Genomic DNA, 72,089 nt, shown 5'->3' on the forward strand with positions numbered 1-72,089 from the left:
ATTTTTTATGTAACATTTATACTCAAATCCATGATATAAAGAAATTGAGTTTTTTTAACTTCCAGTTTTCCATTTAGTTATTCTTCTCTTTTCTAACATTAAGAAGCAGCAGTTCTCCTAGAGCAGCTCTTGGATTTTTCAACAGATGGAAGTTTATCTTAGATCAAAACAAAGCTTCTGTTTCAGTGTAGTTCTGCCTAAAGGCAGGAGAATACACTAGAAGACTTCTTAAAGTCCCCTCCATATCCTCCATATATTTTGTTGGCAAGTTTCACTAAATAGATGGGACTTACAATACCCATGAAAGAAGATAGAAATTACATACTTTTCTCCTCAACTGTCTTGCTTATTAAAGTCATTTTCACCTTTATTATTGAAAAGTTGGGTCTCAGAAATATAGTGAACAAATGTAACACTTTAAATAAAATTATTTCTTCTCAAGCCATTGGAAAAAAGTTCTTATTTCTCCACTTTACAGTTATAGTGTCCCTACATTATTTTTATTGTAATTGTATTGCCAAATCAGGTGTGAGATTAGATGTTGGATGTTACATGTAATCTGCACAGAAATCAAATTATTTAACCTCTAAGCCCACAGTACCCCCTCCTGCTGGTTTGCTGTTAAATATTCAGTATTTTCTTGTCATGAATACAAATGGAGGACAAATTAGAATCTACAGACAGCTGACCTGAGCTTCAGATTAGAGACTGGGGGGCCTGTGCTGTTTTAAAATGTTTTAATTATCATAGTCCCAGTAGCCAGTTGAAGGACACACATAAAATCATTTTTTTAACAAAAGAAAAAGAAAAAGCTTCATCTTCCTTTTTCTTCTTAATGTGAATGTTTGAGTGTGATTACATTTGCACTTCCATTGGAGCTATGCTAATTTGCCGCATGAAATTAGGTCTATTAGTAGTAATAATTTTTTAAGCCACTAAACATTTACAGTAGTATTTTCTGTTGGTGTGTGTTTTCCTCATAGGAAAGATGATGTATGTTCCTCATTTTATATCATAGACCATAGATCTGCGTTTCCATGTAAAGCCTAATTTAGACGACGGGTCTGGTTGTCCACATTCAGTGGGAAAGTATATGGGAATAATGGACTAATTTAGATGTGATAGCATGTATTTGTATCAGCAAAACATAGAGAACCCAAGTCAAATGAGCTAGAAAGATCATTCTGGGAATTTAAAATGTTTAATGCTTCACAGTTTGAGATTTATTTTTAAATGTTGCTACTCAATTGAAAACTTAAAATGTAGAGTTAAAAAGGTACAAGTAATGAACAATTAGAATGTTGTATTGGCTAATGAAATAAAAATTTTTATGAGCATTTACAAAGCAAGGAAATAAACCTTTAATCTTTAAAAAGACAAATTTAAGTTTTATTTTAAAAGGAACTTTCATTAGTATTCGTTTTCAAGAATATATTATTCTAATGCCTACAGTCTAGAATTTGCATTTTTTGTTTCTTGTATATGTTTGTGTAATGTTGATTTGATTAGTTATGCCTGACTAGTAAGCAGTGAAACATTTTTATATACCCTTGGGAAATAAATTTGGCAGAAAATCAGCATGAGTAGATTTAATTATCACTCTGAGACCTTTTCCTTTTCTAGCTTAGTGATCCTGAAACTCCATGTGTCTCACTGAAATCTGTGTGGACGCTAAGCTTCGCTTCCCAATTTGTTCCTCCACGCAATGATAAGCCAAGCAATTACTGGTTTATTGATTTTTCATCATGGCAAATTTAAAGGTGATTTTTTCCTGAAAAGGCAGGGGTGATTAAGTGTTTCCCCTCGGTTTAGTACAAGAGAGCTATGTGGCAGAATCTAATATCCTGAGGTCAACCTCTGCAGGCAGATAATACGGTGTCTTGGCCACGTGTTAAAGAGAGAAATCAGGGCTACAAATGTGATAGGATATATGTGGAGACAGTTTAATTTGCTCCATTTATATGAACAAGTCATGTGGCACATGCTTGGAAAACATCATTTTGAATGGGCTTAGAAGTGAGGCCCACGTGGGCGGAAAGAATGAGTGAGTACAAACAAGAAAGATGTTATTGGTTATTAAGGGAATTTCACTATCATTTTTAAATGAAAATAAGTAAACCATTGGTGTCTAAGATCTTCAAAACATAGAGGGAAATCCACACATGCCATTATGAAGATTTGCTGCTCTGTAAAATGTAAAAATAAATAACCTGTCATGTAACAAAATTACGATTAAGCTGTGCATACTAGTACACAAAATATATACATTCTAATCTCTGTAGGCAGTTCTCTAGCAGCAGTTTATTTCTGCGCTTTTCAAAGGTAGAAGTTTTTTAAACAAATACTCAATGCTTGATTCTAAAATAATTTATAAAATGCTTTGATCAGTATTTGGAAATAATATTATCGCATAGAAGTTACTAATTACTAGTTGTAAGTAGATAAATAGACATTATTGTGAAAAGCTTTAAATCCAAGAGTAAGAAGGCTCATCAAGAGTTTGATTGAATATTTACCATGATTCTCATATAAAATGGAAGTGTCCTGGTTTTAGCTTTTCCAGTTACAGCAAGCAGATATATTTGCTAGGATAGAAAACAGAAGATGCAGTTCTCTATGGGATAGTTTTTCTTAATTTATTATTTGAAAGCTAAATATTTTACTTAGGTGTTGAACAAATTTAACTCAGGCCTAAATCTGCAGAGCCCAATTTTCAACTGGTTTTATTATTTTTCAGTATTTCTCAATATTTCCTCATTAGCAATCCTCATTATTACAACTTTATCAATACGATTCAGAAAGATTCTGTTTTCCCCTGGTAACCTAAGAATGAAGATTGTAGGCTGCTTCATGGATCTCGTTTACTAAAAAGTCCACTTGGTTGCATCATCATTCATTACCTGATGTTAATGGTAGATTGTACTTTTGGCGGATAACTGAAATAATTCCATGTTTTAAATATTCACATTTTTATTTCTTAAAAAAGATAAACATTTAGGTCCCTTTGAAATGGTGGTGCTAAAAGCAAATGTTTTATTATGTGCATTAAGCCAAGCTGAGTTCTGATTCTAATACATATCTGTTTAAACCTTCCACATAGGATACAATGTAAATATATGAAGATCACTAATAGCATCTGTTCTCTCACTAAGCACCAAAGCAATGTACAGCACCAGAATTCTGCCTCTGATCAAGTATTTCCCTATGAATTAAAACCCATGTGGCTAGAATTAGATTTCAGTTTCCATTCATGAACCCCTTTTCTACTTCATCACTGGATGAACTCTGAAGTTTTGTGGTTTTTATTTTTTCTCACATCTAACAGTAAGTATCTGGCTATTTTTTGGAATTGGTGAATCTGCCACCTCAAAGTTGTATTGTGAAAGATTTGTGAATTATATTTAGTCATGTGGCAGGTTTACATGAGCTTACTTTTCAATACAGGTTGACTTATAAATGAGTATGATTTTCACTGACCTGAAGCAGTTCTTTAACGACATTTTCCTCTTGGGGCGCCTGGGTGGCTCAATCGGTTAAGCGTCTGACTTGATTTTGGCTCAGGCTATGATCTCACGTGGTTCATGAGTTCCAGCCCTGAATCAAGCTTTGTACTAACAGAACAGAGCCTACCTAGGATTCTCTCTCTCTCTCTCTCTCTCTCTCTCTCCCTCCCTCCCTCCCTCCCCCCTCTCTCCCTCCCTCCATCCCTCCCTCTTCCCCACTCACGCTCTCTCTACCTCTCTCAAAATAAACTTTAAATAAATACATACATACATATATAAATTTTCCCCTAAAACAATAAAAATAGCAAAAAAATTCTATCTTTTTTAAAAAAATTTTTTAATATTTATTTATTTTTGAGAGAGACAAAGAGTGCAAGCGGGGAGAGGCAGAGAGAGAGAGAGAGGGAGACACAGAATCTGAAACAGGCTCCAGGCTCTGAGCTGTCAGCAAGAGCCTGATGCGGAGCTCAAACTCACAAACCAAGAGATCACGACCTGAGCTGAAGTCAGACGCTTAACTGACTGAGCCACCCAGGTGCCCCTCTATCTTTAATTTTAAAAAGTTCTCTACCTGGGTTGATGTGACATTTCACTTGTATGTGAAATACTTATACAGTACTTAAAAGAATTTAGGACATGATTTTAAAGGCTGTTTTCAGTTAATTTCCATTTCATTGAGTATGCTTATTTGTTCAGCAGTTACACTAATTATCATTTCTTCAGGTATGAAACAGTACTGTATCACATCCTCATCCCTTGCCCAGAACCATTCCAGATATTTTCAGACTAAGAAAATGGAAATATATTACTCTTTCTTTAAATATTCTTCCTTCTACTGGCCTTCAGGTAAATGTTAGTTTATATAATGACTAATTGATAATTAGCCCTTTACCTGATTTCTGGTGTTGACTGAACAGCAGTGACCTCTTATAGTTAGTTAGTGGTTGTTTAAAAGGAGAGGTCAGTATGGAAACTGGATCATTGCCTTGCTATTTCATTCATATCCTTCTGTTAGCAAAACCCCAAATCTGTTCCAAACACCATGTTAAATTCAAGGGCTCTGAAGATAAATAAGGCAAGATTCTTGCTCTAAAAAAGTTTGCAGCCTATTGGGGAAATATGTCATGATAAGTATAAAACAAAATAAATAAGTATAAAACAAAGTAGAAATAAGCTCCTGTAAAGAAATACAGGTAGACTGCCTATGAGAAGGGGGAGATTACTTGCAGCAGAGAGAATTGGGGAATGCCATGAGGAAATTGCTTACATTTTTCAAATCTGTCAGTATGAACAAGCCTGAAATAAACATGTAGGTGGTGGGGGAGGTGAGAGAATGGCTTCTGGGTGCTTTTACCAGTTCTAGTACCTAAACACAGCTCACCTAATTTCAGCCCCATAGCAGCCCTGTGAATTATGTGTTCTCATTGTGTAAGGAAGGAAACAGCAATTTAAGTGATTTGCTCAAGGTCATACAACTAGTAAGTAGTAGAGCTGGAACTTGAAAATTCATGTTCTAACTTTATACTTGATCCTTGGAACTATGTTACAGTCAAGTAGCCTACACAGCAATTAAACCTTGATCTTGACTTTCACAGAAAGATACTCTGAACTATTCCAGTGCTTCCAAATCTGGCATACATCAGAATCACATGAGGGTGGTTTTTAAAGTAGACTCCAAACACCTTCTACTTTTTAGAATTTGGAGGCAGCCAACCCAAGAACCTGTATATATTCTTAAAGTCTCTTAGGTTATTCTAATTTTTTAGCCAGCACTGCTACATTGACAATATCTATATACAGTTGAACTAACCAGTTACAATCATGATTTTACCACATACCACAAGAATGAATAGTCATGTATTCATATTTAATCATATTTATTTTGTTAACCAGTCACTGATTATTTAAATATTTAATGGTTTAATTTTGAAAGTGTCAAAACTTCCCATCAAAACTTGCAGGATGGGTGCCAATAACTTGGAAGAAAACCCCAGAGACAATAGTGGAGTACCCTTTTAAGAAAGGCTGCTGTGATTCACAGATACTCTTAATGGCAAAGAGAACATTATTGTAAGCAAAAACATAGACACCAACAACCCTAAGTTGAAAGGTTCAGGAAAGTTGTATTTTGAATGTGAATAAGTTTTAGGAATACCACAGCCAATTTGTTTGTCTTTCTCAGTCTTTTATATGTGTGCAAGAGTGATACATAATTTTTAAAAATCCGTTTTCAATCTAAAAGAGCTCTTTGAATAGTTATAAAAAGTTCTAAGTGATAAGAAAGCTGTGCCATGGTTTGACAGCTTTTTCTTACTGATGTGGGAAAGAATTGTATATTACAATCAATGGCACCTTAGATTTGATAAAATATTATATTAGGACCTGTGTTCTATTATTTTTGTTGTACTATTTTATCATTTAATTTCTGTGTCATGTTCAGCTCAGATAAGCAATTCTTTGTGATGATGACTGATAAGACTCTGTTTCTCCCCCAATACTGAGAATATTAGAAATTTTAGACATTAAAGAGGAGATACTTAGATATTAGATATTACAGTATATCAAGATGTTATTAGAAACTTTAGAAATGCTAGCAAAATGTCCATTGTAAAAATAAAATTCCCTGATAGTTTTTAAAATAAAATTTTCATTTGACAGATGAAAGAGGCCATTCCCACATTAACTTCTACTGTTAAATGAGTAGCTTGTTTCTAACTAAGTTAAGCCAGGAGATGAGTCTCTTTGTTTAACACTTCTTAAAGTAAAAGTTAACATTCTGCCTTTATCTAATTGCTATCAAAGACATTAGCCTATTTGGCTCTAGCATGATTCAATTGCATGAGGTCATGCAGCCTAGCTGTAATAACTTAAAGTGCTTCACTTGGTGATAAGAAAATATATTAAAATGCTCTCAGGTTCATTAGTTGTTGCCTAAGGTCATGTTTTATGGTCAGTCCATTTACTAAAGTTTGTTTTAATAGCACTGACCTGAACTCACATTTTTAAGTCTTTCGATATAAGAAACTTAATATGTTTTAAGAAATTATGTTTGTATTTTAATCCATTTAAAGTTGTTTATTTTCATTTTTCCCACTTGGTAGAGGAGTTGGAAATACATGTAATGATATCCTGTCACTAAAGCATACAAAAAAGATTTTTTTCTTCAGCCTTAATTTTGAAGACAAATTTTAAAACCTTTAACAAAAAAAATCTGCTATATAAATGGGAAGGCTTTGATTTAATCTCATTTTTTACTTTGATTTCAAATCCTCCTCTATACTTTCATAAATAACCAAATGAGAGCAGGTCCCTCCAAGTCCACCCTTTGTATCCCTTATGAGCATGTGTTGCTTCATTAGGCTGCCTCAACCACCTGGTGTGGAATCTTTGGTCTCAAGAGGCTCTATCAACATCTGGCATTAGCTATGATCTTTATATGTATGCTTAGTCTTTCTATTGACATTTTATAAAGAAAAAGAATGTGGGACAAATTAAGAAAGTATATGGAACAATATAAAATAAAGATAGATATAAATATAGATGTAGATATATAAACTGATATGCCATAGTAGTTTGCAGTAGATAGAAGAAACAAACCAGTAAATGGAAGATCAAGAAGTATATCAAATTAATTTATTTTAGAGCTTAGTGTGATAATATATGATATAAAAAATACATTTATTTCATATGGAATACTGTTGGTTGAGTTATTAATCTAGGGTCAAACTCCAGTCATCTTTATAGAGAGATGATATATTTCAATCTGAATTTAACTGTTGTAGCTTTTTAGTATCATTTTTAATAGATTAAAAAATATAGGATGATTTGATAGACAGGAAAAGGGAGTGCTGTCTTATTAACTTTCTGAAAGATAATGTAGTTGAGTTTCTGAACTAGGGAATCTTGAGATAATGTATGTAAGTGAGTGTTTTCTTATCACAGAACAACCAAATAACATTGTCCATTATGTCCTGAAAAAAGGGAAAAAAGGGTAGTGAGTAACTACAACTGAAGTAGTTACAATGGAAACAAAAATACTATGGCTTGTTTTCAATTGAAAATCTATTTCTTTTCTACCTTAAAAATTTTTAGTAAATATGACCAAAACGAACTGATTATTTTTAGTGTAATTCTTTAAATTATCCTGTGTATTTAAAATGAAGCAAATGAGGGGGGCCTGGGTGGTGCAGTCGGTTAAGCGTCCGACTTCAGCCAGGTCACGATCTCGCGGTCCGTGAGTTCGAGCCCCGCGTCAGGCTCTGGGCTGATGGCTCAGAGCCTGGAGCCTGTTTCCCATTCTGTGTCTCCCTCTCTCTCTGCCCCTCCCCCGTTCATGCTCTGTCTCTCTCTGTCCCAAAAATAAACGTTGAAAAAAAAAATTAAAAAAATAAATAAATTAATTAAATAAAATGAAGCAAATGAGGCACCTCATGTGGAAAATTATAGCAATGTTTTATATGTAGATTTATAGATATAGTCATTCCATGTAGTTGTATGTAATACTTTTATTAGAAGCAAATTATGAATGAATTAACAAATAAAGTATAGCTGTCATTTGTATCTGTTTAATTTAGATAAGGTAAACATTAGACTCCATAATATGTAGGTTTACTTACGGTATGGGACAAGGTTAAGATCACATGGAATAGATCTGTAAGTGAACAGAGAGAAATTTCTGCCGGAAGCCCAGGAGCTGGAGACTTACTCCGATCTTAATCTGCTGACCTGCTGAGTGATCTTGATTAGTGTTCATATTATACATGTACAGCTAAGATGGAGAAGATTGTGTAGCTATTAAATGCATTACTTTTATAACTTAATGGGACAAAGATTAACAGCAGCATTGAGCACTAATTTAATAAAACAGATTCACTAACTGTAATTTTAGCAGTTGAAGACAAACCTCTCTAATAACTTGGGAGGGGGAGTGGAGACATCATTTATTATTATGATACTTAAGTGAGGTCAGTACATTAAATTATATAAAACTTTTGCTTTTCAAATATTATCTTTTCTTCCCTGTTTTAAGGTCAACTGAAACTGGTCATTTTATCATGGTTTTCCTGGTTAATGTGATTTATATAATAGATATCTCATTTCCTGTTGTCTACTAGGAAATAGGCCAGAAGCAAGAACTCTAGAGGAAGTAAAATAATAGCTATAGCAGCACTTTTCACTGAAAACATCTTTGCCCATGGAAGACTTTTTTAAAAATTTGACAGATACAGAAAATGGGAAGCATTCTTAATGTAGGTCCCTATAGTAAGTAGATATATAGTGTATAGATGCATAGTACCCTATTTGTGGAAAGATGCAAATTTAAACCGGCTTTCAGAGTCAGATAATCCAGTCAACTTCAAAATTATTCAGGATTTTGGGGAGTACTCAGCTTTTTGTTTTTTTGATTTGTTTTTAGTGTGATTGTTTATTTCCTGAGTGGGTATAAGCTCTTTAGATCCCAAATGAAGAACATTAAGAGTATCTATGTAATTGACCTTGTTAAAATTGTATTGTTTTTAACTGATTATCAATTCCTAAAAGTGGGCTTTAACTTAAAATTTTAGATAGAGTTGATCAACCATCTGAAGTGTATAGCAACATAATATTGTTGAAGAAATACTGTCATCTTGAATTATCAAATTATGTGCAGAAATAATGAAAATGATGGTAATTCAGTGTAATATTCATGTAGGATCACAGAACATATCAACAGTGAAAACCTTTAGTACTTTTACTACTTTTGACACCTGGCAGTAGGGGTTTGCCTTCTGTATAGAATATGAAAATAAGGGTACTGTTTTGATATATTGAAGGGAATTTTTCTTATCTCAGTAGCATTTGTTTATAAAGTTTTTTTTACTACTAACTTGTATTATTTAATACAAGCCTTTCCTAACAATGTTAAGTAATAAGACAATTTTAAAGTCATAATGTATTTTCAATCAAATAGTACTCCCATTCCAGTTGGATAGCTTTGAACAAATCTGCCAAAGCTACTGATAGGCTATTTTCATTACAGAATGCTCTCCAGATAGCTGCAGATGGTATAGAAAATTGATCCAAATGTGTTCTGCTCCAGGACAACTCCAGAAGTAGGCTGGGCGTGGGGAGGTTCTCTTGTTATTTTCCCTTTCTTTTTTTCTTTTTTTTCCTATAAATAAATTACCAATAAGTTCTGGGTAAATGACTTCTGTTCTCAGATACCCTTCAAGTTAACATTTCCTTTCTCTTCTAAGTGCCATTTTGTTTTCTGTCTTTTCCATTAGAAATAAGTAAAGTCATAAAATGATAGAGCTGTGACGAATCTTAAAGATCCTATCTAGTTCAGCTGTCTCATTGTGTCTTACTTTATAACTAAGAATTCATTTTCCCCCATCTCCTCCACTCCCCACCTCAAACAGCACCCCTACTACCCACAGCTCACCAGAAAAGTGCAGTGGTGAAGAGGAAAAAGCCAAACCAAGAAGAGGAAAGTGTTTCTAAGACTTTGAGTCAGAGAAAGAAGTTCTAAATGTCACCCAGCTTGAAAAAGTGGCCATTTCTATCAGGAAAACTTGCTCTGGAAAGACAATCTTTACTACAGCAATAGGCAGAAAGAGGCAGTCTAGTATTTTGTGTTCATTAACCCTCCTCATTGGTTCCTGACCTGACTCTGGGGTTTTACAAAAGCATATACCTTCATTTATCTTCTTCGTCAAAGTCATGGAATTCTGGGAAGCAGATTGCAGTAGAGTAAGACTTGTTAAATCCCGAATAACAAATGCTACAAGAAGCCCTAATCGTCACCTACTGAGTGGAAGCAGTAGGTCACTGTTCACAACTAAGCAGTTGCTGAGTGAGAACCTTGCCTTGGAGGTGGCAATAAACTTTTATTCTCTCAACTCAGGAGTAGAGGCTTTTGAAGCAATTTTAGTCGGGTCCCATATTCATGTTTTGAGGTTTGGACTTCTTTGTTTTCTGTTGAGGGGGGAAAGTGGAAAGAGGAATTTGAGCAGAGAATAAGAAATGTTTTTTGGCCTATACTTTCCTTTTGGAGTTGCTTCAAAAACAACTTGTTCTTTTTTAAAAAGATGCTCCATCGATGAGCCAAACTAGAGAAAATAGATTTTTTGATCTATCCAAATAAGTTATATTAGGAATGATTTAAGAGTAGAATGAGAATTGGGGACGCCTGGGTGGCTGTCGGTTAAGCATCTGACTTCAGCTCAGGTCACGATCTCGCAGTCCACAGTCCGTGAGTTCGAGCCCCACATCAGGTTCTGTGCTGACAGCTCAGAGCCTGGAGCCTGCTTCAGATTCTGTGATTCCCTCTCTCTGCCCCTCCCCTACTCACACTCTGTCTCTCAAAAATGAATAAACGTTAAAAAAAAATTTTTTTTAAAGAGTAGAATGAGAATTACACCTGAGGTTGTAAAAAAGGGGGGGGGGCGGGAAGGTTAAAAGGTTTAGCAATGGAATTCTCAAAATTTTTGTATCACTTCAATATTATGATATTCTCACTTTTATCTTGAATACAGTTAGGGAAAAATTGAAATATTATGTATTCTCAGGGCTTACTTAGCAAACAGAGGAGCAGGATGGCCCAATCAGGGCAAAGACACCTGTAATGTCCTGAGCATCTTGCCCTGTTGGTGCTGTCTCATTTAGTTTAATGCTCACAAGAATCTGCTGAGGTAGGTTAACATTTTGCAAGTAAGGAAACTGAGTCTTGGAAAGGATGAGCAATTTTTTGTAGTCACATTATTAATATGAACAGAACCAGGATTCAGACTCAGTTTGTACATCCCAAACCCTTGATTTTTTTTGTATGTTGCCTCAGTACCCATAAAAAAGAATAAACTTGTCTCTAAACAACAGTTCACAAAGTAGATATGTCTGTTGTCACAAAGACTACAAGTCATTAAATCCACAGATACTGGTGAAAGATTATTAAATACATAGTACCTTATTAGGTACGAACAAGTGCTTCTAAGATGTTTTCCCCTCAAAAAGCTTCTGTTTTTGAAATTTAATTCATTGGATGCCTTTAAAGGTATATACGTAATCTTAACTTATCGCATTATGTACACTTTCTTCTTACAAAGAAGTATCTCCACTGTGAATTATTCATGCAACGTTTGGTCCCTGATTATGCACACACTGCCCTCAGTCGCTTAGGAAGCTCAGGTAATGGAAATGTGTTTTAATGACAGCTTAAATCGGGGGGTCACTACACTACAGCCAACCTGCCAAATCCAGCCCACCACCTGGTTTTGTAAATAAAGTACTATTGGAACAAAAACCACACTCACTGTTTGCATATTGTCTGTGGCTGCTTTTGTGCTATAACAGCAGAATCTATTAGTTAGGACAGAGACAGTATGGTCTGCAGTGTCTAACATAATTACTGTCTGGCCCTTTGTGGGAAAAGTTTGCTGATCCCTGGCTTAAATCAATATCATAAGAAAGTAATTCTAATATCAAAATATAATTTCAAATATAATACAAAATATAATTATACACCTATATGTTATATATAGTATATATATATATATATATATGTATCTCCATACACATATGTATGTTATAGAGACACAGTATACAAAAAAGAAAAATTATCTAGAAATTATCTGTTCTTTTGTGGTATCTGTGCTCTATAGTCCTTCACCTACTGCTTGGCCCTGGTTATTAAATATTAGTATTACGTTACTAGTAATATATATCTAGGAGGTACAATTGAGACTTTAAATTTGTTTTATGAATACTTATTCTTCCTATGAATAAGAACATAAGTTTGATTTTATGTATTTGCCACATTTTTGCATACTTGAGAATTCAGGTCTCTATTTGAATTGGATAGTCCTGTAGTCCTCAAACTCTAGTATGCCTCAAAATCACCTGGAAATTGATAGCACCATTCCCAGAGTGTCTGATTCAGTAGGTCTAAGATGGGGATTCTTAAATGAATTTCTAACAGATTTCCAGCTGATGGTGATGCTTTGGTCTGGGAACCGCACTTTGAGAACCACTGGAATAGACCTTGAAGATGGTAAAAGGGTAGCAAGAACCCCTGAAAGTATTCACTGAGATAGCCTGAGTCTTCTGAAAAATACCATACTTTCCCAAGAGAGGGTCTGTGGCATTAAAAGGATTTGTTAAGAAGGGATGAAAAAGCAAAGTACAAAATAGAATATGTACTATAGAAATTAGTTTTGGTATAGTCAACAAATGTAAGGTAACATGCAGTAAAAAAAAAAAGTTGTGTTAAGAATGGAAGGACTGTGGGGCGCCTGGGTGGCGCAGTTGGTTAAGCGTCCGACTTCAGCCAGGTCACGATCTCGCGGTCCGTGAGTTCGAGCCCCGCATCAGGCTCTGGGCTGATGGCTCAGAGCCTGGAGCCTGTTTCCGATTCTGTGTCTCCCTCTCTCTCTGCCCCTCCCCCGTTCATGCTCTGTCTCTCTCTGTCCCAAAAATAAATAAACGTTGAAAAAAAAAATTAAAAAAAAAAAAAAGAATGGAAGGACTGCTTTATATTATTTTTCGATTGAAAGACCTACATGCACATACTGGCCTTTCTGCTTACTGTTTGAGTGACCTTGGCCATATCACTTAATCACACTGAACTTCAGTTCTTTGTGTGCACATGAAGAAAACAATGCCTATCTCACTGGAATTTTGTAAGGACTGACTATGTGAGAGCACTTCATAAAGTTTATGCAAGTGTGAGCTGGAGGGTACATAACTTCAAAATCTTGATCATGGAAGAAAATAAAGAGCATATCTATTAGGAAATGATCCCATCATTAGAATAAAAAAAACCTTTAAAGTTTGTTAGAGGAAGACAGTGATCAACACTGACTTCACTGAGTTATTACGTTTATTAGATTCATTTGTTATGTATTTCATTTAAATTCTGAGGTTTGGCCTTCAAATTTCCATTAATTTGGGCTGTTTAGACTTTTGAGGTTTTCATTTGTCAAAATTGTTAGCTCATGGGTATTACTAACACAAATATTGATGTGTAGCTTTGGCCTGTTAGCTATCAATGGAAATCAGAAAATCAATAAACTTAATAGCTGTTCATTACATAGTTGATGCATTTGCAGGACTATGTTGAGTACTGTCAGTGAGTAATCAGTTCAGTCAAAATCTATTACCAGATCACTGCCAGAAATTTTGTATAATATACTGTTTTATTTATGACTTTATATAGCTACAGCAGCACTTTTTTATGAAGCAGTCTTTTGTCTTACAAGATTCACATTGCTTATAATCCGTGGTCTTTTCAACCAGTTGGAAGCACCTACCATCTAGGAGTTATCATTCCTAGATTAGCCCTCTGTTGGTAGAAGTAGTGCTGTAGCTCTCAGGTCAGCTTCTATCCTAGGATTAATTCCATCTAGTCCATTAACTCAGTGAGCTTGTACTTAATGAATTCCTCCTGTGTGCTAATTACTATGGGAGTACGTATCTCTGGGCTTTTTTGTAGTATATCAGCTAGCAGGGGAGGAATGTTTAAACGTATACTATAAGGAGGATAAAATAAATGCCATGCTGGGGTTCAAGAAACAATTAACTCTAATCAATAGGGATTTGGGAAGTCTTCATAGGGTGTGGCATTTGAGCGGAATTTTGCAGAAGTATAATTCACTTTGTGAAGACTAGATGATAGACATTCCAGCATGAGGAAAGAACTTGAAAAGTATTGTGTGCTATAGAAGTTCATAGAAGGGTCAGCATCAGACTTACAGGTCAAGGGAAGATTTCTGGAGAAGATAAATTCTAAGAGGTTAAGGGTTACATGTTAAGGAACAAAAAAGAGTTCTCTAGATGAAAGTGGGAAAGGATAGGATTGTTCTAGGTAGAGAGCACAACATTTGTGAAACCTTGAGAAAAGAACTGGGCTCCTCAAGTAATTGAGAACTCAGTGAAGTTTAGTATGGCTGAAATCAAGTGACTGATGTAAGAAAGAGGCTTTATCATGCAGATTTACAAACCCTTCCTTAACAAAGAAAAGCCCTCCAGAAATTTGTTAGGGCTAGAGATTTACGTACAGAGCAGATTTTTACAGGTAATACTAAGAATGTCTGTTCTAAATAAAGCATCTTGCTGTAGTAGCAGACCTTGAAAGTCCACAAAAGAGTAATGTTGCTTGATAAGACTAATGGCTTTTCTTGCATATGAAATAAAATGTGACAGTTCTTGCTTTGTAGCAGGATTAGGATTGTTCTCTATTCAGAAAGAAGAGGGAGCAGGGTAAGGATTTCAAGAATGCTAGTTTCCAAATTTTAAGCAAAACCTTTTTATAAGAATTCTTTTAATCAATTTTTAATCTGAGTCATTAGGATTTTTGTGTTGGTTTGTTTCTTGTTTTTTATTTTGTTTTCTTTGGTTTCTTCTTTTTTAAATATTCTTTGCTTCAAATAAAGTTTGCTGTTTGTTTCTGAGAGCTGTAGCCAACCTCAAGGCTATCACTAGGCTATCCCCATCTTCAACAAAGGAGTGTGCCAAAATAGGGATGAGAAGAGAGAAAGCAGGAGGGGGGTGGGGAGTGTTGGGTCCCCTGACACTACTGTCCCATGGGGACTCTCTGATACCCTGTCACAGAGCGTAAGATCTTCCCTATCTCTCCCCATCTGATTTGTTTTTCTTGTCTTTCTCATCCTTTTCTTTTTGTTTCTCCTTCCTGTTTTTTCATGCCTTTTGTGTGAGTCTCTTTATGTCACATTTGTTCCCACTCTGTCTTTGTATCTATTTCTCCCCTAACTCCCATTTTTCTTCCTCAACTGGCCACAATATATGTATCTGAGGTCTGTTATGTTTGTTATAGTTAAATGTCATGTTGTTTCCCTCTTCTTTTAAAATACATATAAGTGGAATATTTTACATTTCTCTCCAGATATATTCACTTTTCCATATCTGTAAACATATGGTTTGCTCACTTATAATGTTTATCTTTTTTTTCCCCCCACTATGGGTCAGTGACATTTAACTGAAAAAAGATCAATCTTTTCTCATTGACTGTACACCACAGGCTAGGAAGAAGCTGGTAGGGGTCATCTTTAATTGCTATCAGTGCCTGCGGATGCTTTTAGCAAAGGTTGGGTTAGACTCTTTTCCTAGAGTCCGTGTAGCATAGAAGATATTATTACTAAAAGGATCTAGGAAGGCTTCTTGGAGTAAGTAACTATGGTGACACCATTCTACCTGATTTTTAACTCTAACTTTTTCTAGGCACAAACATCATGTGTGAGGTAACATTCACCTCATGTTCATTTGGTCACCCTGTTCTCACCTGTACACCACACTGACTTAATTTTCATAATAGGTTAAGAAGACTATATTTCGGGGGCGCCTGGGTGGCTCAGTCAGTTGAGTGTCAGACTTTGGCTTAGGTCATGAACTCATGGTCTGTGAGTTCGAGCCCCACATCAGGCAGTGTTCTGACAGCTCAGACCCTGGAACCTGCTTCGGATTCTGTGTCTCCCTCTCTCTCTCTATTCCTCCCCTGCTCACACTCTTTATCTCACTGTCTGTCGCTGTCTCTCAAAAATAAATAAAGATTTTAAATAAAAAAGAAAGGTATAAAAATAGCAGTAATACAGACACCTGCACACATCTCCCAACTTGCGATATGGAACAGTGAAACCCTTTCTTGCAGTGTTCTCCAATCTTATCTAAGATATCCTGAATTTTGTTCCTGTTATTCTCATGCCGCTCTGTGTGTTTCACTGTATTTGTGTATACCCCCAATAATATAACACTTATGTTTCGATACTTTTTAACCTTTTATAAATGAAAAAATAGTGTGTGATTTTTTTTTTTTATCACTTGCTTTCTTTTTCTGTTCAACATTATGGTATACTTCTATCATAATCCTTATAGATGTAGTTAATTCATTTTAACTGTTAGGAACTATTCTGTTTTCTGAATATACCCAAATTTATTCATTCTCCTATTGACAGACATTTGGATTGTTTCAGATTTTTTGCAGTCAGAAACATTGCTGAAATATACATAGTTTCTCTCTTCGGGTGCACATATACAAGAGTTTTTCTAGGGCCTATATGTCTAGTAGAATTGCTGAGATATAAGGGAGACACATCTTCAATTCTACCAAATGGTGCCCAATTGTTTCCAAAGTGGTCGGTGCCAGTCTTTACTCACAAAAGTATTGTATGGCATTTCTGGTTGCTTTACATCCTTGCTATACTTGGCATTTCCACAATTCTTCACTTTTGCCAGTGTGTGGTGTTATTGCCACAATGTGCTGACTGTAAAATGGTATCTGATCTTGGTTTGAATGGGCATTTCCAAGATTATTAATGAAGTTGAGTTTCTTCTAACGTATGTATTGGTCATTGGTATTTCTTCATCTGTGACATGCCTATTCAAGTTTTTAATGTATTTTTCTACTGGTTTTAGCATTTTCAATTTTTTTTGTCATCTAATGTGTTATTATAGATACCTTCTCAGTAGGTCTTAACGTTTTATGTATATGAATTTATCAATCCTTTTATGTCTTATACTTTTTTTGGTCCTGTTTTATAAATTCTTCCCTAATTCAAGGTCATAAGCATATTCTCCTACATTGTCTTCTAAAAATTTTGCCTTTCACAGAGCTTTAATCCACCAGGAATTGATTTTTGTATATGGTGCACTGTAGGGGTCTAATTTTTTTTCGTTTGGAGAACTGTTTATTCCAACATCATTTATTGAAAACTGTCTCTTTTTATTGAACTGCAATGCCAGCGCCTTCATCAACCAGGCTTCTCAATATGTGTAGAATATTTCTGGCCTCTCTATCCTGCTGTATGTCCTGCTTAGTCAACTTAATTATCCCTACACTAATAGTGTATGTATTACTAGCCTTATAATAAGTCTTGATATCTGGTAAGATAAGTCACCCACCTCATTTTTCTCTATATGAACATTTTGGTTATGTTTAAGTTTTGCTTTTCCATATACATTTAAGAATGAGTTTTTTGAGATTTACTAAATTGATAAGTGAATAGACTGATCAATTGTTATGCTGGGATTTTTACTGAAATTACGTTGAATCTATAGATTTGGTAAGAAATGGTATCTTTATGATATTGTATCTTCTTATCTTTTTTTTTCAAGATCTAGACAAAACATCTTTTATTCTGAATTAAACAAAATCAAAACTCCAAACAAGTGGTGCTTATAAGATCCACTGACATTATATTTTAAATTGTGTAAAAGTTTTCCTTAAACCTGAATTAGCTCGAATGTGTCAGTATAATATCTTTTTTTATCTTTACTAAGACCAAGCAATTACAACCAAATAACACTTGATAGAGCTTTGATGTCTGAGAATCCCTGCACATTGGACACCATCCAATTAAAATATCAGTGTAACTTTCATTTATCAAAGAAAATATTAAAAAAAAAAAAAGAAAAGAAAATATTTTATCAAGCTCCCAAAACAAATTTTAGGAGTGAAGTTGGGTTTGAATTGAAGAAAGAGGCCAAATTAATTCTGGAAACAAAGTTTTCATTTGGTGGAAGTTGAAACCCATGTATACATTCTAATCAAAGACCTGTCCCATGTACGATTTTTCCAGTTTTTAAGAGTCTAACAGGCCAAACCCTTCATTGCCTTTGCTGCCTTTGTTTTGCATTTCCCCTTCCATTTTTCTCACTTTGCCTTCAGCCTTGTCCTTTTCCTTCGTCTCCGGTTCATCCGTATGGGGCACTACTGTCCATGCTGGTCTAGAAGACTCTTTTGGTTTCTGTTAATATCAGTCTCCCTTTTCATGTTATCTTTTTTATCTGGCACCATGCATTGAGTTTTGACAATATTTGGGTACCACCACAGTTGATATCTCTGGAACATCTGTCATTAAAATACCACTATCTATTTTAAGAATACTTTTAAGTCTGATGAGTTCCTTTGGGGCATTCTTTTTTTTCCATTTACTTCCTTTCAGCACGCATCTTCCTTTTCCATTTACTCCGTAGGCTTTTAGCCATATTTTACCTGGAAAACGGGAAACTCAAAAACTCAGAGACCGCACACAGACCACGCTGTCTGGAAGCCTCCACACTTTGGCCTTCCAGGCAGTGCCTTCCACACACTCCCAGGAGCCCAGGGCAGGCGTGCACTGTATCTTCTTATCTTACGCAGTTATGCAGTGTATAACTCTGCATGCTTACTTAGGTCTTCTAAACTTTCACGATATTCTCCCTAATGGACTAGCATATCACTTGTTGGATTTATGCTGAGGTACTTTATATTTTTATGCCACTAAAATGGTATCTTGTTTTAAATTATATTTTCTGCTCATGGCTGATATACACAAATGCAGCTGACTCTTAAATATTGGTTTTGTATATAACAAATAAATTATCTATAGATACTTTTGGGTTTTCTCTACTTTTTATCTATTAATAGTCACCTTTATGTTTCTTCCTAATTGTTATGTCATTTGTTTCCTTTCTTTAATGTTATGGCACTGATTAGGACCACCAGGACCTAATAGAAATGATGATAGCTAGCTAGCATAATTACCCTGTTTGTGGGCATAAAGATTATTTTTTAACATTGTACCATTCAGTATGATATTTGCCTTACCATTTTCAATTTGGTTTAGTTTTGGGGAAGGAGGAGTACATCCCTTTTTCAGGTTAGAGATGTTTCCTTCCTTCCCTAAGTTTGTTTCTAATCTCAAATAAATGTTGAATTTTGTTGAAGACTTTAGTTTTTTAGTTTAGTTTTTCTCCTTTAATCAGACAATTTTATGAATTACACTAACATATCTTCTAATGCTGAACCAAACCTGCGGTCCTAGAATTACTCCAACTTAATTATGATGTATTATCTTTTTTTACACTCCTGGATTTCATTTGTTTGTATATGAGTTATATGTGGGTATGTATGTGTTTGTGTACTGTGTGTGTGTGTGTTTACTTTTTTACCCTTTTTGCATCTGCATTCATGATTTATTTCTATAATGTTTCCCTTTTAGTACTGTTCTTGACTAGTTTTGAAAGTAGATTTGTGCTAGCCTAATAAAATGAGTTAGGAAGTCAGTTTGAGTTGGGAAGTTAGGAAGAGAATGAATGAGTTAGAAAGTAAGGAAATGAGTTAGGAACACAATTATCTTGTTCTTGAAAGTTTGGTAGAATTTTGCTGTACAACTCTATGAACCTAGTGTTTATAGAAAAGTTTTTTGCAAATGATTCAATTTCCTTATGAGTTAGAGGACTGCTAGAACTGTTCACTTCATGTTTGGTCTTTGTGGATTCCTTACCTCATATGATCTCAACAATATATGTAATTTGATTTTTTTTAATATTCTGTCCTGTATAATTTGTTGTGCTCAGCAGAAGTTTCATTTAAATAATCTGATCCTCCATTGTCTAGGAAATAGGAGTTTTTATTTAACCATCATCTTTTCCAATTGTGATTTACCACATTACTTTCTTATAACTCCTTTTTTTTTTCAAAATCACCAATACTTTCTAATTTGCCAAATCTAGTGGAATTTTTCTCATCATATTTAACCTTGCAGCAGCATTCAGCACAACTCACCATACTAGTCTTCTTGAAATTCCTTTTCACTTTATATGACATAATACTGATTTTCCTGCCAGTCCTGGCTAGCCCTTTCTCTTCTTCCTACCCAATCTGCAAGTATTGGCATTCACTGGAATTCACTTCTTTTCTCTCTATAACTTCTTAGGTGAATTTGTCACTTTCAACTGGAGTAAATGCTTTGTGTATGCTTATTACTTCCAAATTTATATCCCAGACTTTCTCTTCTGAACTCCAGACTTGGAGATGACTTTTTTTTTTTTAACATACAAGCATGTCAAAGTCATTGTGTTTAAAACTTGACTCTCAGTTCCCACCTGATCAGGATAGTCATCATCTTGTGCCTAAATTCCCATAATAACCTCACAATTAACTCATTTCTCTAGTCGCTCTTGATGTGCTAGAGAGTGACTAGTGACTGCTTTTGACTGAGTGCTCTGGAAAGGCCTCCCTGAGCAGCTGGCATCTAAATTAAATCTGAACAAAAAGGGACTTGGTACAAAAAGAGCATTCTAGGGGGAAGGAACAGCTTCCATAAATATCCTAAGGGGGAAGCAAGTTTAGAATGCTTAAGAACCACAAAGAAGGCCATGTGCAGCTAGGGCAAGGGTTAGAATTTGATTGAAAAACTTAGTAGGAGCCAGATTATGTAGGGTTTTTAAGTAAACGTATGGAGTTTGAATTTTATTTTAAATGTGATAGGAAGCCAATGAAAAGTGATAGTTTCAATTTAGGGGATAAGAGAGAAAAATCAAGGTCTGGAGTTTGGTAAAGATGTCAAGACTAGACCTAAAGATTTGAAGGTCGTTAGCATGTAGATGGGTCATCTAGAGAAAAAATCAAGATAGAAAAAAGGAAGGGGTCCAATCTGAACATTGGGGCACCCTAACAGTTAGAGGGGCCAGTGTAGGAAAATGAAGAATTGTGCCCAACGAGGAGTATATGGTGTCATTAAAGCCAAATGAAGAAAGTTTCAGGATTGAGGAAGTGATCACTTTATTGAATGATGGGCAGGAGTAGAAATGGAAGTGTAATCCTGCTCCTACGAAGGAGCTTCAAGGACACGTCCTTTCAGTTAGTATTTTCAAGGACAATGGAAAGTATCTTTTAAGTACTACCTAGAAATTCTTGAGGGCAATAAACAAGTCTCTGACATTTTCCCAAATTAAAAAAAAGAGAAGAAAAAATCTTTTAAGGAGCTTCCTTCCCTAATACAGGAATACCACATTCTATAGCAACAGTGGCCTGAGCTCAGCAGACCATTCAACAGGTACCTACTAGATTCCTTGTGAATGCTTAGTGTGCTCCAAATACCGTATTTGTAGACCAAACATAACATTTGGTTCCTTGCTCATGCATGTTTGTCCCATTGCTGTTTTGTAGAAAAACTTAAGGATGATTGATAATCTTTTGGACCAGATGAGATTTTCTTAGAGCTTACACCTTTGCAGTATGTCTGACTGGATAGACATAAAGAATGTAGGAACATGTAAACTTGGCTTGTGTAGAGGGTCCTTTCTTCAGTCATCATTTTTGAACAAAGACTTTTAGCAGTGAGTAATTGTTGTTTGAAGTAGTAACTGGCTTTATAGTATGTTTACTAAAGAAGAGTTTTAGAAAGGGGATAGCAGGGAGACACTGAAACTTTGCAATCCATATTCTGATTATTTTGGTCAAATGGCTTTCTGACGTGTTGAGCAGTAATTGCTTCCAGGGATTTGTTTTACTGACTAATCACTGTCTCATTGTTTCTGGATTATTGACCTCCTACATCCATCTGGCTGCCAGGATCAAGCCCTGAGTCAGCCCGTAAAAACTCTTCTTGAAATGTTTTAAATTAATTGTGGATTTGTAATGGTTTCATTTTCAAGGTTCATTTTTAGCTCTAATATTGTTATTTAGTCTTAACACCGTATCAGTTTTGTGATTATTAAATGAGTTTCAGTAGGCCTGGAAGTGTTTATGCATATAAAGTTTATATTTTTACTCAATCTTAGTGTTCATGAGTTCGAATTTTATTCTTAAGCATTTTACTTAAAGTTTACTTATATCCAACATAAGAAATATGCCCTGGCTATTCCAGTTACAGATGCTACAGACTGGCAAATATACCTTAAGAGGTTTATAAATTTCCTTACTTGTATGGACCCATTAGAGATTTTTCTTCCCATATCTTGAGATACTACACAATGATTGTCACTAACACTGCCATCTCCCCTCTCCCAAAGATCAGAGATCTTTGGAACACTCATCACACATTGGTAGTTGGTATGGATCCATAAGAATTAAAATGTATAAGGAATAAATAACTCAAAAATCATATTCCTGTGGTTAGAGATCTGTCCTAGAGCCCCTGTCCTTCCATGCTGGGCTGTAATTGGAAGATTTGTATGTGAAGCTCAGAACTATTATAAATGTTCTCTCACCATCTCACTTTCTTGTCCTGCAACCTTTGCACCCATCTTCAGGACCTCCTGTCTTACCTTATTCCCAAGGTTTAGCTCCCAAACAATCATGATCTTCCCATCAATTCCTCATCTCCTAGATTTTTCCTTTCTCCAAATTTATCAACCCTGCAGGGCACTGTTCTCTTCTATAGAACAATAAACTTGTCTCTCCTAAAGTGTTTCTTCCATCCAGAGATCATATTTGTATTTTAATAGGTACCATATCTTAATTTGGAAGAGAAGATAGAAATGTAATGGGAAGGCTTGACTAAGATAATATAGTTGTGAAGCTAGAACTTGGAGTGCTAATTTTAATAGTCACTTCACCTATAAGTAGAGCTGGACTTGCCTATTATTTTGCAACTTTATAACTTAAAACATTGTGCTTGTCATGAAAAAACACTATTAAAAGCAAGTGAATGGTTAATATTTTTTAAGTTTATTTATTTTGAGAGAGAGAGGCTATGAGCAGAGGAGGGCTAGAAAGAGAGAGGAAGAGAGAGAATCCCAAGCATGCTCCACACCATCAGCACAGATCTGGACGCAGGGCTCAATCCCACAAACTGTGAGATCATAACCTGAGCCGAGATCAAGAGTCAGATGACTGACTAACCAACTGAGCCACCCAGGCAGCCCTGAATGTTTAGCATTAATATTACTTTGTTCCTGTAGCGGATTTCTGTCAAAGTCACAGAGGAATGGGCTAAAATATATGTCGCATTTCCCATTTGTTGATTCCTTTATTGCTTTGTCTATCCTCTGCTTTTCATCTTATCTTAATGGCTGCATTTATGCTCAATGTGGCGAATGTGGGAATTAGGTATGATATGCTTTATTGAAATCATAATGTACTGGAAACCAGTTAAAATGTGGAAACTTTTCTCCATTTTTATAAAGGTTATGATTGTTACTCATGTGAGATTTTCAACTTAAATATTTTTCTTAAAATACAATTTAGAACACCAAATCATTAGGCTATCTCACCAGAATATTTTAATTGAAAAAAAAATACACAGCTGTGCATATAATTCATAGTTCTGACTTACTATCATGTAATTATCATAACATTGTGAAGATTTTAAACCTGTCCAAATTTAGCAATAATTTAAACCAAATAAGAATCATATGTGGGGCGCCTGGGTGGCGCAGTCGGTTAAGCGTCCGACTTCAGCCAGGTCACGATCTCGCGGTCTGTGAGTTCGAGCCCCGCGTCGGGCTCTGGGCTGATGGCTCAGAGCCTGGAGCCTGTTTCCGATTCTGTGTCTCCCTCTCTCTCTGCCCCTCCCCCGTTCATGCTCTGTCTCTCTCTGTCCCAAAAATAAATAAACGTTGAAGAATCATATGTATTTCATTATGTGCAGCTTGACCAACTGTATTGGAACATACAGAAACAGAGAGAGTTTAGTAATAAAGATTTATTATTACCTATACTTTAATAATATAATAATGTGCCATTTAGGGCTTTTCTTGATTAAAAGACAAGAATCTTATTTGCATTTATTTGAAGAGAAAGACTGTAATGAGAAGCAAGTGTTGACAAAATGGTGGAACAAACAGAAAGGAGATTATAATTACAGACATCAGAATTCAGTTTAGGATGTGTATATATATATATTGCTTCTTAAATGATAGTTTGAGGAGTAAGAGATTATTCATTCATTTGATTTGGATGTAGATGCTCCAGTTCTTTTCCCTGAACAGGTAGAATTTCTCCAAATAGTTCAGATTCTTAAACATATGTACTCACCCTTGGTTCTTGTTTCTTTATAAGTCCCTGGAAATTTGCCCTTTCTATTAATCTGTCATCCCTTATTCTCCTTTCTGATTTTCTTTCATCAGTTATGCCTGAATACATTTTCCAGGCTACATTCTTAAACTAAAGAAAAAAAAACCTGCCATCAATATTTAGTCATTTAAACCATTATCTTCTTATGTGGCAACTCCTTTATAAAGTAATATGAATGTGGCTCAATTTTTTACTCTAAAATCAGAAGAAATAAAAATTTAACATAACAGTATCTCTTGGTGATAAATAACATGTTTACAACTTGACCAGTTCCCCCGAACTCTTTTATTTATTTATTTTTTTATTTTTTAACTTTTTTTTTTTTTATTTTTTTAGAGGGAAAGAGTGTATGCAAGTAGGGTCAGGGGGAGAGGGAGAGGGAGAGGAAGAACAGAGGGAGAGGGAGAGAGGGAATCCCAAGCAGGCTCCATGCTCAGCACAGAGCCCAACAGGGACTCCGTCTCTCGAACTGTGAGATCATAACCTGAGCCGGTATCAACAGTCATCAAGAGTCGGATGCTTAACCAATTGAGCCACCCAGGTGCCTCCACAAAAACTATTTTTAAAGTTGATTTAAGTAATTGATCGTTGTTGTTGTTTTTGTTTTTGTTTTTTTAAGTGCTGTACCTAACAAGTTAATATTTGGAGAGGGTCTAATTTTATTAATCATTTGTATTTCAACTTATTCCTGAAAGTGAATTTCATTATATATTATACTTTGCATCCTAATGCTAAAATTCAACTTAAGTGTTAGGAACAAAGTTTCCACTAAGAATCAGTTTTAGGGGCGGGCACCTGGGTGGCTCAGCCAGTTAAGTGTCTGACTCTTGATTTCAGCTCAGGTCATGATCTCACAGTTTGTGGGTTTGAGCCCTACATCGGGCTCTGCTCTGACATAGTGGAGCCTGCTTGGGATTCTCTCTCTCTCCCTCTTTCTCTGCCCCTCCAGTGCTCTCTCTCTGTCTCTCTCTTTCAAAATAAATAAATAAACTTTTAAAATATTAAAAGAACAAAGATGATTTACACTCCCTAATTTTGAGATTCACTATAAAATTACAGTAATTAAGACTGTGTACTATAAAGATAAACATATAGATAAATGGAACAGACTAGAGAGACTAGAAATTAACTTTCACATATATGGCCAATTAATTTTCAACAAAACTACCAAACAATACAGTGGGAAAAGGAAAGTCTTTTTAATAAATAATGCTGAAAAAACTGAATATCCTTATGGGGAAAATAAGTAATGACACTTATTTCACACAATACATAAAAATTAGCTTGAAATGTATTATAGAGCTAGAAGAAAATATTTGCAGCCTTGAGGTAGGCAAACATTTTTTTGATAGACACAAAAAAGCACAAAATTTTAAAAATAATAAATTGGACTTTTTTTTAATTAAAAAGTTTTGCTCTTTGAAAGACACCATAAAGAACAGAAAGGCAGAGTGGGGCACCTGGGTGACTCGGTGGGTTGATCGTCTGCCTCAGCTCAGGTCATGGTCTCACAGTTCATGAGTTCAAGCCCCAAACTGGGCTCCCTGCTATCAGCACTGAGCCCGCTTTGGATCTTCAGGCCCCCTCTATCATCCCCTCCCCCACTGGCTCGTTCTTTCTCTCTCTCTCTCTCAAAAGTAAATAAACATCAAAAAAATGTGTTAAAGAAAAGGCAAGTCACAGAATGGGAGAAAATACTGGCAATACATATTGACAAAGGATATATCCAGAACAGATATAAAGTTTTTGAAACTCAGTGAGAAGAATACAGACAACCTAATTAAATAATGACCAAAAGATTTGAGACACAATTTAAAAAAGAAGTGAATGGTTAATAGAGCACTAAACATGCTCAATATCATTAGTCATCAGAGAAATACAAACTTACTGTATAATCCAGCCATTCCAATATTACATATGTACCCAAGAGAAGGGAAATACACAAAGACGTTACATAAATGTTATAGTAACTTTATTCTCAAAAGCCAGAAACTGGAGGGGTGCCTGGGTGGCTGTCAGTTAAGTGTACGACTTCAGCTCAGGTCATGATCTTGTGGTTCGTGAGTTCCAGGCCTGCTTCCGGCTCTGTGCTGAGAGCTCAGAGCCTGGAGCCTCCTTCAGATTCTGTGTCTCCCTCTCTCTCTCTCTGCCTCCTCCCCTGCTCGCAATCTGTCTCTCTGTCTCTCAAAAATAAGTAAACATTTTAAAAACTTTTTTTTAAGTCAGAAATTAGAAACAACCCAAATGTCTATCAGCAGGTGAATGGATAAACAAATTGTGGATATTCATGTAACAGAATTCTACCAATAATAAAAGGAAAAATAGATCTACCCAACAACAAGGAGCTATTACAAAAACATGTTGAGTGAAAGACATCAGACATGAAAGAGTATACCATTTGTATGAAATTCTAGAAAATGCAGACTAACCCATACTGGGTTTCTTTAAATGTTATAGTTTTATATGCTGCACTTCATTAATATAGCAAAATACTCTGCTTTTAAGAAAAAGAAATTAATGTCTTCTAACATCCTCCCTACCCCATCTCTGTTTAAAAGATCAAAATTTTATATAAATTTGATAAGCATATGAAATAAGCTTAAACAGCCATGTAGTTATCAGATGCAAAAGCTTAGGAGACATCTATTACAGTGAGAAATATACAGAATTTGACGTGCAACGACCTGTTTCATATTCCAACTCTGACTCTTTTGGGTCCTCTTAAACTTTGAGAGTATCAAATACTGTATTTGAAAAATGGGGATATTATTTATTACCAAAAATTATGTCTCTTTGAGAATCAAATAAAATAACAATTGCACTTTGTAAACAAAATAAATCCCTGTGCCTACCCACAGTCAGCTCATAATTCCTTATAAATAAGAATTCTTGGGGCACCTGGGTGGCTCCGTCGGTTAAGCGTCCGACCGGCTCAGGTCATGATCTCACAGTCCTTGGGTTCGAGCCCCGCGTCGAGCTCTGTGCTGACAGCTCAGAGCCTGGAGCCTGTTTCAGATTCTGTGTCTCCCTCTTTCTCTGACCCTCCCCTGTTCATGCCCTCTCTCTCTCTGTCTCAAAATAAATAAATGTTAAAAAAAATTTTTTTAAGATGAAATCTAATAGAGAATGAACCGTGAGAGGAAACAGAAGATATGTTAATGATTCAAAGCTTTTTTGTTGTTGTTGTTAGAAGATTCCTGAATATACCCTGTACTCCCTTCCCCAGTATCATGGTGTTAAGGGTAGGCAGCAGCTGTGCAACTGCCAGAGGTGACGGGGCTGGCCCCAACACCAGTGTTACTGACATTTTCCCAATAAGTTTCCTTTTCCCCAGTTTTATTTCATATCTTAATGCCACATAGGTACCCTTTGTCTAGCTAGTGGGTGGCCAGAGCATAACAACTTACAAACAAAGGCAAAGGCATTACTGGGTTGATAGAGGAAGAGAGTTGCAGGGTTGTTTGTTTGTTTGTTTGTTTGTTTGTTTTTTATCTCCTCTGCACCTAGGAGTGAACATAACCAATGCTTATTGGGGGACTATAAAGAGAGTACATCTTTTGACTTTCTCTGGGTTGGAGGAAGGAGTGGATTGCTGCCTTTGGATTCAGTATTTATTTCTGGAAAATCTGTCTTTTTACTACAGTCATCTTCATATAAACTGCTGCTTCCGCACAGTATAAGACTGTGGAGTCCTTATATGTACTTGTAAACACACTTTTGGATAAACGGTTCTTTTGATCTTCATTTTCAGTACTCTTCATTTTCATTTTCATTTCATTTTCATCTCATTACTTTTCAGGTTTTGACACAATTTTTTTAAATAAGGATTTGAATATAAAACATTAACCCTAGGTAAAGAACTAAGGGATTTTTATATGCCATAGTTATTCATTCTATTTCTAGTAGTTGTTAGACTCTTACATATGTGTATACTAGCCAACCGTTATTAATATTCCTACTTTCTTTCTCTAATTTGTTACCAAATTATAACTTTAGTACAATGATGCATTACATTTTAATCATGAGAAACCATAATAATATCATTATATTTGAACCTGAACTATAATATGATTTGTGACATCTTATTTTTATATTAACATCTGTATTTTATAATGTATGTGGTGTGTGTGTATACATACCTATGTTTATTGTAGATACATTTGACTACATTTATATGTTCACAAAGGTTTATATAGAGACATTAAAAAAACAAACAGGCATAGGCAGCCATGGGTATTCGTTATATATAAAGGTTACTGGGGATGCAAAGATATAAAAGAAGAACCTAGTAATTGCCTTTAAGATCAGAGCACAAAGCATTAGTTTGGATTTTACAAGGCCAGCCAGCAACAAAAGAGCAGTAATTTATGAGCTCAGCGTAAAAGAATAGCATAATTGCATTAAAAATTAATGCTAATGAACACTAAAATGGGGAAGGTGGTTATGATGAAAGTTTGTATTCATCTTCTCTGGTTTGAATGATGGCTAGTGGCTTGATTAATGGCTTAATTTCTATCAATTAGCGGGGAAAAATCTCCTGCGAGACAAGGGTAAATTGAGCATTGAATTACATATCTTGCTTTTGTGTGCTAAGAAAAAAGAGCTGCGTATCTCTGATATTAGCCACAGTGACAAATGTGGTGTGCCCTGCGATGTCTGCATTAGCTCTCCTGACAGGCAAGTTGTGTGTGGTTATGGGGTGTTTGGAGATGGCTGGCAGACAGCATTCGCTGCAAGTTCCTTAGAAACATGCAACTCTTCCATCTACAGAATTTTAATTAGAGTCAATAAGAATTCTAGAATTAAAATGGACAGCAAACAGTGACTTCAGAGTCTGTATTCCGCCCTATTAATCTGGTATACTTCGAATTATAGTCCTTTCTCAGTCCTGTTAAAATAAGAAAGCTTCCAGTAGCTTTAGCTTTGTTGGAGTTATTATTTCTTGCCACTCGTTTAAAGTAGGTTTGACTACCCATGTTTGTTACACTTGAAGCGAGCATAAGGCAATAGTCTATGTAGTAGATTACATAGTAGTTAGGGTTTAGCCAAATTTGCAGAAACCATTTTAGTTCTTTGCAACAACAATTGCTACACAATTAATAAAGAACAGTTCTAAAATGGTAATTTACTACTCAGGTTGTTCTCAGGCTTAAATGAAAGAATAGCCAGGTTTTCTAAAAACTTTATATTTTTTAATTCATTGATAAAAGTTTTCAGGATATGACATTTATAATTCTTTAAAAACTTTTTCAAATGTGTAAGCTTCTGAAAATATCATTTGTAATCTAGCTCAAGATAATGCCAGAAGACCGAGATAATATTTATGGCATCTTCTCTACCAAAAAAAAAAAAAAAGCCACATTGTATTGAATGAATAAGCATTAAAATGCAGAATAAGAACAATACCAAGAACATTTATTATTTCTAGTAAATGGATGGGAAGGAGGAAAAAAATAATCTGTTATTTGGCAGGTGTGGGTAAAGAATTCATTTGACTAGGAGATAATGACTAGATCACAGTTCGTGAACTGCATCCCATTTCTACCACCAACTAGTTATGTGACCTTGATCAAGTTATTTAGCCTTAGTTTCTCAACTGTACAATGAGAATAATAGTACTGTTTCTTATAGTTATGATAGTTCAATGAGGTAACCCATGTGAAGTGCTTAGCACAGGGTGCCATAAATGTAAGCTTCTGTTACTGCTGAGATTACTACTTCTTCCACCAGAACAGCTCCTCTGGCCTTTTCAACAACCATTTAAATAAAAAATTAGCCTTTGTGACCTTCCTCACAAGGTCATTCCAGATACTGATGATCAAAACAAAGTGTCTGTAGGTTTACAGACACTAAGCTAAAATGCGTTTGCTTTATAACATGATTTTTACCACACAACTACTATTTTGGGGAGTTTGCGTTACAAGGCACCCATTAGGAAGTGGCAGGACCTCCCATCTCTTGAGTCACTGGAGGATGGGAGGCCATGAAACACGACTTCCCCACTCAGCCTGCAGCATTCAGTGAGCCAGGGTGGAGTCCAGCGTCTTGGAGGTGATAAAAGTCAGCTGGACCTTTTGTGCCTTCTCAAAGATGTGCGTAGTCCTGTCCCCTCTTCCAGTCATTCCCACAGCCCTGCCACACCACAGGTGATGCCCCAAAAGGTGTGAGCTAAAGCTAGTTACTGTGTGGCTGAACTCATAAAAGGTTGCCAGCCTTAAATGATATGGCCAGAAATTGAGGTTATATCCAAACGTTTTAGCCAACTTCCACGTCTCTACTACTACTACTACTACTACTAAATTAACACTCTAGTACTAAGTCTGTCATTTATGAAGTCTGTCATTTATTAAGTGCTTTTAGTGCTTCCTTACCCTGTTCTAGCACATGTATCATCTCCTAAATTTTCTTGGCTTGATCCTTCACATGATTCTTCTGTCTGCTGGATTCTGCATGTCAGAGAGTTTTCCCCTGATCATCCCATTTGAAATAGCTCCTGTTCTCCTTTCTAGCCTTCTACCCTGCTCTATTTTTCTTGATATTATATTGTTTATGTACATGTTCATTATTGGTCTCTCCCATGACAAATATAAGCCTCATGAGGAAAGAAACTTATTTGTTTCTAAACCCTTGTATTTGGAACAATGCCTGGTACATTGAATGTGCTCAAATATTTGAAACGAGGAAAGGAGAGCAGGGAAAAAGAGTCACCTCTCAGCCATTCTGTGATGTTTAGGTTGTTATTCCCATGACACAGAGGAGAAAACTGAGACCATTACAGCTTGAACTGCTTGCCCAAGGTCACACAACTGGTTATTAGCAGAGATAAAGTGTAATCCAGATAGTCTGAACCCAGAGCTCTTAAACTAACTACTTAAAGACACCTAATTTTTTAAGTTACAAAAACTTCTTATAATTTGACATTCCCTCTCTCCCCGCAAGAAGGTGTTTTTTTTTTTAATGGTTACCTTCATGCCTTTTAATTTTTAGTTTTTCAACAAAAGTTTATTGACGACTCACTAAATAATAGAGCATACTACACTAAGTCCTGGGGTTGACAGAAAAAGTTATGTTCCCTCTAGCTGAGGAAATGAAGCTTTCACTAATGAAGAGATTAATATCAGTGCAAGGCAACATATGCTAAGAGCCAAATGAATTATGGAAAAGGCCCTTTTCTCACAGGTGGCAAGTGAAGGTAATAGGGAAGATTAAGAAAAGGTGAAAGCATTCTAGGTGAGAGGAGCTAAATGAGGTATTCAGTGTGTATTTTGTTTTTTAATAAAACCTAGCCTGATACCCACTTATTAAAATGTTTATCAGAAACTCTTCACTGGTACAGTCACATTAAAGTTACTCCTATTACTTAATTTGATACAGAAAGCAGTTTAATATAAGATTAGTCTGTCTTGGACCTTATCCAAAGAGGGTTGTTACTAGAAGCCTTCAGGAGCCTCATTGACATATATAACCTGGTACTGTATTATCAGCTTCCAGAAGACTAATAGACCAGCCACATTCTACTTAAGTTTTCTCATCTTTCAAGTTATTTGTGGATATCATTTCTGGGAATTTGTGCCCAGGGATCTGGGTCTTATGAACAGTCTTAAAATATTGAGGTTGGATTTCTAATATTTGCTTTATGAAAGAAACTTATTTAAAATATACTGTTTTGAAGGGAAAGCAATTCTGTGTCTCGTTAAAATTTGTGTTCATGAGAAACTGTTATAATCACCTTAGATTATTATCACCTTACTTAGAATTTCAAGTAAGCTTTGTGGCTTTTTCCTGGTAAGCTTTATTTGTTTATAGTCTATTGAATAACTATCTTTGTTTACTGGCCAATTTGTTTGCTTTTTTTTTTTTTTTTTTTTTTTAATTGTAATAGCAGTTGAAAATGCTTTACGTTTCAGACTGGTTTGTTTTCAGTATCTATATTTTACCATAAATAGGAATTTCATGAATATTTCCATTCTTGACTAAAATTTGAGTCCATTTAAACAGAAAATAAGATATTCTTTTGTATTATTCATGTATTTATAGCAATACTATTAGTATATAAATATTTTTTTCCTGGAAGAGTAGCATGAGTACCTCAATAACTATGAGGGCAATTGACCCAAACTCTTTGTAACATAAAATGCATTTTAACTTTGGGGAAATTCATAAAATATTAATATTCAAAAGGAGTCAATTGAAGATGAGATTTTCATGTGTAAGATACCTTTCATGAAACATTGGCAGTTATTCCATGGTTACATCTTGGGTAATAGTGCCATCTGCTGTTTTCAGCCTTGTATTGCTGCCAGTTTAGAGAGATTGGTTTGTGTAATCCACAAATGGTATATAGATTAAAATTTTGTCTTTTCAAATAAAAGGCTTATATCAGACCTTATCATCTTTACTAACATATCTTAATATTAACTTTGTGTTTCACTTGATAATATTTTTAAAGAAAATTCTTCAAAAGCTATGTCATGTGAAATTATCAAATATACCTTGAAGTGGTAGGTGAGCCTAATTTGTATAATGCAACATCAATAGTGACTAATAAAATGTTTGACTATAACTTTTTATCACATAGTTAACAAAATGACTTTCCATGTGGTGAATTAGTATTGATTTTTTTTAATCTGTGGTGACTTAGATTTCTGACTTAATTATTTTTTATTTTACTATAATATGTATCCCTTCCACTGAAATTTTACAAACTACCTATGGATGTCATTTTATTTACCAATAATGTGTTTATCAGATAGGATCAAGGGCTAATAGATACGTTTCCTTCGTGTTTGCCATGTTGATATTTAAAAACATCCCATAACTTTGATTCTCCCAATCATGTGTCCCTTGGTCTTTATTTTTACCTCATGACTGATAAATACAAGATAACCTTGTATGCTAGGCATTCATGCCAATCATGTAAATGATAAGGAGTTTTAATTCACATTTTTCCCAGTCAAAATTGGTAAAGAATTTTTAAATGACAAATTGATATGTAAACCTTAAAGAACCTGAATTTAAAACAATTTACTGTATATTATTGATGTGTTTTATTCCATTTCCCAAAATGACAGGATTATATTGAACACATACATTTGTATGACATTGATACTCGAATTTTGACTATGAAGCCATTCGATGCCTGTTTTTAGACAGCATGAAGCTGAGCTATTTTAAAACGAAAAATGTAAATCTCCCATGAGTTTTTCAAATTTTGACTTAGATATCTCTCTCTTACTCTTTAACCGACTGCGCCACCCAGGCGCCCCTCTTACTCTTTAAATATCATACTCTTTAAGTATGGTAAAATGGTTCTTGCATTGAAACATACAAGCTCTGTTGGTTTATTTTCATATTGTAAGTGAGGCAAACTAGCTTTCCCTTATCTGCCCTGTCACTTTGTTAGTCCTGAAGTGATCTTTAAAGAAACACAAAGACAACGTTCTGGTTTTCTCTAATCTTTTTCCTTCCTTCCTTTATTATTTCTCCAGTGGTGTTTTGTTAAACATACGGGCCCTTTGGCCAGCTTCCATGATAACACTTTTATTTGTTTTAGGAGCTGGTTGTTTGTCCATATTTAAAGCTGTAAACACTATAAACTTTACGCATCAAGTACTATTTGTGAGCTCACCTCTGACTTTTGGTACTAATGATGTGCTTTGTAAATCCAAATAAGAGAATATGTTAGAGAAAAAAATCCAAGACTTCAAATAGTTGATATACATGAGACATCATCCTGAAGTCAGAAATATTCTCTTTTGGTTGGGAATTAATTATGGTGAAATAATAGTGAAACTAATTAAGACCTACCCAAACAGATGTATTTTCATATTGACAAATTAAAGTTGGATCACATGGAATGGTATCCATTGTGACTTTTCTCTGCCATATTAACACTGTTATACATGTAACTAATAAAAATACCATCCACAGGTATGAGATATGTTCACATTAATAAATTAGCTGGGCAAAGAATTTTCTCTCATTTTTTATGCTCAATTAGTACGTTGCATAATTAAAATCCACAGGAGCTTTTATTCTAAAGCATGTGGAACTGTTTGCTCATCCATGACACTCTAGCAGTGCTTGCTTTTATGTTGTAAAATATATTCTTTCAAAGATGGGAGTGTTGGCTCTGGTGGCTATTGCTTCCAGACATTCCATGCATTATTTTTCACATGAGAAAGGACTGGTTACATCTGTCAGGGACACATCCCCAGAAGCGTATTTTTCCCTTAAATAAACTGGAGCTTGCATAAGACTATGTAATTATAATTTGTGGGGGTGCCTGGGTGGCTCAGTTAAGCATCTGACTTTGGGTCAGGTCATGATCTTATGGTTCATGAGTTCGAGCCCTGCTTCAGGCTCTGTGCTGATGCCTTAGAGCCCGAGCCTGCTTCAGATTCTGTGTCTCCCTCTCTGTCTGCCCTTCCCCCCACTCACACACTCTCTCTCCAAAATAAATAAACATTAAAAAAATTATAATTTGTGATTGGCCAAAAGTTGAAGCAAATATTTTTCATAAGTCGTTAATTTTTATTGAAATTATTAAACCAAATTTCTTTTCATACTCCCTGTAACACTTAGCCTTTTAAGCTTAGATCTGGGATGTGAAAAGTCCTTTGGTGCAAACAACTACCTTATTGCCACACCACTTATTACAGTTGTTTCTTAGCATGTAAATCCAGTTATTGTCCATAAAGTCTAAAACCCCAAAATTTTTTAGATGCCCTAGTTGAATATACAGTGACTCCTAACTCAGCCATGTATTCCTATCAGCCTAGAGCAAGAGTTTAAATCATGAGTGTGTGAACCATAAGGTTGCATTTTTCCAGCCTAGGGAGAAAGAAAAAAAAAAAAGAAAGAAAACCTTTTTTTTAAGGAAAAAGAAACACCTAAAATATGAAACAACACATGCACATGGCTATTTAGGAAAGCACTAATTATAAAAACAAAAGACTGAAAACACCTCAAATGACCACCAATAGGGCATTGAGGAAAAAAACTATCATAAAACCATAAAATAGGTAACTGTATAGCTATAAAATAGAATGGGGAAGTCTTTATACTGGGGTGAAATGATACTGAAGACATATTGTGTAGTATGTTAATTTTGTGTAAGAAAGAAGAGAATATGTATACTTAACATTTTCAGAAAGAAACAAAGGAAGGATAAAAAACCAAAATCTCATAAAAATGGTTACCTATGGATTGGGGAAAGAACTGAGAGAATGGGATGGGAAAGGAAACCTAGACTTCTCTGAATGATGTTTTGTTTTGACTTCAGAATCATGTGTTTTATGCAACTAAAAAATATTAAAGACAAGAAATAAAAAGTGTTTTTTGGTTCCTCAAAAAATTAAAAATAGACATACCATATGATCCAGGAATTCCACTAATGGATATTTACCCAAAGAAAATGAAAACAATTCAAAAAGGTATCTGCACCCCTATGTTTATTATAGCATTATTTACAACAACCAAGATATGGAAGCAACCCAAGTGTCCAACGATAAGTGAATGGATAAAGAAGATGTACACGTGCGTGTACACACACACACACACACACACACACACACACACACGGAGGAATATTACACAGCCATAAAAAAAGATGACACCTTGCCATTTGCAACAACATGGATGGACCTAGAGGCTATTATGCTAAGTGAAATAAGTCAGACAGACAAAAGAAAACACCCTATGATTTCACTTATATGTGGAATCTAAAAAACAAAACAAGTGAATAACAAAAAGCAGAATCATATGCAAATACAGAGAACAAACTGATGGTTGCCAGAAGAGGGGGGGGGTTGGGAGATGGACAAAATGGGTGAAGAGGAGTGGAAGATATAGTCTTCTAGTAATGGAATGAATACATCATTGGAACAAAAAGGTATAGTTTAGGGGAATATAGTCATTGGTATTATAATAGCATTTTATGGTGATAGTAGCTACACTTGTGAGTATAGCATAACATATAGAGTTGTTGAACTATTGTGTTGTACACCTGAAACTAATGTAACATCGTGTGTCAACTATATCAAATAAAAAATATTAATATCATTCACAAGGACAGCAAGACCTCAAAGACCAAAGACCAAAAAGCAAGACCTAAAAATCAAAAATGAATCCAAACAAACTAAACCTAGCCATATATCAAGTTGGTAGCATAATCACATGGAAAATTATTTTAAGTAACCTTAGAGTATAGTGTTTTGACAGTTGATCAGTGGAGTGATTCCTAAGATCTAAAAGAACCATAAAGAAATGTTAAACTGTGCTAATTTATCTTGTTGTTAATAGTGATATTTATCTTGTTATTATGAAACAAATACATACTCAACTTTCATATTAGGAGAAACAGCTAAGTACTTTTGACCATATCATTAAGACTTAAAATTTTTAAAGTGAAAGAAAAGACATACAAATAAAAAAATCAAAGACTTTAAAAGTCCTCTAATCTTTAATTTGATTGATAGTATCAGCAAGAACTCATATTAAGTTTTCTCTTCTTAAAATATGTATTTCCTATCCCACCCACTGAAAAAGCTGAGAAGCAGTGACAGACTAATAACAATAAAGACCCCGGTGTCCCAGTTACTGTTTCAGAATATCATTCCCCACTAACAGGAGTCTGAGCCCTTTGAAGAAACAGCTAATTTCAGGTCTTGGACAGGGACTATACAAAATGAACCTGGAACATCTGAGTCACCCCTTAACTATATCAAAAGGATACAGGACCAACTTCAAGAGATTCCCACTACCCAAAGGTAGAATAATCTGAGCAACAATATATTAAAATGATTACATGGAGTAAAATATGTTAAGTATATAAATATTCAGGAACTCATTCATCTTTGGATCAAAATTGACAAGTAAAGGGAAAAAATTAAACATTTATTCTCCCTTTCCTGTACAGACTATATACTTCACAGCCAGTGAGGGAAGTTCTTCATTACATAGAAATCAGAGCTAAAAAATGCAGGAAGAACAATAGAATTAGAAAATCACCATTTTACAACATCTCATGAAATAATGGGTCTAATCAACAAACATTAATGTCTGCTAAAAACATTAAGGGAAAAGTTGATGAAGAACTTTATAAGAGGGTCAGGCTGACATCAACTTAGACCCACTGATCAATCTTAACATCTTTAAAATTGGGAGAAGCACATCCTCGTATGGTGTGATAGGAATTACAAAGCATCACCTATGACGTGTTCTTGACTAAAAGAAATTGAACTTGAATCTTATCCAGTCACTAGATCTAACTACTGGCTTACACAAAATACAAAGGATAGAGGAACATGTTAAATGACATCATGAGAATAAAATCAGCCAGATCTAGAATGTAGAAAAATTTTAAGTATAAATGATCCATTTTCTCCAACAAACAAATGGCAATGAAAGAGAGGGACTGAAGACTGTCAGTGATTAAAAGGGTTTAACATACTTATCAAACAAGTCTAATGTGTGGACCTTGTATGGATCCTGTTTTAAGCAAACTACCTGTAAAAAAGACGTTGTTTTTTTTTTTTAGACAGTGAAAATTAAACATGGACTGTATAAGATGATATTAAGGCATTATTGGTAATATTGTTGGATGTAAAGATGGTATTGTAGTTGGGTTACTGTTGTTTGGGGTTTTTTTTTTAAAGCCCTTACCTGAAATACCTACTAAATACTTAGGGGTAACATGGTACAGTGTCTGGGAGCTACTTTTGAGTACTCCATGTCTACCTAAAAAGATGAAGTGAGGATCAATAAAGTAAATAAGAAGTAACAAAGTTCATGACTATAGAAGCTGAGTGATGGGTGCAAATGGATTCATTGTGCTGTTATTCCTTTTGTATGTATTTCCAAAATATTTTTTTAATTTTCAAAGCCCTCCCACTAGATTAGCCCAGATTAGCTTATATCATTATAGCAGTGACTTCTCAGCAATGTTTTAGGTTTTAGATGAGAGCCTTAGTGTGTAAGAATATTATATTTGTGGATCTCTGGGGGGAAATAGTTTTTTGTTACAGCTTAACTATAACATCTTTTCATCCAGGTAAATTCGAGAAGTCATAAAATTACTTCACAGAAAGAAAGAACCTTGCTTAGAATAGTGTTGTTAACAAGCTTACACACAAAACACACTGACATTATACCCCCCCCCCTTTTTTTAGACCAAGCCACCCTGGTAGAACAAGTAAAAAGAGTAAAAGAAATTGAAGCCATTGAAAGTGATTCTTTTGTTCAGCAGACATTCAGATCAAGTAAAGAAGTCAAAAAGGTAAGTTTTCATCCAGACATTATGAATAAGCCTTTAGATCCCCTCTGAGGAGGTGCTTTATTAATGGATTTTACTTAAATGTAAGTGCTTCTTCTAACAGATAGATGAAGTAGGGTGAGCGAGTGTCAGCATGTTATTGAGAGAGAGAGAGAACGAATCAGTGAGAATCAGTTCAAGTTTCACTTGTAAAAATATATCTGATGCCATTTTTATTTTAAAATTCACTGAGAAGACAAAGTAAAATGTCAACAGTTCTAAAGCAGTAATATGCATTTTATGAACGTATAGTTTTCTTTTCAAATGCCTGCATCTACTTTTGAATTGACATTTCTGGACAAAAGTTAGAGGAGAGCTTTAACAATCAGATTTTTACCCAAATAGTAACATATATCTACACCCTTTGCCCAGATGGGTATCACTTATTCAACTCTAGTAAAAGGAGTTCTGATTGGCATTTTATTTCTGTTGAATATTGCATGTATTCTTTCAGTTAGTATCAAGGCTGTCTTTAGGAATCTGTTCCTTGAGTCAGAAAAGGCATTCTACTGTGAAATACATGTATTCTTTAATAACATACATGTAATAAAGTCATGAATGTTATTCAAAAATATTCTATATCTGTAAATACATTAGTGACTATACAGTATCCTGCTGATGAATTTACCATAATTCATTGATTTTTTCCTTGATATTAGATATTTAAGTAGTTGTAAGCTTGAAAGTATTACATACATATTTGTAAATATCCATTATTATCCTCGTAAAATAAATTTTTCAAGTTGGAGATATTTGCTTAAGGTTAATATTGTTTATCTTCATATATGTTCCCAAAGTCATCCTCCAAAAACATTGTACCAATTCAGATTCTGCCCACAAGTGCAAGATGTCTGCCTCTCACACCCTGGTTAACACCAAATCCTTATCAGATATTTTTACATTTACTGACCTGATACGTGGTCAGGTAGAATTGACCTTTTGTTTTTCTATTAGCATTTCCCCTGTTGCTGGTGACATGGACATCTTTTCAATTACCGTATACTTTTTAAAATAATTCATCCTGGAGAAGTGACTTGAGCACTGGGGCCTGGTGCATAGCAGTAGACAGCCCTGGTTAATCCGTGGTCCTTGCCTTGCTGTTTCCTGAATTTTATTTGAACTTTTTATAATTTGCCACCATAACTCCTAAAAAATGGTGGAACTCTACAATGGACATCCATAAATATAGTTGCTCATTTTATTTACTATCTTACTCTTTAATATCTTACATATAAAGGTCATTCATATGTCCTCATAGAATTGTAATTTATTTTGTTTCCTAGTATTTGCTTTCTGAAGTTCATCCTGACTTCCCAGCTCTGACTGGACTCAAGATAACCTAGCATTTTCTTTCTGTGGAAATACTCATTCCTCTCTAGTTAATACACCAAGTTTTCCTCTAAACAACTTTTTCTCTTTGGTACTAATTATTAATATAATAAACATTTTTACTTCCATTTTTTTCCTCCAAGATACTAGTAGCTCTTCCAATAACAAGCAAAATCAGCAATGAGCAAGGATATTGATCAGAAGTATACCTGATAAGGGCGTCTGGGTGGCTCAGTCAGTTGAGCATCAGACTTCAGCTCAGGTCATGAACTTGTGGTTCATGAGTTTGAGCCCCACGTCAGGCTCTGTGCAGACAGCTCAGAGCCTGGAGCCTGCTTCAGATTCTGTGTCTCCCTCCCCCTTTGTTCCTCCCCCACTTGCACTCTGTCTCTCTGCCTCTCAAAAAAATAAAGATTAAAAAAAGAAGAAGAAAAAGAAGAAGAAGAAATATACCTGATGTAGTATAAAGAGGGTGAGCTTTGAACTCCAAGAGATCTAAGTTTGAATCTTAACTTCCACACTTCTTGCCATGATCTTCAGTGAGCTTCTCAACCTCTTTGGGCCTCAATTTCCAAATTCATAAAATAGAACTAATAATACCTACCTGTTGGATTTGTTGAGGAGTAAATATGATGATTATCAAATACTTAACATGGTTCTTGATCCAATAAGTGCTTATTTTTAAATAACATTTTATAACATCTAAATTACTTGATATTTAAGTACATTCTGTAAACTAAGCATAGTGCTTAAAAACTTCTACTGTAGTTGCTCAGTCTTTTTTAAGTATAAACATCTTACCCCAATTACATTTCTTAATATGCCCCTGATTTTCTCCAAGTATCCATGCTCACCAGTAAGGCAGACCTCTTGCTGAGAAACACAGAAAATCTTTAGACATCTGGCTTTACCTTTAAAGTCTTTTGAAAGGTATAAATGTATTAATATCTGTATATTTCAATTCCAGAATCTGTAATGCTTTCACCTCACTGTATCCGCTAAGAAAGTTTTAAAACTTTTTTTTTTTTTTTACATTTATTTATTTTTGAGAGACAGAGAAAGACAGAGTGTGAGCAAGGGAGGGGCAGAGAAGGAGACACAGAATCTGAAGCAGGCTTCAGACTCTGAGCTGTCAGCACAGAACCCTACACGGGGCTCAAACCCATGAACCACAAAGTCATGACCTGAGCCGAAGTCGGACACTTAACCAACTGAGCCACCCAGGCGCCCCTCCCCTAGAAAAGTTTTAAAAGATTATTTCCCTTAACATCTTAAGGTTATTAATGTTAAGATAACTGGCTAAATCCAAGAGAAAAGCTCTTCTTCCTAAATCTCCAACAAAACCCTATATAGCTAAATGGCTTTCCATGGGACCAATAGAAAGGAATTTCACCTACATCTCTGATCAAAGGGACCACCATTATTAATTATTTTAATAATTAATTTCTGTTGCTTTAGTTTTTAGTGATGAGCTGGAATTTTCTCTCACCTTTAATACAGCTTTTCTTGTACTTCTAATTCAGATGCCACTGTTAGAGAGGATTCAGATGAAATAGAGGCCTCTCATAAGGAACATAAGGACCATTCATGAATTTGTATGGAATAAATCCATCTACGGTTCCAACTGGCTTTTAGAAGAGGTGGCCCTTAACAGTAATTCACACAAAGAAATAAAATCAATTCTGGAAAGCCTAGAACTGAATAGTTCTAGATTGGATAAGTATGACAGAGAAGCAAAAGCAGCCTAGAAATTATTATTGATCCAGCACTGTGAGTTGTGCCACTTAAAAATATATTCAGTTAAAATATTTTCTTTCTTTCCTCTAAAATTAAAACCAAATTATAATAAATCTCAGGTTTAGCAATTAGGAAGCAGTGGTCAAAAGCATGCGATATAAGGTCAGACAGATGTAGGGTCAGGTCTGATTCTGCCATTTACTGGCTGTGTCCTTAAACCATATGATAAACTCATGACTCTCATATCTTTTTTTTTTTTAATTTTAAATTTATTTTGAGAGATAGAGAACGTGTGGGGGAGGGGCAGAGAGTGAAGGAGAAAGAAAGTCCCAAGCAGGCTCCATGCTGTCAGCGCAGATCCCAATGTGGGGCTCGATCCCACAAACCATGAGATCATGGACCTGAGCCAAGATCAAGAGCTGGATGTGTAATTGACTAAAAAAAAAGATCTTGAAAGAAAGATAATACCCCTGCCAGAAGTTTTTATAAGGATAAGCAAGATACTTTCCATAAAACAACCAAGCGCCTGGCACATAGGAAGCATTCCAGAAATGGAAGTGTTACTGCTCTTCTCCCTGCTCCTGCTTCCATCTCTTCCCCTTACTGAATGCTGAGGGCTGCATTTGTCTGTGGCTTCCTCAAAAGAAATTGGAGATGCAAGGGTTCTCATTTTGGTTCAGTCACAGATTGTTTTACATAATTTTTTTATGGTCTATAGATCCTAAAATTCTCATTTGAGGCTTGGTGACCTATTGCATTACTAAGCAACTGGTTAAAAAATTACTTCGCAGCTTTACAGTTTACTAAACTTACTGGTTTAGTATACACACATCAGCTTTGGGCCAATTTGTTTCAGCACAGCATTGGGAAACATTAAAGCACTAATAAGAAAATGATGGAAAACAATGGTGTATTGTAGCCCCACTTTGTTTTTTATATTTAAATAATTTAAAGTAACTAAAATAATAATGGCTATCTTTAATGCTAGACATTTACCATATGCGATTTGTCTAATATACCAGTAACCTTTATTTACAGCTGAGTAAGCTGAGGCTCAGCAAACTTTATAACCCACAGTCAAAGTGCTAATAAATGACAAGAAGGAGCATCCAAACAATATTTATTCAGCTCCAGAGCCTGTGTTTGTTTTTACTAATCCAGTGTCTCTCATAATTATGAATTCAATGCATTTTCTCTATTGAAGTATAAAGAAAGCGTGCATTCACTAACTGGAACATATGCTAAAAAAACAAGATGGCATTTACCTTGATGAATGTACAGTCTAAAGTATTAGACTGTATCCAACACCAGATTTTTATTAGTCACTGCATTTCAAAATGATCAGAAAAGAATTGATGGGCCAACAATGAATAAATTTACACTCAACTGTAATATAAAACAGAGAGCCAATTTATTAGTTTAGAAAATGATATCCCTTTCCAGTTTCTAAAATATCTGTGTCTGCAATATAAGGTAGGGATGCAGGATGCCCAAGAAGCTGAATTATTTATCAGGAGATTACTTAGCAAAGGGAGGTAAATTATCAGGAGGACTATTTTATCCAAATCATGGGGAGATACGGGCTATCCCTGATGCATAGCAAAGACTAACTCTCCTGAGGACTAAATTACTCATGACCCAAGTTTCAACATCTTTCTCTCCTGGACAGTTCTACACATATTGGTATAAAGTTTGTATGTCTGAAAAAAAAGGTTTCTCTATACTAAAACCCCCTTCAGTTGATAAGAGTCTCTTAGCTGTGTTAATTGTACTGATTAATCTAGGGAGCTGTTACTATAAAAGTGGCTATTACAATAACATGCTAGACATTGTGTCTCCGTCAACACATATCGATTTAACTAGTTTAACTCTCTGCAATCATGTATCTCTTGTGTGAGTAGATAATCTGATAGCTCCCACTATATGATCAACTTCTGGAACCAAGATGCAGTTTGTGTCCCAAATAAGCCTATTGCCAGTTATTCAACCCTAAAATTTTTGTAGCTAACAGATATTCACCTATGTTCAGAAAGAGGGTGAATAACCCTAAGCAGCTGGGTCATTTATTCTTTTACTTGAGGTGCATTTTAAGCCAAGTTTTCCAAGCTGAACCACCAGGTGGCAGTGCTACTCAAAGCCAGATATTGATAGTGACCGTGTTGTGGATTTTTTTTTTAAGTCGCATTTTTCTCAGTTTCCCTCAAATAAAGAAGCAATTAATGATCCTTGTCATACATTTTTAATTACTAATTATTAAATAATAATAACTTCCATGCTCTCATCCTAACCTCTGAAAACTGTACCTTAAATGTGTATAAGCACTTCTCAAAAGAAAACCTTAATGTTCTATAGGTAAATACAGAATGAGAAATTATTTCACTTTTATAAATAGGATGTTATCTCTGCCACCTGAATATGTGCAATCCACATCTTTGACAACTAAAGTAACAGCACTTCACTATTTTCAAGGCAGTTCAACACTGCCAGCCTCCTGGCTAAATAGAAGCATGACTAAGATATACAGAATTGCATGCTCTTCTATTCTCTGCATGGCAGCATAGACTACCAAAAAATGATATCTGGACCTCATTGGATTAGCATTCTTCCCACTTTGCCCTATACAGAATGTTGGGCTTTACTGTTATATGTCCTCAGTTTTATAAAGGGTGAGTATAATACCACAAGGCCTCATAGGCCTGGTATGTTGGAGACGTAGAAATGTTTGACACCTGGCGGGGGGGGGGGGAATATTGGCCTCATAGTATAAGAAGACAACTTCCAAGTCAAATTTAACAGTTATTTGTCTAAGTATCTCTATGTCCCTTGTTAAAATTTGTGATTATGTATTGATTTTTATTTTGATTTGTTAGTAATCTGTTGGCCGGTCCCATTCACAAAATATAATCTCTAGTTGGGGCAGGGACCATATCTATTTTACTGTCCCTTGGTACCCAGTGCTTAACAATTATTAGCACTCAATAAGTACTAAATAGATGGATAACCAGTTCTAAGATAAATCATCCTAAGAAAGGATTAACTAATCCATGTAGATTTCATTTTCTAGATGTCTTTCCTGGTGACGTTTGTTTTACCCTTCATTTAAAAAAGTGGATGTTCAGGGGCGCCTGGGTGGCTCAGTCGGTTAAGCGTCCGACTTCAGCTCAGGTCATGATCTCGCGGTCCGTGAGTTCAAGCCCCGCGTCGGGCTCTGTGCTGACAGCTCAGAGCCTGGAGCCTGTTTCGGATTCTGTGTCTCCCTCTCTCTCTGACCCTCCCCCGTTCATGCTCTGTCTCTCTGTGTCTCAAAAATAAATAAATGTTAAAAAAAAATTTTTTTAGAAAAGTGGATGTTCAGTAGTAGCTAAAATAAAGAAAATGGAAGTTCTAAAACTACACATATGGAACCAGTACTTTAACTTCAATTCCAACTTCTCATCTAGTCTATTTCATGTTATCCCTGCAGACTTGCTGCTAATCAGCCACTTCCCTGTCCTTCTTTCTCAGGGAGGGGTGTGCTGGAATTAACCTGAGAAAGCATAACACTGCTGGCTCCTTCTAGGCAGCAGCAACGATTTATTAGTCTTCACGTGCCCAGCATTGAGCACAATGCCTGGCACCTAATATTCCATTATGGAATATCATTCAGCAATAAAAAGGAATGACGTCCTGACATATACTGAACCTTACACGATGAATCTTGAAAACATGCTGAGTAAAAGAAGCTGGGGTGTCTGGGTGGCTCAGTCGGTTAAGCGTCAGACTTTGGCTCGGGTCATAATCTCATGGTTTGTGAGTTCAAGCCCCGCATCAGACTCTGTGCTTAGAGCTTGGAGCCTGCTTCAGATTCTGTGTCTCCCTCTTTCTCTCTGCCTCCTCCCCTGCTTGTGCTTGCTCTCTCGCTCTCTCTCTCTCCCTCTCTCTCAAAAATAAATTTAAAAAATAATAATAAATGAAAGAAGCTGGTCACAGAAAACAAAACCACATATTTTGTGACTTCTTTTATATGAGGTATCCAGAATAGGCAAATCCATAGTGACAGAAAGTAGATTAGTGTTTGCATAGGGATGGGAAGGCTGGGAGAAGTGGGGAGCAGTGACTGCTAATGGGTATGTGGTTTTTTGGGAGAATGATGAAAATATTCTGAAGTTGCTTGTGGTGTTGGTTACAAAACCCTGTGGATATGCTAAGAGCTATATGAATAGTGATATGTGAAATATATCTCACTGAGGCTGTTATTTAAAAAGCAAAAACAAAATAACCTTTGAATTTCCTTTTTATATCTGAAGAGGCCAACTAAATGCTGGAGATTTGTCACAAGCTTGTTTTAACTAATAGCATTTAGTTTTATGAAATATATTTTTCCATAGTATGGACTCAAAGTACCAATTTCTTAAGAAAAGTATGCTGATCATAAAAAATGATAAACATTCTCTCAGTGTTTTTGTATCTGCTTACTTTATGACTAATTGTTTCTTATTCAGTAACCTAGGGTCTTTTCGTGCTTTATCTCAAAGGAGACTAAACGAACAATACAATTCAAAATCTGAGATATTATTAAAGCAAAATTTTAATTGTGTGTTGTGATCTAATTAATAGCATACTTTATGTTTCAGTCGGTGGAACCTGGTGACGTGAAGCACACAACTGCAGCATCAGGACCAGCATCAGTAGTTGCTGATCCACCCAGTACTGAAAAAGAAATAGACCCTAGCAGCATCCCCACTACCATCAAGTACCAAGATGACAATTCTCTGGCCCATCCAAATGTAAGAGCCTTAAATCGTAAGAATGTCAGTTGAAGTCTAGTTGACTGAAATTAATTCAAACTGTTGTCCTTTTTTGCTGATGACAAGAAGACCATTGGAAGAAAAGGATTCATATGTTCCTATTCGTTACAAATAAACAGCTAACCCCCATCCCTTAGAGCAGTGACATTGAATCTGGTGTGGTTCAAATCATGTTGTCTGACTTTTAGAAGTATTCTTTCTATGCTTAACAAAAATAAGCAAAAAAAAAAAAAAAAAAGATTTTTGTTTTCTTTTTAATCTGGCACTAAAAGATCTAATTCTGGTTCAGCTCCAGTTGGTTCATTGACTGTGAACATGTCACTGACACACACATATTTTTCTGTCTTCTCTGAAGTGGTATCATTCCACCGTGTCTCTGATAAAGGGTATAGGAAATACACTTCACAAAATAAGGTGTAAAATTGTTAACACATGATGCTGATATTAGTCCTTTTACTCCAAGACTTTCTTTTTTTTTTTTTTTTTTTTTTCAACGTTTATTTATTTTTGGGACAGAGAGAGAGACAGAGCATGAACGGGGGAGGGCCAGAGAGAGAGGGAGACACAGAATGGGAAACAGGCTCCAGGCTCTGAGCCATCAGCCCAGAGCCCGACGCGGGGCTCGAACTCACGGACCGCGAGATCGTGACCTGGCTGAAGTCGGACGCTTAACCGACTGCGCCACCCAGGTGCCCCACTCCAAGACTTTCTGAACATTAACTCCAGATAGAATATCTTCAATTGAGAAGGCAATTGTTAAATTGAGAAGTAGCCAAAACTTGCGCTAAAAGATGTATTCTATAAAGATGTTTTCTATGATTCATGTTATGTAAGGTCAAATCCAAGTTACTGGCAAACTATAACATTTTTCCTTTCTCTTTTCCTTTTTTAGCTATTTATTGAGAAAGCTGATGCTGAGGAAAAGTGGTTCAAGAGATTAATTGCTCTCCGACAAGAAAGGCTAATGGGCAGTCCTGTGGCCTAAGTGAAATACATATGGTTGAATTGACAGTAACATTGGAAATTTAGGTTTTAAAATCCCAGTATTAACGTTTTACTCTTAAAAAGCAGTTAGCTGATTATATTAAAAGGTAATACCATTTCATTTTTTTCTCACGTAGGGTTGAATATTTGTTGATTTGAACTTAAACATTGTGAATATTAAAACTAGTGTGAAATTTAACAATGCATGAAAATGTCATACTGTTAATAAAGCTAATCTTAAAAATATCAGTGATAATAAAAATAAATGGTACATAGTAGTGTTTCTGAGTACAATTTGGAAGATACCAGTCGTCATGTAAGAACACAATTTTGCATATGTAAGAATCAAACTATATCCTATACATATGAGATTTCATCTTCCATGTATTATGAAACCATTTTTGAATCTTTTATTTCACCTTATTATAAAAATTTAGGCAGAATAAAAAGCACTCTAACCAATCTAAGCAGAATGAGCATTTTAATCTTAAAAGAAAAACATTTTTTTTAAATTCTTGACAAATAATGATTTTTGCTTAGAGATCAGCATTTACGAAGTATTCCTTTTTAAACATGTTAGCAGATCCCAGCTCATTCTTCTAGAAATCATATGTTCATGCTAGACCTCCTCAGTTGACCAAATACCCAAGATGGGGAAATCATTTCTGAGGAAACTGAAAAAGAGCTCTCATTTCGGCCTTACTTAACCAACTGCTGTTCCCTGCAGAGGAAGCCAGCTAATTGTAGCTTTGATAAGGCTGTCTGTCATTGTAGAATACCTTTCTCTAGTAGCTGAACGAAAATCAACTATGCAGTCCGTGCTAAACATGCCAGAGATAAGATTCTCTAGGCCTTGCCTTACAAAACTAGTTTTCAACAACTGCCATGAATATTTCCTTTCTATTTTGTTCTGTTGTCTGGTCTCACTCTAATTTAGTCTTTCTGGAGGCTATACCTCAGAATACAAGATACACACGCAAAGTGTTTGGGAGAAGATTACCAATATTTAGGACAGTTTAAAGCCATCTTTGTTATATTTCTGAGACTACTACAATTCTAATTCCTGTTAAAAATTTTTTTTAAATATTAAGATTCCAGGTGCAAAAGGTCTGGAAAATAGACTGATGACAAAATACTTGTTTTCATACAAGAATGGTTCACATTCTAAAATAGATGCCTGGGTTTTTTTGGTTTTTTTTTAGCTCTCAGTAAAAGTGCCCAGCATAAACTAAGGTTTGTGTGGTTTTTAATATAGATAGGCACGTTTTTAGTGACTAAAAAAGAGCTTACAATTTTTGAAATATTTTGTATTTCATTCTTTGCACAACTGGTAAACAGTAAAAGTACACCCTTTTGGAAAGTATACCTTAGTGGTCTAGGCAAGACTCTGGGTTGTCATTTGGGCCACTAGTTATTCTCCAGAGAGCCTGGACTAGGCATTTTTTTCTCAGTATGCCTAATTTCCTTACCTATAATATAGTGAAAATATTATTATATACTTTAATTGTGTTTAACACCAGTGTACCTTTGTGGCAAGTAGCCCAAATACAGAAGTTTAAATTACAATTGATTTGTATTTTAAAGCTAAATACAGAGATAAAGAATCAAGTTTTTTTTTAATTAACTAAACTTTAGTCCCTGCAGAAATTCAATGACTATTCCCCTCTTTCCTGATTGCCAGTATGATTCATTTTAATATATTATTAACTTCATTTACTTACATTCCTGTTGAAGCCTACAATATTACCACACAAGCCAAATCAAATTTAATGAGAAAGACCTCAGAGACTACTATCAAATATATCACCATACTCAAGCTAGGTGATGCATCCTGGCTTTCTTTAATATCCTAATATAATGAGTCTATAAAACAGAATAATCCCTTTCATGTCACTTGACTAATGATAACAATTTGGACTTAACATGAGACCTCAGTGTTTCTTGAAGCGTTAATTTCATACAAAATGATGAGTGCTAGTAATATAAGTTGGTTTTTCATTTCTGACTGCATCCTCAGGGAAAATGGAATAAGAACACTAAGTCACTCACCTGCTTCACTTCAGCATCCTCACATTAAAATGAGGATGCTAATAGTGGACCTGCTTTCTTTGGGTTTTCAGTAAAATAACATAAAAGAATGCCCTTTATAGAAAAAGTATACTATTTTGTCAAAATAACACTTTGGCATGGTAGCCATCTTCATGAAATACGGAACAAATAGTTGCATGTTATGGTGCAAAAGCTACACCTCAACATCCATGTACTCCACATGTATGCCCTTGAAATGCCACAGCCAATGGATTCCATCCCCTCCCTCCCTGCCAAGAACACAGGAAATCCTACTTGCTCTGCAGTTAACGACCTGCCATCTACTTACTGGAGGGACCTCAGGTCTTCTTCAGTCAAATTTACCCACTTATTCATTAATCTTTTTTTGAATACCTAGTTTGCGCTGGGCACAGTGCGTGCAGTTGGGTATACACACGTGAATCTAGTGGGGATCCTGCCTCCTCAAGGCTTAGTTATGAAGCCCAGACATGTAATATGATATAACTAATAGACTACTTAGTGGCAGAGGAGAGGGCATGGTTGTAGTCGAAAGAGAAATTACTCCAAGTTAGAAAATTAAAGAAGACTTAATGGAAGAAATCCCAACTGACAAAGACTTGAAAAACAAGATAGCTCCTGGGGCCACAAGAACTCACAGCCACCCCCCTCCATCTTCCTAATAGTTGATCTAGAAGGCTGGGAACCATCACAGTGCTAATGCAGGGAAGAATCTCTCTCACGAAAGACCCAAGTGGCCCTGCCTCTCAAGAAAATATTTGAGGGGTGCCTGGGTGACTCAGTTAAGCAACTGCCTCTTGGTTTCAGCTCATGTCATGCTCTCACCATCACGAGATTGAGCCCCATGCTGGGCTCTGCTCTGACAGCACAGGGCCTGCTTGGGTTTCTCTCTCTCTCTCTCTCTCTCTCTCTCTCTCTCTCTCTCTCTCTCTCAAAAATAAATGAATAAACTTAAAAAAGAAAATATTTGAGTCTTTACAGCTGAACAGGAGTAAAAATGGAGGTAAGAAAGAACACTTTGTGAATTCTCTAATCATCTTCACCTTTTATCATAGGGATAGATGTTGATCAATATATTTAATTCATGGGGTTTTTTTTCTAAATCAAAGAAAATGCTCTATCATCTATATTTCCAAGTTATTTTTACTATCATTGGATCCCAGCATCTAGCCCATTCCTGACACAAAGAAGTCTTTCAATAAATACTTTCCAATGAAGGAAGAATAGATTTGTCCATGTTGAATGAGCAGTCTATTTAATAGTCTGGCTATTTAAATGAATCAGGCTATTGAGGCACCTGGGTGGCTCAGTTGGTTAAGTATCCAACTTCGGCTCAGGTCATGATCTCACCGTTCATGAGTTCGAGCCCCGTGTCAGGCCCTGTGTTGACAGCTCTGAGCCTGGAGACTGCTTTGGATTCTGTGTCTCCTTCTCTCTTGGTCCCTCCCCTGCTCGCTCGCTCGCTCTCTCAAAAATAAACAAACATTAAATGACTCCAGCTATTTGGAGCCAGTACAATTAATCAATCAAAAAAAGTTCTATACCAAAAGAATTGAAAGTAGGGTCTCAAAGAGATGCTTGCACACCCATGTTCATAATGGCATTATTCACAATAGCTAAAACATGAAAGAAACCCAAGTGTCCATGGATAGATGAATGGATAAGTAAAATGTGGCCTATATATACAATGGAATGTTATTTGGCCTTAAAGAGGAAGGAAATTCTGAGTGAAATAAGTCAGAGAAAGACAAATACCATATGATCTCACTCATACGTGGGATTTAAGAAACAAAACAGGGGCGCCTGGGTGGCGCAGTCGGTTAAGCGTCCGACTTCAGCCAGGTCACGATCTCGCGGTCCGTGAGTTCGAGCCCCGCGTCGGGCTCTGGGCTGATGGCTCAGAGCCTGGAGCCTGTTTCCGATTCTGTGTCTCCCTCTCTCTCTGCCCCTCCCCCGTTCATGCTCTGTCTCTCTCTGTCCCAAAAATAAATAAACGTTGAAATAAAAAAATTAAAAAAAAAAAAAAAAAGAAACAAAACAATGGAGAGGCATCTGGGTGGCAGTCCAACTCTTGATTTCAGCTCAGGTCATGATCTCAAGGTTCATGAGTTCGAACCCCACATCGAGTTCTGTACTGACAGCCCTGAGTCTACTTGGGATTCTCCCTCTCTCTGCCCCTCCCTCGCTCACACAGTGCTCTCTATTTCTCTCTCACACACAAAATGAATAAATAAGCTTAAAAAAGGAAAAAAAAAAAAAAAACAATGGGCAAAGGGGGAAAAAAAAGAGACAAACCAGGAAATAGACTTAATTACAGAGAACAAGCTGATGGTTACCAGATGGGTGAAATAGGTGATGGGGACTAAGGAGTGCCCTTGTTGTGATGAGCACTGAAATGTATAGAACTGTTGAATCAGTATATTGTATGCTTGAAAATAATATAACACTATATGGTAACTAACTTAAAAGGAGGAAGGAAATTCCGCAATATGCTACAACATGGATGACCCTTGAGGACATTATGTTAAGTAAAATAACCCAATCACAAAAAGACAAATACTGTATGGTTCCACTTTTATGAGATACTCAGAGTAGTTAAGATCATAAAGACAGAAGGCATAATGGTAGTTGCCCAGGCTGAGGGAGGGGGAAATGAGCTATTATTTAATGGGTAAAGAATTTCAGTTTCACAAGGTGAAAAGAGGGGTGCCTGACTGGCTCAGTCAGTACAGCATGCAACTCTTCATCTCCGGTTGTAAGTTTGAGTCCCACGTTGGGTGGAAGGATTACTTTTTTTTAAAAAAATCTTAAAAAATTAAAAAGAGGAAAAGAATTATGGGGATGGATGGTAGTGATAGTTTCACAGTAATGTGAATGTATTAGTACCACTGAACTGTACATTTAAAAATGGTTAAGATGGGGGCGCCTTGGTGGCTCAGTCGGTTGAGCGTCCGACTTCAGCTCAGGTCATGATCTCACATTCCATGAGTTCGAGCCCCGCGTCGGGCCCTGTGCTGACAGCTCAGAGCCTGCAGCCTGCCTCTGATTCTGTCTCCCTCTCTCTCTGCTCCTCCCCTGTTCTCTCTCTCTCTCTCTCTCTCACAAATGAATAAACATTAAAAAAAAAGAAAAAAATTTTTTAAAAAAAGTAAAAATGGTTAAGACGGTAATTGTTACGTTTATTATACCACAGTAAAAAAAATTTCTAAAATAAAATGTCATCAGTAGGTAGAAAGTGCTTTCTGTTGCATTTGGGACTCTGACAAATGGAGCAGAGTTTAAGCAAGGATCTTACTAGTTCTACCCTACACCAGACTTTCTGGTCTAATTTTTTTATCGCTTAAATGATATTGCAAATGATGTGGATGTGGTCATTCAGGGTCCACCCACTGGCTCCTATGATTGCTGTCCTTGCAAGGCCAGTGTTCAAGAAATAAAGGCTACCAATATAGTAATACACACCGTAAACTCAACAATGTACCGTTTTATTTTTAGATCTTGAGAAGGAATGGCAAAATGATCCTGCTACAGCTCTCAGACAGAATGATGAACTGAACTGACCCTAACCCTCTCTTAGCATCTTGCAACATGGTACTTGGGCTTAAATCCCACAGTGTAAAAGACATAGTAGAGTGCAGGCTCCCTTCTTGGTCTAAAAATTAACTGCTAAAATCCCTTGTCTTCCATAAACTCCATAACTACAGTCTATCTGCCTGTGCTTATTCCACAAAAATTGTGCCATAAAATGAAAAATGAAATTGAAATTTTAAATAATTGAGAAATAAATGTTTTCCAAATGTCAGCACAATGACTGAATGACTATTGTTAAAGATTAGGTAGATTTTTTTAAACAAATTCTGTCACTGGATTGTTTATTTAGCAGCACTGTAGCTTTTCTCTTTTCTCTTTCTGCTGTAGTAAGTCTAACTGACCTGGAGAAGATAACTCCTATGGCAACTAATTTATTCATAGTTTGAAAAATACCTTTTTCAAAATGCTGTGTATATGGGCCCAGCACACTTCCACTGCATGACTCTGCTCAAAATGCTGTGTATATGAATCACCTGGAATCTCAGTGTGTGAGGTGAAAATGGAGAGGCATCTAAAACGATGATCTCCCATAAATATGCTTTTGTCCATGTTTATTTCATTAAAAAGAAATTGTAGGGACGCCTGGTGGCTCAGTCAGTTAAGCATCCGACTTCAGGTCAGGTCATGATCTCAGGGTTCGTGAGTTCGAGCCCCACGTTGAGCTTTGTGCTGACAGCTCAGCCTGGAGCCTGCTTCAGGTTCTGTGTCTCCCTCTCTGCCCCTCCCCCCCCTCTCAAAAATAAATAAACATTAAAAAATTAAAAGTAAAATTTGTATACCTACCATAGAGTATAATCAGCCTGTCCTGTGTTACTTAATAGCTATTCCACAAAAACAATTCAAGGGGAAACCCTATTCACATTCACACTGTTCTCCTTACAACCAAGCTTATGTTTTAAGGTCATGTGGGCTACTTTCAGAAAAGATGCTCAGAGACTTTTAACTTCCCTTCTTTATAATTAATAAGAACAAATGTGTTAGCATTTACCACAGCCTAGAAAATACCAGAGACTCCATTTTTATTTGTTGTCCTTCACTTGAAATTCCAATTTCAAAGCATTTTCATCTTGCGATAATACCTGTGCAATGTAATTCCAAAGAGACGTTATTCAATTAATTTATAAATCCCTTCGAAAGGCATTTACAGCTTAGCTTTAAAAGAGTTATAAAAATATGTTTTTATCTCTTTTTATTTTTTTTTTTTTTGAGAAGCTACCTTAAAATTCTCACCATCTCTGGAAAAAAGGTCTGTCCTCTTACCAGCAAAGACAGCATGATATTAAAATGTATTTTTACTTTTGGAGTCAAAAAAAATGATATAATATTTAAATGTTATTGGGGGATTTGAATATTGGATTCTAGTTCAAATGTGGAATGTGTACATTAAATGAATGGCCACTATTTTACTAAACTAATTCTGTTTCTAAGTACTTAAAAATTTTCTCAAGTTTCATGTATATGTTTTCTATAAATTATATAATTTAATATACCCTGCTAGCAAATGGTTTCATACAATTTATTAAATCTGCTCATTTGCTAGCCTTGCATAAATACAAGCAACAGCTTGACAAAAGAATATAGATAGTGAAAGTTATATCAAGAATTAACCTTTTACAGGGCACCTGGATGGCTCAGTCAGTTAAGCATCCAACTCTTGATTTCAGCTCAAGTCATGATCTCACAGTTTGTGAGTTCGAGCCCCACCTCAGGCTCTGTGCTGACAGTGTGGAGCCTGCTTGGGATTCTCTCTCTCCCTCTCTCTGCCCCTCCCCTGCTCACATTCTCTCTCTCAAGATAAATAAGTAAATAAAAAGAGTTAACATTTTTCTTAAGTGATATGTTCAACATTTTTGTGATTTTTGAGTTTTTTTCATTAAAAAAATTTTTTAAAAACACAAAAGGAAAGTCAAGCCATCCGTATGCAACCAGTTTTTTAATGTAAAGAAATGTCTGCCCCTCCTGTTATGCCGCTGCCTTGTCTTTCCCTGCAAAGTGACCATTGTTAACAGTCCTTCCCAACCTTGCCCTATGTTTAAAAATATATATCTCTGTGGAGATATTGGTGCATGGGCTCTCTTTTCAGACCATGAAAACAGATTGGTCTGTAATTAACTTTTTTCCCTGATATGCCATCAATAACTTTTTTGAAGCAATACATCTACATGCCTCATTCTTTTTTTTTTGAATTTTTTTAACGTTTATTTATTATTGAGAGACAGAGAGAGACAGAGCATGAACAGGGGAGAGGCAGAGAGAGAGGGAGACACAGAATCCAAAACAGGCTCCAGGCTCCGAGCTGTCAGCACAGTGCCCGACGTGGGGCTCGAACTCACAGACCAAGAGATCATGACCTGAGCCGTAGTCAGATGCTTAACCGACTGAGCCACCCAGTCGTCCCGACGTGCCTCATTCTTTTTTAATGGCTGCATAGATTTCCTAAAAGTGAAATTGCTGTCACAGAATATGCACATTTTGCATTTCAACTAAAACAGCAGCAGTAAGTAAACAAATTAGATGATTTTATGCAAATTAAGATTGTATCACTCTCTTCAAATAATTTAAGAACTAAAAATAATTTTATAATCAGAATACATTTTATGTAGCTAGTTCCTTCCATATTCTCTTCAAAATAATTCTTCACAGTGTCCCAGGAGGCTGAACTTTACAGACTGCATCACCCAGTTTCCCTTGCCCTCCAGCTTCTGGTTGGGTTCAGCCAATAGGAAGCACCAGCAGGACTTCAGAAGAAGGAGGAGAGAAAACCTATACCTTTGCTGGGCCATGTTTCAGTTGTGGCTGGTTTCCTAAGGCCACAGCTCTTGTAGGCTAGCCCCTTTCCCAAAGGTGCATCTCTCACTGTGTTACACTAACAGCTCCTTCCTCTCATCCCTTCAGACCCAGGGGCTGAAACAGTTTCCTGTAGCTACTACTGCCTGATTGGGGCCCTTAACCCTGCCCACATCCCACATCCCTGTATTTAATACCTTCATTAAACTCTTTTTAGTATGTCATCTGTTTCCTGCTGGGACCAAAGCTGATAAAGTTATCTTCAAGGGCAGTGTATCAATTAGGACTAATTAAGTATATCAGTTTCATAACAATAGCATAACAGCAATAGCAACAACAAACCGGCTCAAATAAGAAAAATGTTTCTCTCTCAAGTAAAGGACATTTAAAGGCAGCTGTGATGGACTCATATGTCAGGGACTTGGGCTCTTGTTCCACCGTCTTCAGTAGATGGCTTCCACCACATGCTTCAAACATGGCTGAAGCTGTATCCAACATTCTCACATTCCACATGCCCACATTCCAGGCAGCATAAAGGATATACGCTCTCCCTTTTAAAAAGACCAAGAAGTTAAAGTTAAAAGAGACTTGGCCCACAACCGTAGAGTCAACTAATCTTCGACAAAGCAGGAAAGAATATCCAGTGAAAAAAAAGTCTCTTCAACAAATGGTGTTGGGAAAACTGGATGGCGACATGCAAAAGAATGAAACTGGACCACTTTCTTACACCATACACAAAAATAAATTCAAAATGGATGAAAGGCCTAAATGTGAGACAGGAAAATATCAAAATCCTAGAGAAGAATACAGGCAATAACCTCTTTGCCTTCAGCTGGAGCAACTTCTTACTAGACAGGTCGCCAAAGGCAAGGAAAACAAAAGCAAACATGAACCATTGGGACCTCATCAAGATAAAAAGCTTCTGCACAGCGAAGGAAACAATTAACAAAACTAAAAGGCAGCCTACAGAACGTGAGAAGATATTTGCAAATGATATCCAAAAATCTATAAAGAATTTATCAATCTCAGCACCCAAAAAACAAATAACCCATTTAAGAAATGGGCGGAAGACATGAATAGACACTTTTCCAAAGAAGACATCCAGATGGCCAACCGACACATGAAAAAATGCTGAACATCACTCATCATCAGGGAAATACAAATCAAAACCACAACGAGATACCACCTCACACCAGTCAGAATGGCTAAAATGAACAACACAGGAAACACCAGGTGTCGGCGAGGATGTGGAGAAAGGGGGACCCTTCTTGCACTGCTGGTGGGAATGCAAATTGGTACAGCCACTCTGGAGGACAGTACGGAGGATCCTCAAAAAAAACTAAAAACAGAACTACCCTATAATCCAGCATTTGCACTCTTAGGTATTTACCCAAAGGGCACAAAAATACAGATTCGAGGGGTACATGTACCCCAATTTTTATAGCAGCATTATCAACAATAGCCAAACTGTGGAGAGAACCCAAATGGTCAATGAATTATAAATGGATACAGAAGAGGCGGTATATGCTAAGCAAAATAAGTCAGTCAGAGAAAGACAAATACCATATGATTTCACTCACATGGATTACTTAAGAAACAAAATAGATGAACATAAGGGGGTAAGAGGAGAGACAGAAACAAACCACAAGAGACTCCTTTTTTTAACGTTTATTTATTTATTTTGAGAGAGAGGGAGAGCATGTACAGGGGAGGAGAAGAGAGAGAGGGAGAGGCAGAGAGAATCCCAAGCAGGCTTAATGCGTGTCTCGAACTGACAAACCGTGAGATCATGACGTGAGCTGAAACCAAGGGCCGGACGCTTAATCAACTGAGCCTCCCAGATGCCCCACCACAAGATACTGTTAATGACAGAGAACAAACTGAGGGTTGATGGAGGGAGGTGGGTGGAAGATGGGCTAGATAGGTGACGGATATTAAGGAGGGGACTCGTTGTGATGAGCACTGGGTGTTGTAAATGATGAATCACTGAATTCTACTCCTGAAACCAATATTGCACTGTGTATTAACTAAAATTTAAATTAAAAACTTAAAAGAACTTCAAAATTTATACCATACCAACTAAAACTTAATCAAATGACTACTTTCCTAGTGCAAGAAAGATTAGGAAATGTAGTGTGTTAGCTCATCATAGTAGAAAATACTCTGATAATTATGAATCATAAGATAATATTTCCCTTAAAAATATAGTAAGATCCTAAAATGGGCTCTTAACTATAGAGAACAAACTGATGGTTACCAGAGGAGAGGTGGGTGGGAGGATGGATGAAATGGGTGATGGGAATTAAGGAGGGTGCTTGTCCTGATGAGCACTGAGTAATGTATAGAATTGGTTAATCACTGTATTGTACACCTGAAAATAATATAAATATAGTAAAATCCTGAAAAAACTCAGCTACATAGACCATCTACACATTCAAATTCCCATTAATTTAGAAAACAATTTTAAGGAACACAGCTGGGGGCGGGGAGGGGCATGTTCCCTTTCCCAGCTCTCCAAAGGCTAGATACCTTTTCATGAAGTTATATTAAGCAGTAACAGCAATAGCTTTATGTGCAAACATCTCAAATATGAAGTAAGTGGCATTTAGAGCCCAAGAATTCCTAATCACTACTGCTCCTTAGCTTTCTTCCAGACCAATACTAATCAGTTAAGAGTAGTTCTCTGAGCCTGAATGTATCACCTTAAGAGAGATCTGGCATGCATGTTTCAGCTTGACTTTATGTCATAATGGTATGATCTCTTGGGTGAGGGTCCAGGGAAAGGAGGCACCAAATCATCAATTTAACTCTGGTGCCCAACCGCCTCCTTTAACATTTAAGTAGTTTCCATGTCTTTATTCAACTTTTTCTCCTCTAGAGGGGGGAAGAAAAGCCCTTTCATTCATCTTATATTGTAAGCACATGGAAAACGCTGAATTCAATTCTAATTCTACATTTATCAAGCAACCTTCTATCGGTGATTTCTGTCTTCACCAGCAGAGTCCTGTCAACAAGTATTTTAATTTGCTAAAGATTGAATTAACCAGTTGCATGATTGCATGTGAGTGAAGCAATAAATCTGAATTTTTTATACTTCTCTTGCTCCTGAGAAACCAAGAGAAACCATCTAAGGTAAATGAGAGGCACAGTCTGCCTCTTTCTGTCCTTAGAAGAAATGGTTGAAAACAGGTCTACTAATGCTTCTACCCTTTCCCAGTCAATGTGTCAGGGTAGCAGATCGTTTAGAAATTAGGGGCAGAAGCCCCAACTAGTAATAGAGGCCCATTTGCCTGAAGCATGCCCTTGCTTATAGGTCTGGAAACCAAGTGAATTGACAGAAGGGGATGGGGTCCAACAAGGGAAATAGATGAGAACCCCAACTCCAACATGTAAACCAGAAATAGCAGCATGTAGTAGAGTATTTGTTTCCACTGTGATGGCTTTAAAACATGTCTGCAGGGGTGCCTGGGTGGCGCAGTCGGTTAAGCGTCCGACTTCAGCCAGGTCACGATCTCGCGGTCCGTGAGTTCGAGCCCCACGTCGGGCTCTGGGCTGATGGCTCAGAGCCTGGAGCCTGTTTCCGATTCTGTGTCTCCCTCTCTCTCTGCCCCTCCCCCGTTCATGCTCTGTCTCTCTGTCCCAAAAATAAAATAAAATAAACGTTGAAAAAAAAATTTAAAGAAAAAAAAAAAACATGTCTGCAAATTCTTTGATACATTTCCTATTGAGGAGTGAGGGACTAAGTCCCCTTCCTTGAATCTGGGTCAGTCTTAGGGACTTGCTTTTAACCAAAAGAATGCATCAGAAGTATCACGGCATAACTTCCAAGTCTAGTTTAGGAAAGGCCCATGCCTAATTCTCAGGATACTCACCCTTGGAGCCCTGAGCTGCCATATAAGATGACCAACTACCCAGGAGCTGCCCTGTTGTGGGAAAAGCCGGGCAATATGGAGAGTCCACAGGTTGGTGTCCTGGTTCATAGTCCCAACCAGTCAATAACCCGCCTGTAAGTGAACTCCAACATCTGAATCACCCTAACTGGGGTCCAGAGATTAGCCATCATCATTTCCCCGTCTAAATTCCTTACCCATGGAATCTATGAGTGTCATAGAATGGCTCTTCTATAGCACACAGTTTTGGGGTGGTTTTTGCCTAGCAATAGTAGTCAGAACACCAATGCTATTGAATCACTGAAAATCTGGTTGAACCACATACTGGTAAAGCACTGATGTTTATATGCGGGTCTGCCGAAAGCTGGGTGGTTGCCACCATTGAGGCTGCATGGCATGGTGCTATGAACATGAGCTATCGAGTTAAATCTCCGCTCTGCTTCCTGAATCTCTGTTTCACGATCTATTAAACAGAAATGGTAATTCCTATCTTGCAGAGTTCCTATGCGGATTAGAGTTGATGTGTATAAAACATTCAGCACAGTGCCTAGCAAAGACCCAGAATCGATTAAAAAAAAAAGTTTAAAATAGCAATGCTATTTTATGTTTTTATGTTTCCTGTCATTTCACTTAGAATGAAGCTTTATTCTCTTGTGAGTGATCTTATTTTATAAAGCCAACTCACCATACACAGCTAAGTTGGACAGACAAACCTATAAGAAGGTTTGGGTTAAATGATAAATATAATTAGAAAATGAGAGTGCCATGTGAAAACAAATACAGGGTTATTTAGTGCCCTTAGCTAGAAATCAGCATGTCATATAAAACTGCCATGTGGAAGAGTGAATGAACCATAATCATCAAAACGACTGAGAATTAAGAAAGAAAATTAATTCCCAAAGGAAATCACTGTAGATCTCATTAGTTCAGGGATAACCTACCTTAGGACTTTAATTAAAAATAATATTTATTCCAAATAAATGAGTGCTGACAGGTTTCTGCAGAATCCACAATCTTGGTTATGCTAAATCTTCTTATATTAAGGCAGACATCATTAATCTCATTTGAGATGCCCTCCAGTCGGACAGCTCTTACAGCACTGGGGCAATTTCTTGCAGCAGCCTTTTTATCTTCACAAAGGAGTTATAACTCATGCAGATACCTAATGCAAAAAGGTCTAGGCAATTAGAGACATCACTCTGAGATCCACACTGGCATTTTATCACGTTAGAAAGCATCTCATAATGAGTTTGTTTTCAAATGGAAGCCAATATCTCAACACTACCATCAAATTAACAGTGGTTATTTTATTATTTTATTTACTGTTACCATTCTTGCTTCCAGAAAAGCATCAGGTGTTCTATGAAAATTCATAAAATACAGCAAGATAAAAGAGAAATTTTAACAATTCAATGAAGAAAATAGAGCAAAAGAGATAATGAGAGTGGAAAAGGTAGGAAGAAGTTGGTAGAAATCACGTTAATATCCAAAATGCCTACCATAAAGTTTTATGAAGGTATGCACTTTCAAGCTGCCAGCTCATTGTTGGCTTTTATTTCAAGTCGTGTTTAATGATTAATTTTAAGAATTTTGTGTTGTACCTATTCTGATTATTTTTGTAGAAATTACTAATAGACGTATGCACTGGGTTGCACAGTGTTTCCCCGAAATGCGCGTCCACTTCAAACCTGTGGTGCCCTTTTGGGAAATAGGCTCCTTGCAGATGTAATCAAGTTAAAATGAGGTCATTCTGGCTTAGTTTTGATCCTAAATCCAGTGACTGGTGTCCTTGTAAGGAGAGAGAGATTTGGATCCAGATACAGGGGAGAAGGCCATGTAATGGCAGAGGCAGAAATCGATGCAATACAGGGATAAGCCAAGGAACACTGAGCACTGTCAACCAGGAGGAAAGAGGCAAGGAAGGACTCTTCCCTAGAGCCTTTAGATGGAACATGGCCCTGCTGACAGCTTGACTTCTAACCTCCAGAACCATAAGAGAATACATTTCTATTGTTTAAGCCAACCAGTTTGCTGTTAGTCTGTTATGAGAGCCCTAAGAAACTAGTAACAGTGCTTAAATATTTTTCCCCTAAGAACCTAGGATACATGCCCAGTGTGAATATTAAGGCCTGAAAGGAAAAAAAAAAATGAAGTAAAAGAAACAAAATTCTAACCATGCTGCCTAGTAAGCTTTTTGTTTAAAACCTATGGCTCTCCTATACACCCTGGCTAGCGACAGAACAAATGTAAGTAAACAAGTGACAAATACTAAGAGGGAAAAGAGATCTTGGAAGCATCCAATCCCATTTAGTTTAACAGATTCTTTTTATGTGGATAAATGGGCTTTTGAAATTGTAATACCTACATTGTTAGATTCTAATTTTTCCAAAGCCATCCAGGGAGGATAGACTTCAAAAAAGGGAAAATTGGAATACAAGTAAATAGTGCACAGGCAAGATGATTTCAGGACCACTTTAAGACTGCACAGAATTAGAGGGGCACCTGGGTGGCTCAGTCAGTTGAGCGTCCGACTTCGGCTCAGGTCATGATCTCTCAGTCTGTGAGTTCGAGCCCCGCGTCGGGCTCTGGGCTGATGGCTCAGAGCCTGGAGCCTGCTTCACATTCTGTGTCTCCCTCTGTCTCTGCCCCTTCCCTGCTCACACTCTGTCTCTCTCTGTCTCAAAAATAAATAAAAACTTAAAAAAATATATTTAAAAAAATTAAAAATTAAAAAATTTTTTTAAAAAGACTGCACAGAATTAGAAAGTTAATATAATACCCAGAACCTGATAACTTTATGCTGGACTTTTGCAAACCAGACAAAAATATTAGTTTGTAATCTAAAGATCCTGCAGAAATGAAACTACTGCCTCATGGCCCTGGTATTTTAAGATATGGATAGCCAGCGATGTGGTGGTGACTGGTGTCCACTCACAAAGGCCTTTTGTGAGGAGTCAGGACACTTAGCTCTCACAGCACAAGACTTGCTGTCAACACAGTTCTGAGTTACGTTCAGAAGACAATATGTGGATGTTACCGGGCTGGGTATCCTTTCATGCCATGAAAACTCACACTCTCCGTAACTAGATCACAGACTCAAAGCCTGCGGGCCAGATCCAGTCCACAGGCTTGTTCTGTTTGTCTTGCTCAGGTATTTTGTTTTTAATTAATGGCTAGCTTTTAAAAATTGGGAGATTCCATATGAAATTCCATATCACCAGTGGGCATGAATTTCTGCAGGGCAATCATCTGGAGCTGAATAGCAATTTCCCCCTTGGCTGGGGGGCAAGCCCCCCAGTGCCCCACTGTGCACCCCTCCAGGAGCCCATGGCCCTACAGCACAGGGTTAAGAGTGCGGGTTCTCGGTCCAGACTCCTGGATGTGTGACCTTGAGCAAGTGATTTCTCCTCTGTGACCCTCAGCTTCCTCTCATGTAAAGTGGGTGTAATAACAGTGTCCATCCCATTAGATGGTTCAGGGGACTGAGGGAGTTAAAACACGTAAAGCACTTTGAGTGTGCCTGACACAATAGTGTTTGTTGTTACTTTGATTATTAATTCTTACCATCTTACCTATCCCACTTCCCTCATTTTTATTCCTTGCCTGGCCTTTATTGTTGTGTTCTTGACTCCAGTTCCAGGTCATAGCCTTGCCATCATCTGGAGGGAAAGGAGACAGTCTACCATGTGCCAGCAAAGATTTGCGTGGTGTATTAATAAGAGCCCAGAGTCTACAGTCAGACAAGCTGGCTTTCAATCCCAGCTCTACTTCCTAGCAATATGTCCTTAGACAGATTACTTAGCTCTCTAAAGCCTGTGTTTACTTACTTCTAGAAAAATAGCAATGGGAGATATGAATGAAGGGGAAACTAGGTGTGACTTGGAGGCACTTATTAACCCCCTGACGCCACTTTATCTTATTATCCCAAAATATACGCACGGGATAGTATTAAAACTTGTATGGCCTTGAAATTAAAAACAACTCTTCTAAGATGGAAGCACATTTTTTCCCCTACCATTTCAAATAGTAGAAGTATCTAAGCATAAGACAAACGGATGAAGGCATTTCAAGTTCTTGATGTTTTCCAAAGTAATTCCCTTAACCCCTGGACAGACTTCTCAAATCATTGCCTTCATAGTGAGACATCCACCCACAGCTTGAATTCTCTCCAAATCTTATCAAAGATTTAAAAATAACTTTTAAAATAGCACTTTAGACAGTCACATTAAACAGTTCCTGAGAACCGATGACCTCAACAGTATTTCTTAAAGAATACTTTCTACTATTCAACTTGTTTTAGGCTCTATGATTCTAAAATTTTTCATTTTTTTAGAAAAAGCAGCAATGTGTTTCTTCTACACACAAAAGAAATAGAGACAGTCACAAACATCAAAGTGTTGACTCAATAGAAAAATCCTTATAAAATTATTTCCTGTAGAGAAAAGTTTCCCAAATCTCAATGATGATAAGATTAAAAAGAGCTGAATGTTAAACTGATTTTTAAAATGAATCAAGACATGCACAAAAATGATCATATCAGCTTTATTCTTAAAAGCCAAAAAATGAAAGGAAGGAAGGAAGGTAGTAAGGAAGGAAGGAAAAGGAAGAAAGAAATGAAGGAAGGAAGGAAGAAAAGGAACAAAACTTGATCAACAGTAGATGAGTAACTTGTAAATGCGTACAATAAAATACTTCACAGCAATGAAAAAGAATAAAGTACTGCTATATGTAACGACATGAATGATTTGCAGACATGATGTTAAGCAAAAGAAACAAATCTCAGAATACTGGTTACCTTTGAGAGAGATTGACTGGGAGGGATCATGAGGGAATTTCTGGGGTATTGGAAATGTCTTATATCCTCAACTGAGCTGTGTTTTCATTGTTTTATTTGTATGTAAAAATTTATTGAGCTGTATACTTAAGATTAGTGAACTTTGGGGCACCTGGGTGGCTCAGTCAGTTAAGTGTCCGACTTCGGCTCAGGTCATGATCTCACATTCCGTGAGTTGGAGCCCTGCATGGGGCTCTGGGCTGACAGGTCAGAGCCTGGAGCCTGCTTCACAAAAGGCCTCTCCATCTCTCTCTGCCTCTCCCCCTCTCACACTTTGTCTGTCTCTCTCTCTCAAAAATAAATTATAAACATTAAAAATTTTTAAAAGATTAGTGTGCTTTATCACATTTAAATTATACCTCAATTAAAAGTAAACTTAAAAAATGAATCAGGTTTTGGATGTGGATGTTTATCAACTACATATGGATCCATTAAGGGCTCTGTAGAAAGTTGGAGTTTTGTCACTACAAATAAAAATTAATATAACATATTTGTATTTTACATTGTCATTAAAATTGTCCTTGGAGTAATAGTCTTGGTTTCATTCATTAAATAATATTTTTGTTGTTTGTTTTTCAGGAAAACCTCTTCATGTACTTAAACCAAACAATCTACATCAAAGTTTGAACGATCTTGGATGCCTCATGTTTATGTACTTCCATACTATTGAGTCCTTTTTTGTTTGAGAGCTGGCTATGGGGGTAGTGAGAAGAAAATGACCTTGAAATTGTTAGATCAGTACTGGAATCCTTAGGGGGGAAGCAAATCACTCCTCCTTTCTGAATTTCTGTGTTCTTACCTGCAAAATGGAGACGATGCCTCCCTCATAGGGTTATTGAAAGAGTCCATTGAGAGAAAGTTTGTAAAACTCTTGGTACACACTTTTTAAATGGAAACTACTGCTAAATGAAAGAGAGCATTTATCTCTTTGTTTTAAAAAGATCATGACAGGGGCGCCTGGGTGGCGCAGTCGGTTAAGCGTCCGACTTCAGCCAGGTCACGATCTCGCGGTCCGTGAGTTCGAGCCCCGCGTCGGGCTCTGGGCTGATGGCTCAGAGCCTGGAGCCTGTTTCCGATTCTGTGTCTCCCTCTCTCTCTGCCCCTCCCCCGTTCATGCTCTGTCTCTCTCTGTCCCAAAAATAAAAAAAAAAAAAAAAAAAAAAAAAAAGATCATGACACACAGTCCCAAGTAGCCAAGCCTCAAAGATTTACCTCCGAGAAATGTAGGAAAAGCCAAAACTTTTGCCCACATATATTAACAATAGTATAATCTCTGGCTCAGCCCTGAGCCTACAGTGGGTCTTCACTTCCTCCACAGCTTTTTCTAATATCTCCTTCCTCTCTGGCCTTCCATTACTAAAACAAAACATTCCTTTGCTTCTCTCCTAGGAGCTTCCTGTCTACCACCTGAATGTTAGTCCAACTCCAGGGCCCGGAGCCTCTGCTTCTGCCCCCAAGAGGCTGCCTGAAGCATGTCTCCACCAAGGCAGATAGTAGTTACCAATACTCCAGAAAGTGACATCTTCTTTACATTTTTTTCCAATAAAATAACTCAATTACAGTTTGTGAAAAATAAACAGCCAGCCATGAATGAATGTACACGTCCACAGAAATGGAAAATAAATGTAACTGAAAAAGTCTGCTGCTTGTTTATAGTTCAGTGTGAATAAAACTCCAGCCCTAGGCTCAGTAGCAGGCACCAAAAAGAAGTGAACATTGGAAAATTCTTTCTGTAAACTCAAACTTGCTTTGGATTTTTATGGCACTGGAGGATAAATGTGAGTGTTATTTCTCACAGAGATGGTCCTATTGGCATTTAGGGCAAGATAATTCTTCCCTGTACTGTATTGCACGGCACATGGTGAGGTGCTCAGTGGCCTTGGCTCCAGCCAGTGAGGGGAATAAAGACGCCTTCAGGGAGGCAGCATGGTTGAAAACCAACTACAGCTTGGCATTGTCTCACTGGGGGTGGGGGATGTTACTGCCAATGAAATGGGAACTCAGAATGTAAAGTAAGTTTAGTTGCAGGAAAATACATAATTTTTTTTGTTTGAGAGGGACAGCGCACAGAAGGTGGGGGGGAGCAGTGGGGGGGGGGAGAGCCCATGAGTTTGTGGATGGAGCTTGGTACTCATTAACTCCTGTCTGGTGGAAGGAATTCAGGCTTGGGTGTGGGGCTGCCATGGGCAAATGTGTAACACCTAAGGGGACACCAAGCATATCACACGCACTGCAGATTTGTGTATTTATTAAACAATGTTACCGTCAGTAAAGGTACCTTGAGAGAGAGGCAGCTGTTCCCAATTTGGACAATGATGCCATACTGACTAGAGTTGGCCCTGACAGGGAGTTTGAAGACCTTGGGATCTATGCTCTTATTAGATGTCACGTCATTGCTATGCACCATTCCCCCATCTACCATAAGAGGACAATGTAAACCTATCAGAGGCTGGTAAGACAGCTAACTGAAAAGAAGAGAAACGCTAAGAAGAAAATTAATCCCATCTTTTAGAGAAAACGTATTCATGACACAATTTTCAATTTAAAAACAGAAATTTGGAAAAATAAAAATCCAGGGGTTAGGACAGAGGTTTCCAAACTATCTCAGTCCATGAGCCCTTAGTGCCTCAGAGCTGTTTGGAAATACCAAACAATTCTGTTTACTATGTAGTAAGGTCCAAACAACTTAAGTCCTAAAAACTCAGGAGCATTTTTAAAAATAACGCACATAGGGGCGTCTGAGTGGCTCAGTTCGTTGAGCATCTGACTTCGGCTCGGGTCATGATCTCACAGCTTGTGTCGGTTGGAGCCCTGTGTCGTGCTCTGGGCTGACAGCTCAAAGCCTGGAGCCTGCTTCAGGTTCTGTGTCTCCCTCTCTCTCCACCCCTCCCCACTTGCCCTCTATCTGTCTTTCTCAAAGATAAATAAACATTAAAAATTAAAAAAAATAATGCACATAAATTGAAAGAAAAATAATTTTATGTCATTTTTTAGTAATCATACTTACTAACAGATGTGTTCTACTCTAGCACAACTCGCCTTCTCAAACTTTGGAAGCAGAGTAAACTCTGCCACCGGCAATTCCTGTTCCACATGGATTTCCATGGGGTACCTCCTTTTTATCATAGCAATTTTTAAAAACCTAGCTTTCCAAAGATACGCATCATCTAAAGGAATATAGCACAATCTAATATTGAAATGTGAACTATTTCAAGTACTAGTTTGTGCAATGTCCAAAAGATGTCAAGTTTCTCAAAATTTTAAGTGTCTCATGATGCCCCCTGTGAATTTGCTGTAACATCTCATTCCTGGAACACAGCTGAAGACAAATGGATTAGGACAATGAAACCCTAGATACATTGAAAGTAACTGCGGTAAAGGTGTTTATAATGGCCTACCACCGATGGCTCTGGTGATCTATGATTAAGTCTGAAAGTCCAGCACTCAAGAGCCTGTTTATTTCTTCTTGGGCACTTGAGATAATGTCTTTGAAAGTGTTTTAAAAATTCTGAAGTGCTGTAACAATGGTAATTGCAGAATTAGCTGCTGAAAGAGCTGTCTACTAGAATGTAAGCTCCAAGAGGCCAGGGAGTTTTGCATCCTCAATGCCTAGAACAGTGCCTGGTATATAATTGGTCCTTAATAAATAGTTGATGAATTAATGGATAAAAGAAAAGAGGACTCATTGACATTTTGACTCTTGGTGTTTTTAATAGCGTTGAAAGGTTAGTGTTGGTCTTACGCTTTTCTCTGTATTTTCTCAATTTCAAATCTCAAGTTAGTGATCTTCCTAATGAAACATAAGTTGAGGTGTGGTTAAAGATTATGTATGTACATAGAAGTGCTCAGCAAATGATTGATTTTTTATAGGGAGGCAAAGTAGGGTGGTGGCAAGGATATAAGCTTTGGGGTTGGACTAATCTGGATTTGAACTGACTGGACATTCACCAGATTTCTATGGGTCTCAGCTTTTTCGCATGTAATATGGGTATAAACATCTTAGCATATAGGATTGCTGTAGGGCTTAAATGAGAAAATGTATGTAAAGAACTTAATGCAGTGCCTGGAACATAGGACGTATAGATAGGAGCTATTATCCCAAAACATAATTTTCACTTTACTTAGCTCATCTCATTCCTCTGAAGGTAAATTTCAGGACATACGAATAGATTGTATGTTATATATACCAGACTACCTCATGTTACATACACATGCTACCTCAGGACCTTTGCGTTGGCCTGGAGTGTTTTTCTGATAGATGTCCATGTTCTTCCACTGAGTCTTCTCAGATTTACCTTCTCGATGAGTCCTACACAGAATTTCCATTCATAATTCACAAGTCCATCCCCTTACACCTATCACCTTTTAACATACTACTTTCTATGCCATTTATTTTTATTCCGCTCTTACAAGAATATAAATTCCAGGACAGGGATTTTTGTCTGTTTTGTTCTCCAATACCTTAGTGTCTAGATCAATGCCTAACACAAGGTAGGCCCTCAATAAATATTTATAAAAATTGAATTGTTGGTTTAAATATATTTCCACTGAATCTTATGCTTTTTAGTTTGGACCCACTATTTAGTTTGTCAGTATGATTCTGAGAAATTATTACCTGCTTTCATCCTGCATCTTTCAGTGCGACCAATCACCCACATTTCATGCGACCAGCCACACGAGGGAAAGTGCCAGGAATCCATCCCTGTTCAATAACTAGCTGTGTGAATCTTGGCGATTTACTTAGCCTGTTTCTTGGTTGCCTCACTTATAACTGAATATAAAAACCATCTCTACTCTACAAAAATCTTGTGAGGATTCAATGAGTTAATGCACATGAAGTGCTTACAATTAGCTATTGTGATTCTATTTATAGTCACATCTAGGCCCCTCTCCCCTGTAATCCTGCTCGAGCCTCTACTGCTCCCTGTTGGGAAATTCATCCTCTCGTACTTCTTTCATTTCCCATATCTCACACATCAGGTCTGAAACTATGAGGTCTCTTCAGCTTCAACTCTTCTCCATTATTATTATGTTTTTTTAAAGCATTTGCTATTAGGCCCAAATTGCTTTTTGGATCTCCAGGTAACTCTGTCACTAACCTGTGCCTGGGATAAAGCTTTCATGTTTTGACAATGTGAGCCTAGGGAAAACCCCAGTGGAAACAAGGGGGAAATTTTTCCTCCAAGTAGCTTTATTCGACTTTAATCCAAAGCTATTTTAATACTTACTATCATTTATCACCAATAATCTACCCCATTTCATTTAAGGGGGTTTTTGTTTTTAGATTTTTAAAAACCCTGTCCCTCCTTAACATCTTGGGTTGTACTATTTTAAAGAGAAAATAATTTCAAGTCTTCTAAAACATTTTTTTTTACCGTGAAACTAATTTATAAAATCCCTAACATGTATATGCTCTTTGAACTTCATTCTGAGGCCAGAGGAGAAGAAAATATCCTCTTCCTGGAAGGGCTACGCTATCTTAACTTGGACAGCGTAAAATCTGCCCTACCTCACACCACCAGTCTCAGGAAAAGGAGGCTGCCAGCGAACTTGGCTAAAGGTGGGGAGGTAAGAGGTCCAAAGGATTAAATTTCCAGCTCCCAAAATAACCTCTGAGCACTCCTGCCACCTCCAAATCAGGTCCTGCATGCTTCTTCATGCTGGAAGAGTGCCACCTCTCTGGCCTGGTCCCAGGAAGCCCTGTGGAGCCCTGGATGGCCCTCTGTCTCCACAAAACAGCCCCCTAAAGAGTCTGGGGTGCGCACTGTACTTAAGGTAGACATACAAGGTGCATCTCTTCTTATACTCTTATCATTCTTCACTTTCTTTAATGTCCTCTTTTTCTTCTACCTTCTCTTCCACCTGCCTTTAGACTAGTGGAAGGTCTCAGGACAGTGTTTTCCAAAACTCAGTAATGTGAGTACCACTGTCCTATATCCTTCCCCTGCACCATGTTCTAATCCCGCCTGTATTATTTCTTTAAGTTAGCTCACTTTTTCACTTACATTTGTAGACACTAGCTATTAATGTATTGCACTGTTTTAAATTTAAAACCATTTTCATTTGCCATAAACAGAAGGCGCACATGTAGATACAATTAAAACAAAACTATATAGTACTGGAATTTTAGTTGGATATGGGGGCTTGCTTCAGGCCTTATGACTGGGTCTACTCTGTTAGGTTAAGGAATTCTGGAGACGTATTAAAGACATATTAGTAGCAGAGTGAGACTTGTGCCTTGAAATGGAGACTGGAAAGAAGACCAAAACGAGAGCAACTCTCTCATCTTCTTTTGAAATGCCATATCTACATATAACAAGCATTCCCACTTTGGGAAATATTGCTTTGTTGAATTTTAGACTCACAAAAGGCAAATAAGTTTGTGAAACTTGATAAGTCTCATTTCTTTCAAGCACTGAGTACATTATTTATTAACTGTACTCAAAAACTTGTTGCACATTTTTTCTCATTATTTGTGCCCAGCTTTTGACCAACTACCACAGTGTTTTTGCATATGACTCCTGTGGATCACAAAATGCAGCAAGTGAATGGATCTTTGGAAGCCATCCAGCCCAAATGCCGAGGAAGATTTGCCCAAGGTCACACAGAGAGTGGTCTAATTTTTGTGTTCCTTGTTCCAAGGAACAAGCTATCTCGTCCCTCAGGAGTCTTCATGAAGGGCTGCCTGACTGGAGGGAAGCCAAACCTCTCGCCTCCACTGTGTTGACTACAGTTGCCATGGCAACGGCGCATTGTTCCACGCCTCGTCTTGGTGACGTCAAGATAACAGCATCCAATGGGAAAGCAGCTCGGCGTCATGCACCGCCTTTCCCGGCGGACACCGCCTTCGCAGCCGGGAGAGAAGCGTTGACTGTGTGGGGAAGGCTGGCTCGGGCCGCGGCCGTGGCGAGTTACATCCTTTTCCAATCTGTCCGCGTCCGCCGCCGCCCGTGACGGAGCCAGGATGTTCGGGATGCTGAGCAGCAGCTTTGAGGATGATCCCTTCTTCTCGTGAGTGGGGAGGGAGGGGCGGGAGCCCACGGTTGCGCGGGAATTCAGGGATCTTGAAGGGAACTATTTTAAGGGACAAGAGCGAGTTAAAACTCTGAAGAGGACGAGAGGGAATTTAAGTAACTCCGGGAGGCGGTCTGGAGAAGAAAAGGACTCGAGGCCGTGAGAGGGAAGGGAGAAGAGAATTTAGGGGTGTGGGAGATTGGGGAGAGAAGAATTGGGGGGGCTTGTGGGGGAGAGAGGAAGACTTGGGGGTGTGTGGGGGGAGAAGATTGGGGGGCCGTGGGGAGGGAGAGGACTTGGGGACGTGCGAGGGAGGAGAGACAAGGATTTGGGGGCGTGAGGTGGGGAGAGGTGCGAGCCGGCCCCTGGCACTGGACTTCGGGTGCCCGAGCGAGTTCCCGCGTTCAGAGGTCCGCCTTGGCAGCTGCAGAGCTTTGCAGGTGACGGTAACTGCCGTTTAGGTGGAATTTCTGGTGGGA

The 72,089-nt window shown here is 37.0% G+C and overlaps 1 protein-coding gene and 1 pseudogene across 1 annotated transcript; one reads left to right on the forward strand and one right to left on the reverse strand.

Moving 5' to 3' along the window:
- Positions 1-18,081: 18,081 nt before the first annotated feature.
- Positions 18,082-18,479, reverse strand: LOC124527157 (uncharacterized protein C12orf31 homolog; annotated as a pseudogene).
- A 19,841-nt stretch (positions 18,480-38,320) lies between these two features.
- Positions 38,321-47,962, forward strand: LOC124527158 (serine/Arginine-related protein 53-like; the record flags this gene model as incomplete). Its single annotated transcript, XM_047100409.1, has 3 exons — positions 38,321-38,554; positions 46,270-46,422; positions 47,336-47,962. Coding segments are annotated over 3 exons (480 nt in total), but the record flags the coding sequence as incomplete, so codon positions are not given.
- Between the last annotated feature and the right edge of the window lie 24,127 nt (positions 47,963-72,089).

This window comes from Lynx rufus, unplaced genomic scaffold (assembly GCF_022079265.1).
Source record: "Lynx rufus isolate CCGP_SWC_20201006 ecotype Redwood Valley unplaced genomic scaffold, mLynRuf1.p SCAF_5, whole genome shotgun sequence".
NCBI classification, from domain to species: Eukaryota; Metazoa; Chordata; class Mammalia; order Carnivora; family Felidae; genus Lynx; species Lynx rufus.